This window comes from Paramisgurnus dabryanus, chromosome 5 (genome assembly GCF_030506205.2).
Source record: "Paramisgurnus dabryanus chromosome 5, PD_genome_1.1, whole genome shotgun sequence".
In the NCBI taxonomy this organism is placed as follows: Eukaryota; Metazoa; Chordata; class Actinopteri; order Cypriniformes; family Cobitidae; genus Paramisgurnus; species Paramisgurnus dabryanus.
The window spans coordinates 2,735,740-2,807,828 of NC_133341.1; the positions used below are offsets into that span (position 1 = coordinate 2,735,740).

The following is a 72,089-nucleotide window of genomic DNA, read 5'->3' on the forward strand; positions in this document are numbered from 1 at the left end:
ATGGCTTGACGCATTACCAATTGCATTAATGTCTATTCACTTTTCTGTTAACAGGATTTCTGGTTTTACAACCTTTGAATTGCTTACAGGTCGTCAGTTTCCGGGTCCGAGGAACGCCTTGGTGTAGGATCCAATCCTGCCACTAACTAATGATGTTTATTTCTACAAACTAACTATTATGATTAAAATTTTTCCTGCCAGGCTACCACAAAACGAAATTGTGAGAACAACCCAGCTGTTACAAATGATGATTGGGTTTCTAACAGACACAGGTGTGGACCTGAGGACTCAGGTCCAAGAGAGGGAAAGTGTTGAAAGTGAAAGTGAATCAGCTGGAATACAGAGAGGACAAACAGGAAGTGGTAACACATTAGTGGTAACACTCACACAACACCAACAACAAAGTCAACAAACACTCTGTAAAATTGTGCATAAAAAGGTGACATTTTTTCCAGCCCAGTAACAGAACCCCTAGCACACTGTGTGAGCACAGATTGTGCCTACGGAGCAGGTATAGCCGTACAATTCAAAGTGAAGTACGGTACACAAAAGGTTGTAAGACAGAACAAACACACAGGTGAATGTGCAGTTACCCATGAGGACGACGGCAGATTGATTTTTCATTTAATAATAAAACAAAATTGTACTGATTTACCAACATATGAGAATTTTACCTACAGCCTCAGACGTATGAGAGAGTGGTGTGAGAAAGAAAACATAACAAGTGTATCCACTCCCCGGCTGGGGCGTGGCTTAGATAAATTGGATTTCCACAAAGTGCTGGAAATCCTGACAGAAGTGTTTAGAGACCTGAATATCACAATTACCATATATTCATTATAACCTGGGTAACTACATATCATATTGACCTTTAAATTTTGATCTTTGAATTTCTTAAGTTCCCTTTCAGTCGGTCACTACGACGTCACGCCGTGACCGACGAATTGGGAACTCGCTTAGAGAGACCAATCTGCTTCGTATACTACTAAAACCCCAATGAACTTGGCATTGAGATATTTGCATAATGCTGGCGCCGCCCCGCCAGGTGCCTTTATAAGCAGCAGGTGCAAATAGGGAAATTAGCTTTTTCGCTTCGAAAGCCGGCTTTATCTGCTACTGAGAAGCTACTTACTCTGTTGGGATTTGATTGCTGAAGTTGGTTGAACTAGCAGTATCACAGCGGACGCTTCGCTTATTCCACGGCTCTACATCTGTTTATTGTTTTGAGTTTAGTGTGTGCGTTGCCTTCCTGTGCGCTCATCAACTAAGCATCTGAGTGAATTTCCCTAAAAGAGTGATACGAGAGAGCTTTGTGCCTTGTTAAAGGCAGCCACTCTCTCGTATATGCGGAGATCAGCGTCCTTTTCAGGATAGCTTTTCGCCCGTGCGATCTTGGATGCGAGAAGTATAAGGGTTCCAGTGACGGTCACGAGCGCTGTCTTCGTGCTCAGGCATCGAGCACTCCGGGGCTGCGTTCGTGGAGAGTTTCTGTTCTCTCTGTGAGAGCATAACCCTCTTGGATTGCGGAGACGACTGTCGTTTTTACGGGAACGCTGTCCGCGCCTTTGCAGTGCTGACGCCGCCATGGTGCGGCTGTCAAGCGCTCGCAGGGCGCCCTTCGCGTCACTACGCTGAGTAGGATGGAGGATGCGTCCTCCACCTACCGGCCTTCTCATCCTCAGCCGGTTGAGGCTCCGGTGGAGACTGCAGAGTCGTGTTCTACGATGTCTGCCGAATCCATTGGACCTCCTTCTGGTCCCGTCACTTCTGCAGCATCAGAGGGGTGTCCATTTTTCCTCCGAGGCAGAGTCGTTCCGGAGATGGCGGCCGTGCCCGCGAGCGGCGGAGACGGTAGAGTTGGAAAGGTTAACCCCTCTCCGCCCGAACCGTCCCGCCCACATGATTGGTACTTCGGAGCTGCTCGGGCCTCTCGGTCCTCTCCTCCTGTGCCTTTCTTTCCCGACGGCACGAAGAGCTGACGTGATTTGCGGCCGTCCGGCCGTTCAGCTTCACCCCTCACCTCCCTCACCAACGGAGCCGCTAAGGGCGGGGACCCCTTCAGTGGAGCGGGATGCGTTCCTGGAGGGACCACCCAACCCTTCCCTCCCGTGTTTGTTGACAGTCGTCCGGTTACGGACGCTGCCTATCAGGCATGCCGGAGAGGCGGCTTCGGCCCTGCACGCAATAACGTTGCTGCAGGCTCACAAGGATTTACGAGGGAGCCCGCGACCTTCAGTCGTGCGATGTCCACCACAGTGGTTCAAGATCGCCACCTTTGGCTGTGTCTGGCTGACGGACGCAGACGAGAACAACTTGAATGCTCCTGTCTCACAGACCGGCCTCTTCGGCGAGCCAGGGGAGTCGTACAGCTCCGCTGCGCAGACTGAGGCGATCTCCTAGGTCATGCCCCGGCGGAAGAGAGCTGCCCTTGGTCCACCACGCCGGCTCCTCAGTCTGCCTCTCGCCGTCGGCGTCCTGCGGCGACCACCTCCGTTCCCCTCCTCGGACCCCATCTCGGCAGCGCAGGGGAACCGGTCGTCAGCAGCTCGCCCCGCCCGCTTAGCCGCTTCCCGTGAAATTCGGGAGTTTAAGTGGCCAGTGAAGGGCGACCCGGATTGGCAGAGGATCACTCTTCAGGAGATGGAGCTCCTTCCCCCGATAGAGGGTCGGGTGGAAAATCCTTGGTTTGCATATGTTCCACCGGCTGTTCGGCCGGTACCCACTTAACCACACATAAGAGTGCATTCCTCTTCCCTCTCTAGGTCTCCGGAGGATCGAGAGAGCCGTGAGCGGGTACACACCAGCTCTCCTACCTCTCCTCTATCGCCAGCGGGTGACCTGAGGAGTCCGAGCTCTCCGCTGAGGAGACCGGACCACCAGCACCCTCATCGGAGTCTGCGCTCTCCGTAGAGGAGACCAGACGACCGTTACCCTCAGCGGGCTCAGGTCAGTGTCACACACACATACTGTAGATGTTTATGCTGTCACAGCAGACGCACCGGCAGTCCCACCTGTCTCGCTTCGCTGCCCCACCGCGGGTACTTCGGTAGTGTCGTTATTTCTCCTCGTACGGTGCCTGGGTGCTTGGCTTCAGTTCCCAGCCCGTTTCGTTGGGTTTTATGCACGATCCGCCTCGGTTACGAATCCGGCACACCCCAAAATTCGGGCTTTCGTTTCACTGTAGTGAAAGCGTCCGATGCACATGTACTGCGTGCAAAAATCGATATCCTGTTGGCGAAGGATGTTCGAGCCGGTCCCTCTTACCGAGATGATGATGATAGGGTTTTTCCAGCCTTTATCTCATAGTACCCAAAATACGCGGCGGGTTACGATCGATTTGATTTACGCACCGGCTCTACGAAGGTGTTCTTTTTGGATGATAACGCCGAGGCTCGTATTTCAATGTTCAGATCGGTTTGCAGCCTTAGACCTGTAAGACATGTACTTATGTGTCCATCTCCCCTCGCTTTAGACCGTTTTTTCGCTCTGCGTCGTGGGGTGGGCATATTAATACTAAGTACACCATTCGAGCTGTCTCTCTCTCTCTCTCCGTGTCTCCATGTGTAGTCACGGCATTGAAATGTCAGAGAGAGAGCGTTGTTCGCATTCTGCTTTTTTCTACGTCGACTTATAATAGCCCGTTCTTGGCAGACGTGCGCGAACACAGAGAGTTAATGCTTCGGCATCTCGCTCGTTTAAGTCTTCAGGTCGACTGGGAAAGAGCAACTTTGCCCCGTGCAGAGGATCCTTTTTCTCAGTATGGAAATAGACTCGATCGACTAATTGGCGTGTTTAACAAGAGCGCGCAACCAGTCAGTTCTGACTTGCCTCGGTTTAATTCGAGGGAAGTACGCGGTCCCTCTGAAACAATTTCAGAAGCTCCTGGACATATGACAGCATGCTGCGGCTGTGACGCCGCCCGAGCTGCTTCATATGAGACCGCTTCAGCGTTGGCTTACGATCGAGTCTCGAGGAGAGCGTGGCACCCGACATACACTGTGTAAACATTGCACCTGCGTGTCATTCAAATTTTTCCCTGTGGTAGACCCGGCATTTCCGATAGAAGATATGCCCCTGAGGGGTCTCCTGGCATTCTGTATATTGCAATGCCCTCAGCACGGGATGATCAGCCACGTATGACGGGCTTGCGGTCTCAGGGGTGTGCATAGCACCCCAACTGCCGCGAGCGGTGCGCTGTATATCTGGGACTTGTACGCTCCGCTATGGAGATGCGAGGGAAGGATGTATTAGCCGACACCAATAACATTGCGACTGTTGCGTTATTTACCATTAAGGCGGTTTTGCGCTCTCGTCACCTGTCGCATCTCGCTCGTCATCTCCTCCTTTGGAGTCAGAAGCATCTGAGGTCCCTTCGTGCCATTTACATCCCGGGTTCGCTCAATACAGCGGCAGAGGCGCTTCCCGAGCTGCGCCCCCGGCGAATGGCGACTCCACCTCCAGACGGTCCAGCTAATTTGGAAGAAGTTCGGTTGTGCATAGATAGATCTGTTTGCGTCGCCGGACGATACCCACTGTCGCCTATTTTATTCACTAACCGAGGGCAGCCTCGGCGTGGATGCGTTGGCACACAGCTGGCCGCGGGGGGTGCGTAAATACGCATTCCTTCCAGTGAGCTTTATTGCGCAGACACTGTGCAAAGTCAGGCAGGACGAGGAGAGCCTTTTATTAGTCGCCCCGTACTGGATTGGTTTTCAGAGTTAATGCTCCTCGCGACAGCCCCTCCCTGACGATTTCCCCTGAGGAAAGCTTTTCTTTCTCAAGGAAGGGGCACATTATTGCACCCGCGCCCCGACCTGTGGGATTTCCATGTATGGTCGTTGTGCGCGCGCAAGGTTTAGGTGATTTATCGCAAGCGGTATCTAACACAATCAACGCGGTTCGAGCACCGTCCACAAGACGGGCTTACGCGCTTAAAGAAACCTTTTTCGTCACCCGGTGCTCTTCGCAACGCGAGGACCCCAGAGAATGCCCATTAACATTGTGCTTTTATATCTTTAACATAGGTTAGATGGTAGGCTGTCCCTCCGCCATTAAAGTTGATATCGCCGCTATTTCTGCTCATCACTCTCTTATCAACGGCAGATCAGTTGGCCAGCATGATTTAATTATTACATTTTAAGAGGCGCTCGCAGGCTAAACCCCTCGCGCCCTCCCTCTTTCCTCCTGAGACCTGTCCATGGTGCTGAAGCCTTCAGGTCTCCCCTTTTGAGCCTTTGCAGTCTACGAGTCTGATGTTTTTTATCAATGAAAACTCTGACCCTGATAGCATTGGCCTCCATGAAGAGAGTAGGGGATTTACATGCATTCTCTGTTGACGATTCGTGCTTTTAGTTTGGTCCTGCTGTCTCACTGAGACCCAGACCAGGCTACGTGCCCAAAGTTCCCACCACTCCCTTCAGAGATAAGGTGGTGAGCTTGCAAGCACTGCCCCCGGAGGACGCAGACCCAACCATGGCTTTGTTGTGCCCCGTACGCGCACTGCGACTCTACGTGGTTCGCACACAAAGCCTCAGGACCTCAGACCAGCTCTTTGTTTGTTATGGTGGCCAGCAGAAAGGGAAAGCTGTCACTAAGCAGAGGATGTCTCATTGGATAGTTGATACTATCACCCTGGCTTATAATCTTCAGGGTATTCCTTGCCCCTTTAAATTGAGAGCGCACTCCACACGGAGTGTTGCCTCATCTTGGGCTTTAGCTCGTGGTTCCTCGCTAACAGACATCTGTAGAGCTGCTGGTTGGGCGACACCTAATACGTTCATTAGATTTTACAGTGTTCGTATCGAGCCTGTATCCTCTCGTGTTCTTTCCTCACCAGGGAGGGCACGGAGAACAGTCTCGCAGGTCGGCTTGCAGCCTCCAGCTGATGCTTCATAACTGTGTCAGTATGGAAGGCCTTCAGAACAAAAATGCGTAATGGTTTGAATTGTTCTTCCTCCGCTGCCTTGGCAGCCTTTGTTGCGGAGCATTGGCTGTCAGCCTTTCACTAGCTGTATCCTCGCGAACCTACGTGTCTGGCTCGGGCTCCACATTGTGTCCCACCGGGTTCCTTTGTGAGTATTTTTCCGTGGGGTTAATCCTACCAGCCCACGTTTCCCTTAGCAGAGCACTGCTTTGCTTACACAGCCACGGCTGTCTTTATTCCTCAACTACGGTTGACTTTCGCCCACCATTAGCCCTTAAGACGGGTGGTGGCTTTCGCAGCGTTCCTATCCCGCTCAGGTAGGGCGCTTCCCAGTCGCTGGCACTTCTGTGGGGTTAAAGGAACATCTAGTGCCCGGCCTTCTGCCTTAAAACCTAATTCTCCTCCTCCTTAAGTGGAACCGGAGGGCTTTACGCAGACACTGGAAGAGGTCAGCCCTCAGTGGCGTTTTGGTAGGGATTCCCAATTCGTCGATCACGACGTGACGTCGTAGTGACCGACTGAAAGGGAACGTCTCGGTTACGGATGTAACCCTCGTTCCCTGAAGGAGGGAACGGAGACGTCACGTCCCGTCGCCACAGGGCTGCTCCCTGCTGTTTATCGACCGGTCACTTTCTCCCGGCTTTCTCAGCGAAAAGAAGCTAATTTCCCTATTTGCACCTGCTGCTTATAAAGGCACCTGGCGGGGCGGCGCCAGCATTATGCAAATATCTCAATGCCAAGTTCATTGGCGTTTTAGTAGTATACGAAGCAGATTGGTCTCTCTAAGCGAGTTCCCAATTCGTCGGTCACGACGTGACGTCTCCGTTCCCTCCTTCAGGGAACGAGGGTTACATCCGTAACCGAGACGTTTCTTATACAATTCTACAGTATTAATTTCATATTTAATTTTTCTTTTCCTTTTTGAATTTACGATTGTTATTTGAGTATTAGCCAATAGGCATAAGTGTATTTTTTCCACAGAGATGAAGCTATATGCAAATTGGAAGGTTCTGTGGGCCGTAGGAGTTATAACTGCAATTATAGTCACCATAATATTTGGCATAAACAATGGAGATCCCTGTGTAACAGACTGAAAGTGTCTGCAATAGAGAAAAAAGAAAATCCACCCAAATACAGCATGCCGCTATTAGGCCTACAGAACCTGGATGAGGAGGAAGAAGAAAATGTGTGACCTCTTTCAGAGGTCAAGAGAGGGAATTGTGGGATTTTTATGTTGTTTTATTAATCAGTATGTCATGTTATAATCCATATGTGCCATTATGCGTTTTGTGCTGAGATATGTGAGAGATTGTTTGTGTGAGTGGAAAGGCTGTTTCAGTTGGGGGTAGGAACAAACCCCTGAAGAGAAAACACACAGAACAGATGGTTTTAATAAACAAGTTGTTTGCTTTATAACTATGTTATATTTAGAGAAAGTGAAAATTAGTATGTTTAACTAATGAATGCATTTAACCAATTCATGAACAATGGAGTACTGTTGTGTTGTTGAATAATTATGTTTTACATATTTACTGCCTACATTTCATGCTGATTGCTAAAAGTGTTAAAGTTACAAAGATGTCCAAATAAGGACTGTGGAAATTGATTTTGTTCCATTTTTATATTTCTTTAATTGATCATTTTATTCTATAAACATTGTGTGTTTCATATATGCACTGAGCTATTATGTAGAAATGAGGTGTTTATGTTTGAGAGTGGAGAGTTACCAGTTTTTGTGTGTGTGCTGTAAGGAGGATTAGCGAGGAATTTACGCCTGGTATAGATCAAGATAAGAGAGAGGCCTGAGGGGGAAAGCAAAGAGGCAAATATGTCATTAACTAATGCTTTAATGTTCACAGGATAAAATGTGCAATGTATTTCTTACTTAATCAGTATTAATCATTGAATAATTGATGTAATAAATATAAGATGTTGTCTTTGATAAATGTGTATTAACCAATGAAATGAAGGTTGCATACAGAATAACTTAATGGGGGCAGGGCAGCTCAACCTTGAAGAAACAGAATCTCCTGTATGTATGTATGTGTGTGTGTGTGTGTGTGTGTGTGTGTGTGTGTGTGTGTGTGTGTGTGTGTGTGTGTGTATGTGTGTGTGTGTGTGTGTGTTTTATTTCCTAACAGATGGTTTTTAATAATGATTAAAGTGTTTGCTTAGAAGTAGTATTGCAGTAAAAGATTTAATATCTGTTTATCTATCTAAAGAAGTTAATGTGTGCCTTATTCATATAACCAATTTTACAAATAATGAAATGATGTCATGATATTGAAATATGTTTTACATAATAATCACTTTCATCTTACAGCTTATGTTTTTTATAAATGAATGTTTTATTAATGATTTGTTTTTAAGAAAGCATTATAACATGCTATTCAAAGTGGAGGAGTACTGGAGAGGAACTGCAGGGCTCCCAGGGATGAGAGGAGAACAGTTTGTTTTTCTTTGTCTATGTGTGTCCATCTTTGCCTACAGGCTAAAATTGGGTGTGGTGATGGAGTCAGATGGACAAGGGGAACGGCCTTTGTGGGTGGAGATTTTCTGAAGAAAGATCGACGTCACATATTTTATAAATAAGCATGTTACTTCCTGAGCTGGTTGTTCGCTACTTGAGAGGACCCAGCGCTGTTAAACTTTTTCATATCTGATCAATAAATATTTGAACTTAGATATTTGTATCTTTTGCCTTTCCTCTAAATTATGAACACGCAATGGACGCCTTAAAGTCCAACATTGTCAATCTTGGACGTCCACAACCACCACCTCTTTCCACATCCACTGTTACACACACCTCTTCACTATCCATCTGGCGATTTATCGCAATATTTAGACGTGTAAGGGCTAAAATAACATTCTCAGAAATGTTTATTATATTAGTCAAGGCACTGATTAGTACAAGCTCCTGTCTGCAGACAAACTGCAAATAATCTGTGTCCAGAGGCTGTCTCTTCAATACATGTAGCACACGGTTTTGAAGTCGCTGGAGAACGTAATCCTTCAGCAACTCCTAAGGAGTTAAGAAAATATTTTTAACATCTGATGAATGTGCAAATGAGCAAATAAATATGCTAATACACTCAAAATGACAAGCAGATAAAACGGATCCTATTGTTTTTGTAGCAGTAAACACTCAACGCTGAAGTTATGCCCAAATAGTAAAATTAGTGATGCACCAATTATAAGCATAATAGCTTAACAGTAGTCAAGTTATAGACCATTTCAAAAGATGTAAACAACACTAGTCCAGAAACACTTCCTGTTTCAGTTTGTGACTGTTTTTTCACATATATCATTATCTTAAAGATGTTTCTTTAACTTTTTGATTCAGTTCTATGTGTTCTGTTGGTTGTATTTTATCCCAACGTTTATCTAGTGGTAAAAAACTGAAACAGGAAGTGCTTCTGGACCAGTGTTGTTTACATCTTGTGAAATGGTCTAGAGTCAAACTCAGCAGCTCTTGCTAATACAATACGTTTTTATATCGTGCACAATGTATGACAGTCCACGTGAGCTTCATAATTTAGTGACATATAGTTCGCTGATCATTCACATCTAACGTCATATGTGAAGAGTTTGCGTTTAGCGATGCGCGTGATTTTTGACAATAAACACAGAGCTTGCTGCTTGCGTGTAATTTTCTGAAGATACAAGATATCTATAACAACTCGGTAACACTGCAAACTACACACTTCATTGACTAAAAAAATAACGAACCACTGATTTAAACAACTTTACTTAGTCGTTGCATCTGGTTTTCATCCTCCATGATGAAATCTCTCTCCGCTGTGTTCGAAATCTCTCGTGGTAGCTGTGGTAGCTGTTTTAATGCCTGAACAAAAGTATTTGAAAACGCACCACTTCATATGCCTACAACTACGCTTACAACTAATAATATTGATAAAAACAGACTTTGTTAAATAAAGTTCAGGACATTTAACAGTAACATTACAACAACATGAAATATATAATGATGTGAAAACAGTATAGGCTATGTGCAACTTTGGTTAATATGACTGTAGCTGTATTTTGTACTAACGATATAAATCATCATAAATGTTCTTTAATAAAATAAAGTAGGCCTAAACGGTGCATCATGAGACATCGCGCAGTACAAGCGCAGAATTGTGCTTCTTGAGTCTGTTCAGTAAGGAGCGTTTTGATTGGTGGATCAAGAGCTCAACGCGACTGGCTAAAGAGAACGTCCTAAAAAAAAGATATTTATGAATCTTGACGTGCCTGGACAGTCTCAAAAATATCGCACACAAATTCAAAGCAATCCACGCGTGTGTGACGACTTGTAAATGCAGATTCAACGATACATAAATATATGTGACATCATTCATAAATGTGTAATAGAAATAAATTCAAGAACTTCATATATACACATTTGTGAAAACAGTTTACATTTATTTAGGTTTTATTTATTTTGTGAGCATTTGGGCACATGTTTATGAATTGTACTTGTGAATTTATGAACTGTGTTTTGAATTTACGAAACTGATTTTGAAAATGCAAATTGGGCTTTGAATTTATGATTTTTTTTGTAAATGTATTAATTTTGAAACAGATCTGGCTTCATAAACCTTGACCAGGGAGATCTTAATAACTTTAGACCAATCTCAAATCTACCATTTCTTTCAAAAATATTAGAAAAAGTAGTGGCAAACCAGATACGTAGAGTTGGGTCTGAGTCCACCTTTTTCGATTACGAGTCAAGACCAAGTCCTTAAACATCAAGTCCGAGTTGGACCCAAGTCTGAGTTCTTAAAGGCTGAGTCCAAGTCGAGTCCGCCCGAGTCCAGAAAGTAATTAAATTGAAAAAAGATACAAAATTTGTATTGTAAATTGTTACTTTCTATTAATACTTTAACCTTTCAACCCATTAAACCAATGGCAATATAAACATGTAATAAAAATACCTCTATTGCATCTTGTCATTGCCATTGAACATTTTTATTTTATGTCAACTAGTTTCCTATCAAAAATGATTTCAAAGAAAAGAAAGGGGAGGTTTCTTCTTTTACTAGATGTCTTGCAAATAAATTCTGTATGATTTTCGTAAGCAAAACAAATTATTGCTGACTTTGAGGACATCGTGCTAGCCACGCATTGATGTGTGTGTTTGTCTGCATGTATGATTTGACTGGCTGCATGCCTGCCATTGTGTTGCAGTAAAATAACAGTAGGGGAGACACTGGTCCCGTACACACTGCATAGTAATTCGGTTGTCACTTCACCTTTTAATGCTTAATCCTGTAATCTGTACACACACACTTCAGTAATTTACGGGACTCACAACCGCATACTACAACCGAATTAACTCCCGCAAAATGCAGGTATAGTGACAACCGCATTTACAGAAACTCTGCTTGTGTACATAACCGAACTGAACAACTAGTAGTTAATCAAGTGTTTAAACGTGCATCATAAACATGACAGATCTCTCTTCTGAAAAAATAAATTCCTAGAAGGGGAAAAAAGTCTTCTGTATGTGTAGTTCAGAAAATGACAGAGGCACAAGGTTTTTTGACTAGTGTTGCCTAATCTTGCACTTAAAAAAAACAGCGAACAAGAAAAATCCAATAATAAACCGAAATAAATCTAAATGCTTTACTTCAAAGATCAAAATATTGGGACCGGCACATTCACACTTTATTAAGACCAAAAACTTGATCGCTTCATGAGCCAAAACCCATAAACGGTTAAGCGCCAAAACGGTATTTACGTACAAAAAAGTCGAGGACCTGGCAACACTGCAAGACCGCGCGCTGTGAAGCAGCCTCACAAAAGAACCGTACAATACACAACGCCAGGACGGGAGGTTTATTGCAAAACACAATGCTGTTAGATTATTTTGGTCAAAGCTGTGAGTGATAAGCACGCGAGATGGCAGAATGTTGCTATGGTTATTTCTGTGTCAATCATCACATTTTCAGGAGTGAGCCCACCAGTTTTCTAAGCTAACAGACTGCATTAATGATATTAGGGACTGGATGGCACATAACTTTCTTATGCTAAACTCCAATAAGACAGAGATACTTATTATAGAACCAAATCGCTCCAAACATAATATGTCAGATTACAAGTTGCCCATAGATGGCTGCACTGTGGTGCCATCTTCCATGGTTAAGAACTTAGGCGTGATGTTCGACAGCAATCTATCTTTCGATAGTCATATCTCCAACGTATGCCACACAGAATTCTTCCATCTTAAAAATATCTAAAAAATACGCCATATGCTGTCTGCATCAGATGCAGAAAAGCTTATCCATGTTTTTATGACCTCTAGAATAGACTATTGTAACTCGTTACTTGGGGGATGTCACGCAAATCAGGTAAACAAGTTACAGCTGGTTCAAAACGCCGCCGCAAGAGTGCTTACTCGCCCTAAAAAGTATGACCACATAAGTCCAATTCTGGCATCTTTACACTGGCAACCAGTTAAATATCGCATACAATTTAAAATATTACTAATCACCTACAAAGCCTTAAATGGCCTAGCACCCTCATATATTAAATAACTACTATTAGAATACAATCCATCACGTACACTGTGATCACAAAACTCTGGCCACTTAATTATCCCTAGACTATCAAAAGTGTCTAAAGGTGGTAGATCCTTCTCCTACTTAGCCCCTAAGCTCTGGAATGATTTACCAAATAATGTTCGAGTATCAGACACAGTCGATCAATTTAAATCTAAACTTAAGACATTCTTCTTTAACAAAGCATTCACATAAAATGTCCAGTAAAGTTGTCTAGAAGAAACCACTCACATTAATCATCTGGTTAATATATTTATGCCGCAATAGTTAGCCTGTCAGGAACCGAGCTGACTTTATTTATTTATCCTTTATTTTTCCAGGAAAAATCCCATTGAGATAAAAAATCTCTTCTGCCAGGGAGTCCTGGCCAAAATGGCAGCACACAAAGTTTTACATAAAAGTATTTCAGACAGACAATACAAACAAAAAAAGAAAGAAAGGTCCAGCACTCAGAGCTTCAATTCTTAAAAATAAAATATATAAAAGTTAAGTAAAACACGAACATGATTCTTTCAGGTAAGATTTCAAAAGGTTTTTAAAATATTTAAAGATGGGAGCACATCCAGCATCAAAATACTCTGCATTTCATTCCATAATCTAGGTGCATAAGAAGAAAAGGCAGTTTTGCCGAACTCTGAGTAAGATCTAGGTACAGTTAAGAGTAATTTAAAAGATGATCTAGTGTTATAATTACCAGAACAATAAGATAAGAGACTACAAATATAAAAAGGCAAGTGACCTTTTAAAGCTTTTACAATAAACTGCAACATATGCATTTTTCTCCTCTGATACAAGGAGAACCAACCAACCAAATCAAACAAAGTACAATGATGGGTACGTGTAGGAGCATTTGTCACAAATCGTATTGCAGCATGGTATATACTATCTAATTTTTTTAGTGAAGATAAATTAGCATGCATATAAATCACATCACCATAGTCAGGGCCGTGCACAGACCTTTTGAGGGGCATGTGCTGAAACTGAAAAAGGGCACCCCCCCCAAATAAATAGCACATAATAATCGTCTTAAAAACGTTATATTTATTTACTATTAATGATTGAAAAATTCCCTATTAATGAATGAAAAATGACATTTTATGGCATTATAAGGATATCTGGCCTTCTAAGTTGGCTTTAACAATTTGCCTCCTGGGTGTTTGTCTGTATTAGGCCTATTTGTAGTCATGTGTTTGTGAACTGCTCTTGTGTACTCCCTCTTATTTAATTGTGTAATATATTAATTTTCATTTTTTTCCTCTGCTTTGCATACATAAAGTTAAATAAAAATATGTTTGAAAAAAGCTATTATTTTTGGTTTTATGATCTAATTTTTATTATTTGGTTAACATGTTTATGTATGTCATTGATAAGAGGGGAAATATGAGATTTAAGATCAAAAAAATATAGTAAAATACTATTCTATTAGCCATACCATTAGCATATCCAACATGTATCTGCCTACCTGGCAAAAACTGTGCTGAGGACCAGGAACGTTGGTCTCTTGAAGGTGCACTTAGGTTGGTTGTTCTTTCTCGTGAACTACACTTTCCTTAAAATAAGCCAGCAATGAAAATGTATAAAAAATTTAGTCTAGTCATTCAGGGCTAACTTTTTGGTGATTTGGAGCACTGTAGCCCCTGACAGAAAATGTTTAAAGCGCAAGCAGAAAATTTTGAGCACACCTTAAATCAGCCTGCAATTATTCACATTTTCCCAAAAGAACTGCATTACTGAAAAATACTAAACAGACTAAACTTTGTGCAGTTGATTTCAGAATAAAAAGTTATGAACTAAAGAATCATACAGCCCACTTGGCTAATTCTAGGCATAAGATACATAAATATCCAGATAGCATTTTGTAATGAGATGAGTGGCAGGGCAATACACATACTTGTATCCTTTACAAGTTTCTCATCTTCTATGATATCCACAGTTTTCCTTAACTGTGTGTTTCTATCTGTAATGTTTTTGGTGTTAATGTAGGCTAGAAGTTTTCTCTATCTCTCATCTCTGCAATGTTTAATTTTAAACCCGCGCGGGCGCATCTTCTCGCGGTTCACCCGGGCTGCGTAGACCCATCGGTAAACGATTGAGACGCGTCATTCAAATAAGCGGTAAAACCCGATCCTGCATTCCGTATTGTTATCACGGGTGCCCTGCACATGCGTGAACAGCAGTGAAAACTGCTCGCGCTGTGTCAAAAACTCATTTTGGTCACAGTTTGGAGCCCTTGGTGCCTCCCTGATTGCCCTCTCGCCCAATCTCGTCTAAACCGGCCCTGCTCAAATTTATAAAACATGCGCCGTTATAGACATACTAGTGTTTCTTTCGTAATGAGACGGCATTGTACTCAAACAACAACATATTTATTTACCGTTGCAAGACGTTCAGCTGCTCTGCTGTGGAACTTCAGCTCGTCGCAATCAGGGGGCGGAGTTAAGAGGTTTGACTGACAGTTTGAGCGGATACAAAAATATTTTGTTTTTTAATAACTTTTATTTGATAAATATATTTGTAAAACAGACAGACATACGTAAAGGGTTACCAATAGCATTGATTTATTAAAGAAAATAAAAAAATCTAATCAAATTCTTTAGAAAAAAAGGGCACTTCGGAGTGTAAGGACAAAAAGGGCATGTGTTCTGCACAGGTTGAGCCCTATCTGTGCACGTGCCTGACCATAGTCCAACACAGAAAGAAAACAACTTTGAATAATTCTCTTTTTTGCCTCAAATGGAAGACATTTCTTTAAACGAAAGAGAAACCCCAATTTGGGTCTGAGCTTTTTTGAAAGATTTTTGATATGAATATTAAAACCTAACCTTTCATCAAGCCATATGCCCAGATATTTATAGGTATGTACTCTTTCTATACAATACCCTTCCAAAGTTGAAATTGGTGGAATCAAAAATTTGTTACGAGAGCGAGTAAAGAGCATGTATTTAGTTTTCTTAATATTTAAAACCAGTTTTAAATTTAACAATGAAGATTGCAATATCTGAAAGGAATCTTGTAATAGCTCTACGGCTTTTTCCATGGACTTTGCTGCCGCATAAATAATTGTGTCATCAGCATATAAATGCAGTTTAGCTGTAGTTATCTCATTACCTAAATCATTTATATAAATTGAAAATAAAATTGGTGCTAAAATTGATCCCTGAGGGACACCTTTCTTAATTTCAAGTTTTTTTTGAGGTAAAGTTTTCAACTGAGACACACTGCGTTCTTTCAGATAAATAATTGTAAAACCAATTTATACTCATTTTACTAAAACCTAAGCAGCTGAGTCTGTTCAACAAAATATTGTAATCTACAGAATCGAAAGCTTTAGAGAGATCAACAAATAAAGCAGCACATTGATTTTTATTGTCCAATGATGTAATAATATCATTTGTGACGAGTGTTGCCGCTGTTACAGTACTATGGGCTGACCTAAAACCTGATTGAAACTCATTTAAAATATTATTTTCTGTTAGAAAATGCTTAATCTGATCGTTTACAAGGGACTCAAAAACTTTTGCCATAACTGATAACCTCGAAATAGGACGATAGTTATCTAAATCATAGGGGTCCCCCCCTTTTAACAAAGGAAGAACCATGGCTGATTTCCATGCATACGGTATTACATTTGAATTTAAGCTTAAGTTAAAAATAGAAGTGATAGGTTCTGCTATAAGATCTGCCGCAATTTTTAAAAAATAAGGCTCTATATTATCAGGCCCTGATGCCTTTTTACAATCTAAATTTTGTAAGGCTTTATGAACTTGTGGGACTAAAATAGGATTAAATGTAAAAGGCTGAATAGAATGGCATGTTTCAGCTTCAACATTCTCTTTTCTTATACCGTTCGTTACATGAGGATCCGGGGCTGAGCCCGCAGCAATGAAATAATTATTAAAAACCTCAACAATATTTTCTTTCCCTTTTATAATTTTTTAAACTCATAGAAGGTTTTAAACCAGAAGCTGATTTAAACAGCTTCCAAAATTTAGAGGGATCATTCAAATTTTCATTTATCGCATTTAAGTAATAATCACATTTAGCTTTTTTTACCAAATTTGTGCAATTATTTCTTAGTGTCCTGTAATGTACCCAATCCAGATGGTTATTTGTTTTCTTTGCTTTAACCCATGCAGCATCACGATCCTTGATGCGCGAAGAAATTAATTCCGTAAACCAGGGGTTATCTCTCCCTCTCACTCTAAATTTTTTAAAAGGAGCATGCTTATCACATACACTTAAAAAAGTACATTTAAAATACTCCCATGCTAAATCAACATCAGGTATCAAGGAAACCACATGCAATTCACTATCATAAATATCTTGTAAAAAAGCTTGTTCGTTAAAACGTTTAAAATGACGTCTTGAAATAATACGTGGTTTACTTTTTGGAATCCTGCAGTTTCTCACACATACTATAACACAGTGGTCACTTACATCATTACAAAAAACTCCAGAAGCAGAAAATCTATGAGGAGCATTTGTTAAAATAACATAAATTAATGATGATTTGTTTGGGTCTTTTTGATTTAACCGTGTTGGAAAGTTTATCAATTGCTCCAAACAAAGAGAGTCACAAATATCCTTGAATGGATCGGACAATTTTGAAGACCAGTCCCAGTTTAAGTCCCCCAGTATAATCAATTCGGATTTAGTCCAGTTATGAAGGAGATCAGTAAGTGAAGTGATAGCTTTACTTGATGCTGATGGTGGACGATAACATCCAATGACGGTGATGTCTGGACCATTTAAAAAATGTAGTTTGATTGCCACCAATTCAAAGAAATTGGGCTTACTTACAGAGTACAAACAGGTGCAATTCCACTTTGACTTAACATAAATTGCAATTCCACCACCTTTTTTTGTACGATCTGATCTGAAGACATTATATCCCTCGATGTGTATCATGGAATTTGTAATGGATTTATTTAACCATGTCTCAGAGAGAACCATAATGTCAGAGTTTGTTGATTCAGCCCATATTCTTATGAAGTCCATTTTGTTTACCAGACTACGAACGTTAAGATGGAAGAAACGCAGACCATCACTAGATTTAAACTCATCAGGAGTTAGAAGCTGCACCCGTTCTGGGCCTGGATTTGGATGGATGTTACCCGAAATTAAAGGCAGAAGAACAACAAACCAGTTTTTTTTCACAGTGCCGATGGTCGAACTATCACTACAGATGGACTTCGCATAAGGAGATAGCTTCCCATTTCCATAGGCCCATAGACATCGCAGTCCTTTTGACCTACCTCTCAAAATGAGAAGCCCCCGGTGAATAGGGGGAAACTTGAGAAACCAGGTTCTCATGTCAAAATGTCCATCAACCAACTCCGAGGAAGTCACAGTGTTCGGAATAGTCCAAAAACATGGCTCATATCCAGCTCTCCCTTCGGTGCTTGAAATCATGCAGTCCATTAAAATCCACAATAGCAAACAGTTGAGCAAGGAAACGAGTAAGGAGTACGTCTTCATTTTTAACAATAGTCTTATGCAATCATAAAACAGACTTAAGGTTGTAGAATTAAAAATAAAATGCTGGACAAAACAAAACAACAAGAGAAAAAATGAGAGACTACTACACACACTACATGCAAGCCGCCATTTTGGATACGTCTTGACTTAAACCATAATGTATGACACTTGCATTACACGTGAACGACCCCTACGCTAATAGGATTCTGTTTCTCTCTCCATGTTTCGTCCTCGACCCTGAGGACAATGAGACAAACAGACCCAGTTCCTGCAGCTGTGGAGGTCGTCACACCACTGATCTACTGATCATCCTTCATCGAGATGCCAAGCCAATGCCTGACCAGTGACCACCGGCGGAACCAGTTTAATTCGCTTACCCGTTCACATACCCCGATAGTATTTATATATATAAATATAAATATATATTTATCTCTCTCAAGCGTTTTTCCCTCCTAGGAGTTTTCCCCCTGGACTAGACAGGAGGGTTTTTCTCCTAGGGTTTTTTTTCATCCCTGAAGAGTCCACCTTTGGCTTAACTTACTACTTTACTTTATACGTTACATTATTACTATGTTCGCTTTTCTATGCTTTTCCTACATCTATTAATGTAAAGCTGCTTTGAAACAATTAACAATTGTGAAAAGTGCTATATAAATAAAATTGAATTGAATATTATTTAGTTCATTTTTTAGGTAATTTAATCTTAAATTCTTATTTAGAGGTATTTCTTTGTTTCCTTTGATTGGGCCCTCCTCCCGAGGTATGAATATTGTTAAATCATTTTCTTTTCTTTGGAACATCTTTCAATAATAAAAATAAACTGCAAACCTGCCATTTTAAAAATCTGTTGTTTTTGTATGTTTGTGACTCCATGGCTGTGGAGCTAGAGAACCTCAATCTCTCCACAATTTATTTTTATTATTCGTTGTTCCCTGTGTAATCCTAGTTTAATAGGGAACACATAATAATAAAAAGTATGAAGGTAATTTAGCGCCTAAAAGATTTGCATGCGCAGGATAAAATTTGTAAGAATGTAATTAACATTGCAAGCGTAAAATAAATTTGCATGTGCAAAAACAGTTTTGTAAATGTGTAAATCAAGTTGCAAGCGTAAGAAAACAAGTTTTGCAACATACTACTGTTAATCGTAAGTGTAATTCATGTCTTGTAAAACTGAAACTTCATATTTACGCAAATAAGTATGAACTGTATGCATCTGACCTCAGTTTTTCCCCGCTTACACTTTTGGCACGGTTTTTGCGCTGAAATACTGCCAAAAGCATTGCAAGTCTGCAAACAGTGGTGTGCAATGAAAAACACACGTTCATGAACGGCAAATATGAATTAATCGCGCAGAATCTGTCTCTGTGTGTAAAATAAGCCAGTTGTAAATGACTTGTTGCATACGAGGGGAAAACTATTTCCTGAAATAACCCGAAATCTACTGGTCCCTCTGCGCTTGCAGTTTTGTCACGATTCTCTCACTGATTTGAAATTGTAAGCGCAGGTGGGAAGGCAGGGCTATGAAATGAGGCTCCTGATGACTCATTGTTTTCTCTATTCTGATCGGTTCAATCCCAGGGGTTCTTTTAGTATTGTCCAAGAGGCTGCAGGAATACTACTATAATGACTTAATACATAAACCTTTGAGCTGGCTGACATGTGTTGATTCTGAATTTAAAGATGGCGTTTTGTAATATTTAATATATAATAATGTAATATATATAAATAAGAATATATATATAATATATAAAAAGTCAATTTTAGTTAAGTAGCGTTTTTAACAATTTTTCATCATACCAAAACAGCTTCAATTAAAATAGAAACAAAGAAAACAGAGAAAGAACATCAAAGCATGGCAGTTTTTAATTAAGACTAGGATGGAGTATTTGGTGCTACACTGAGTGATTTTATAATGAAGAAATTTTATAAATAGTAGGTTACTCCATTCCTTGCCATATTATTATGGTCTATGATGGAGTACATGTATTCATAATTGTTTGTAGAACAGTGTAGCATTATTCCGCCACGCCCCTTTCCAATTCTTCGCTGTTCCACATTTTGTCAACCGTCTGTTGCATTCGGTAGCTAGTTTGGTGGTTAGAAGATTGTTTGTAGTTCACTATAACTTTAGCGAAATGACAAATATCACACCTGCTGTGAATGTTTTAAATTAGGAGCACGGAGAAAACTTCATACAACGTTCGGATAGTCTTATAATGTCCCATCAATCGTCTCGTGGTTAAACGATATGAAGCAGCCGCGGCAAGTAACCAATTGGACATATTTAATTACCTCGTCCTGTCAGAAGGAGCAGCATTGAAAATTATTAAAGTACTTATGCCTACCAATATTTACACAGTGATTTCGTCTTTCTTAAAGCAAATGTGCACCTTAGTTAGTCCAATAACTATTTCGTTTTTATGTGGTATTATGTACCATGATAGAATTCATTTGCAAACTTGCCAACACTTATTCCTTCAAATCAGGAAACTTAAATCCTTTTGGAATCTACAAAGCTCACATATGGTTTAAGAAATTCCTTACAGATAATATCTGATCACACTGTAAAGGTTTATATAACTGCATGACAGGTAACATCTGATCACATTGTAAAGATTTAATATAACTGCACAACATCTGATCACATTGTAAAGGTTTAATATAACTGCATGGCAGGTAATATCTGATGACATTGTAAAGGTTTAATATAAATGCACAAAATGTTTAATATCACTGCATGACATCTGATCACATATGAAGGTTTAATGTAACTTACAACAGGTAACATCAGGTCATTGTAAAGGTTTATAAAAATAATTATGGACTAAGAAACGGCTAACTTTTCAGCAAGACCACCATGCAATAAATTAAGACACAGCTTTATTAGAGTCATCAGGAGCTGATCGTGTTTATCTGGAAGCTGTTGGTGTATGTACTGGTAAAGTGCTTGGCGACTGTGTAATGCATGCAATATTAACCCTGTGTAAAGCGGACAAAGATGGTTGTTTCTCAGCAGAGATATGTACATTTGTGCCAGCTCAACACATTGAAGCAGTTTCTCGGACAGGGTTTACAGGACTAAGCCTTATTTATATTAGGACATTTTTTTTTACAAACAAACCCTACAAAAACAAATCTGATGCAGGTAACAAAACAATGGCACTCATATATGTTGAGTAATACCATACTGCAGGACAGGCTTTGCACAGTCTGCCTTTTCAGTCAAGGGCTGTATACTATGGAATGCATTACCATCTGATATTAAGGCAATTTCTGACTTGAATAAATTTATTTTAAGGGTTAAGTTGTGGCTAAAGGCAAACCAAATTTGTATCTCTTTTTAATTTATTTTGGGGTTTTTTTGTGTGTGTTTGTGTATGTGTGTTGAAGAAATGTTATCTGTTTTAAAATGTTCTTAGAAATGCCCAACCAGGGACAGGAGTTCAGAATTAGCAATAGCTATAAACTCTATATGCAGCGCATCAGTTACAGGCTTTGAACTATAACTATGTTTGCTTGTATGGTCCCTGTCAAATAAAAAAGTAAATAAAAAAATAAAAATGTCAGTACAAGGTGTTTTTAAATTCTCGTAGCTCAAATAAGCATTTTAGCCTGGGACCAGCATAAGCCCTGTCCGGGAAACCGCAAGGTTGTTTTCCCATATCAGATGTAGGTTGCTTCAGGTTGAGTTGTGATTTTAAAGTGTAGTTGCGTTCAGAGACTGATTGATCCTCCCATTGTGTTTCTGCATCACAGTTCAGGAACATGTTGATTGTATATCATCCTCACAGTTGTCCATTGCATCACTAAACATCAATGCATCTGTGAAAATAATATAACCATAAACATTTTTATGTTAGTATTAGTATTTAAAAGAAACTTGCATCATGAGAATTAATATATAAATGACATCCATACTTAAACAGAACAGTGTGTGAGAGAGAGAGATGCATTAAAAAGAGACAGTAACATTATACACACAACCTCTAACTTCAGTGTTAAATAATATGTCGTTTAATAGGTCATTATCAATATCTGAATGAGAAATGAACTGACCGTCTAGCATCTGAAATCTCTGTAACTTGTATGAATCACGTGAGCTACTGTAAGAATGTAATGTACTATAATATATTGTTGCCTTATCTTCAATATAAAAATATAGGTGGGCAATGAAACTCATTCAAAATAATTGCATTTTATTAACTAACGTTACTGATCTTAAGTAGAACGGACATCACAAATCTAACGTTATGCGAAAGAGCACATTTAGCTAAGATAGCTTACCTGAAACGGACCACCTTTTCAACACCCAGCATGGCTTCAAGTTACCGGAACATCGTAGTCGAACCACTACTTGGGATTTGGGTGTTCCTCAGTCGGCATCCCGTCCGTTAAAATTGGTAAGAAACAACCATAAAGGCGCTTGAGTGAGCTTTTTAAGTTTAACGCGTCGCCTTCAGCCACTGCCTCAGCTGCTCATCATATGCAGCCGGAAGTACGTTGACAAAATGAGCGCAATGGCGCCGCCCTTGTTGTCGTGGAAAATAAGGTGAATAGACCTTTTGCGAGTCGACGTCACAGTTACAGTTACGTCACGCGCGCATGTGGTGGCAGAAAAACAGTGGAAATGAATGAGACACGAGTGAAACGAATAACTCACTAGAAAATGTTTTGTTGTGCTGTTGAGTGTCAGAATAGGAATGCCAAAATAGATGACCTTCATTTTTATAGTATACCATCGTCGAAGACACCATTTGAAGATAAACATAGGTGTTTGTGGTTGCAATAAAAGCCCTCAACCGGACAGACTGGAGTGATAAAATCATCTGAAAATCTTTTAATAATTTGAATAGAAAATAATTAGAGAAGATATCCGGTGTTCTGTCGAAGTCTGTTCCCCCTATGTGTTTCTTATAGCGTTTTTATGTTTATAATTTATTTAGAAAGATTAAAGATTTGAATTAGTTCATAATATCAATAATATTACCATTTATTAAAGTTATCGTATTTTTTTTTTTTTTTTCGTTTTCTATTACTTCTTTTTACCTTATATCTTAGCCTATGTCTTCTTCCTGTTTGTTCTATGATGTTTACTAAAAATATATAAACATAGCACACACACACACACACACACACACGATGTAAAGTGTTAATAATATTTAAACAGGCCTATACAAATTAATTTGTATGTAAACATAATAGTTTTAGATCAAACACGTAGGCTAAAAATATAAGGAAGAAATTGAAAACAGGAAATGATAAAATATTTAATAAATGATATTATACAGAATACATAATAGTATTGCTCTTATAAGTACTTCAGCGATTCATACTGTAAAAATAATTGATTTACCAATAAAGAACAATACATATACATTACATACATGCACACAATTAGTAGCCAAGCCATTTAAACTTTTCATTTATTAAAAAAATAAACGTAACTTGGTGAAAACGTTATAAGAAACATTACACTTAAGAGAAATATAGGGGAAACAGACTTCTACAGAACACAGGATCCTTAAAAATCACAGTTTAATGCTAAAACACTTCACACAGCTATTGAGAAGCATTCACTTTCTACCACCAGTTGGGCTCCGCCCACAAAAAACGTAATCTCTGTTTGCAAACACGCAAAAGGTCTATTTAACGTATTTACTAAACAAGTTACTGTAAGATAGGCCTACTATCACAGAAGTAACAAAATTATGTTTATGAATGAAGCCATATTAATGAGAGCAGTTTTACTGTACCGTATAAACAAAAGTTTTAAGTAAAAACTAGCAGCAGTCTTCTAGTAAGCAAGACTACAGGCAGGCTACGGTCAAGTGGTTGAGAAAAGTCCTGCCGTTATATTGAACCAATCAGAAAAGAGAAAACAATGAGTCATCAGGAGCCTCATTTCATAGCCCCGCCTTCCCACCTGCGCTTACAAACTCAAATCAGTGAGAGAATCGTGACAAAACTGCAAGCGCAGAGGGACCAGTAGATGTCGGGTTATTTCAGGAAATAGTTTTCCCCTCGTATGCAACAAGTCATTTACAACTGGCTTATTTTACACACAGAGACAGATTCTGCGCGATTCATTCATATTTGCCGTTCATGAACGTGTGTTTTTCATTGCACACCACTGTTTGCAGACTTGCAATGCTTTTGGCAGTATTTCAGCGCAAAAACCGTGCCAAAAGTGTAAGCGCGTAAAAACTGAGGTCAGATGCATACAGTTCATACTTATTTGCGTAAATATGAAGTTTCAGTTTTACAAGACATGAATTACACTTACGATTAACAGTAGTATGTTGCAAAACTTGTTTTCTTACGCTTGCAACTTGATCTACACCTTTACAAAACTGTTTTTGCACATGCAAATTTATTTTACGCTTGCAATGTTAATTACATTCTTACAAATTTTATCCTGCACATGCAAATCTTTTAGGCGCTAAATTACCTTCATAAAAAAGACATTTCTAAATTGTAAAATTTTCTTAATTTTGTAGAGGTTTGAACTGCACAATCCTCTCCAGCACAAACAGCATGGCTTGCAAGGGCAGAAGAGAACAATGGCACATCCATAGTTTGAACAATTTCCGGCTCCCTCTACACAAATGCCTTAAGCATGTTAACATGAGAGTAAAATTAGTTCCTTAGTCTATATTACCCGTGGCAGTTCAAATGTAGTAAAAAATGTCACCAGGTCTTTAATCACTGTCTGTGCTTTTAGCGAACGCAAAGGTATGGCCTCAGGGAAACTAGTTGCTGCACATAACTGTTGTATAATTAATTACAGTTAATTGTACTTATTATGTCCCGACTTAGATTTGGGCAGTGGGCCAACACATTCAACAACAAGTCAAATGATTGAAAGGAACCCATGTCCCCTTAAAATAGTTATAGATATAAACTGAGAACCAGAGATTGCTACCTGTCCATTTAAAATAAACGGTTCATAACCAGAGACATCAGTTCTCGCAAACCTGGCAACATCTGCGTTAATAACGCCTTTTGCCTTTGTTGCCACATTTTTATAATTTCACTTCTTACAATCCGAAATTAAATGTTCAGGATCCAGGCAGTAAAAACACACCCTCCTGGATTCGTAGCGATCAGAATTTCGATTATTCACTTTAGGAGTAGCTCTATTCCACAAACACGCTGAATTTTGAAAAGAAGACTGGTCCTTCACATTTTTTAGTGGACGACGAAAAATTAGGAGTTGTTATCTCTTGCGAAAAAACTCTACGATGAGTGAGCACAAACTCATCAGCTAGTACGGCCGCCTCCGCAAATACAATTACTTTCTTCTCACTCAAGTGTTGCACAACTTTTTCTGGTACACTTCTCTTAAAGTCTTCAAGCAAGACTAATTCGCAAAGTTGTTCAAAAGTATCAGTCTTACTGGACAAACACAATTTTTCAAACAAAGTTCTCTTCTCTCTCCCAAACTCAACATATGTTTGTTTGAATGTCTTTGCATGCCAACAAAATTTCTGGCAATATGCCTCTGTGACCAATTCATATGCACAAAGCAATGTTGACTTCAGCACATCATAATCAAGTGAATCTTCAAGGCTTAACGCTGAACTAACCCCTATTGTGCTTTACCCACCAGACTACATTGAAGTAATAAAGCCCACATTTCCTTCGGCCAATTAAGCTTACCAGCTATACGCTCGAAAGCTACAAAATAAGCATCTACTTCGGCTTCATGGAAAGGAGGCACAAGTTTAACATACTTACCAATGTCAAATGCAGAAACATTAGATGGCGGTTGAGGGTTAATGGGCCAATCTGAAGGCACCGGCTTATTCAACAAATGCATGGGCTTCAAGATCTAACCTACGCAGTTCACAATCACGGCCTCTCTCCGCTTCTATTACACGCAGCCTAATCATCTGAGCCTTTCATTCTTGTTTTTTTTTATTTCTAAATCTATCTCTAACATAGGATAAGACTGTACATGTACAGAGCCTAAAGCAGACGCAGGGGTAGTTAACTCATCCTCTGCACCCTAAGGTTTTCAATCATCCTTATCATTAACATCTGAATGAGCTACTAAGATACCAGCATTAACTAACCATTCATACAACTCTTCCTTTATGACTTGTTTAGTCACCTAAATATACAAAAATTCTGCAAATTAACACCAAACCCTTTTTCCTATAACAATCAAAAACCTCCATAGTAAAAAAAGCGTAAACGCGGTCAAATCAAATTCCATCCCTTTCAACAGAGAAGTACGGGACGAGTACCTCCACCTTAACTACGAAGACATACCAAACAAAAGAGAAAGAGAAAAAGAGTTGACTTATCATTGCATTTCTTCACATAAGGAATACAATTTTCAACTACGCCATACTAAACAGCATCAAATTGTTACGCATGGACGTAACAATTAATTTAAATTGAATTCTGTTCAATGTATTTGGGTGTGGTTGAAGACTTTTATTTTGGTAGCCCCTCCACTCTACACTACAGATATAATGGCGCACAGAGAATGAGAACAATAAAAATATATTAATCATCAGTGAAAGAGTCAACCACTTTATTAGCCAGGATGCTACAGTCTGGCTGTTCTAAATGAAATAGTGTATTATTTCCCATGCTTCATAATTTTTTAAGAACTTGAAAAGGCTAACACCAAATTCAGCATTAGAGCACCCCCGCCAGGCTGAATTACGGAAGCACATTAGACCTCTGCTCAGTGGTCTAATGTGTTCAGCCATTTAAATATAAAACCTATACCAATAGCAGTAAAGGTTAGTCATATAGCCTGCCATATGACCCATAATCTGCCCCACCTAAATATATAGCCAGGAGTCACTACTTTTTTCTTTTTCAATTTTTTTTACCATTGTCTCATAGGATTGGGGTTAGAACAACTTTCTGTTACATTTCAGACATCCAACATCAAAACCCGAATCTAACCTCAACCCCAAGCAACAATGGTTTAGCAATGGTTTGGAAATTTCACAAGACTTTTTAAAGATGGAAAATAAATCTTTGGTGTCCGCAGAGTAAGTGACTATGTGAAGTGCTAGCTCAAAATACCATATAGATCAGTGTTTCTCAACCCTGGTCCTCAAGGACCCCCTTCCAGAATGTTTTAGATGTCTCCTTAATTAACACACCTGATTTAGATTATTAGCGTGTTAGGGAGACATTCTGGAAGGAGGCTGATGAGTTAGTTCAGGTGTTTTAATAACTGTCACTGTTCCTGTAGAGGAACACCTAGGTTTACTTCAATATTTTGGAAGTAAATGTTTATTAAATCATGACAAATTATATATTTTTGGAAAGGTCTAAGCCTCTAGAATACATATTTCAGCAGTGTTTTATAAAATAAATTATGTAGGGAGAGTAATTGATTAATTTATGAAGAGATTGTGCTTCAAAACATTTATGTCCTGCTAAATGTCACTGTCCCACCGGTGGGATGCCTACAATTACTTCAGTGTTTTGCATATGAATTCTTATCCAATCATGACAAACTGTATATCAATGTAAAGCTCTAAGAGTGTAGTTTTCATTTGTCATCATCATTTTGGAAAAATATTGACATAGTGTGAGTCATTTTCTAAAAGGTCAAGGGCCCTCAAGCGGGCCCACATTGTTTTTACATATTTATAACACTAATACCCTATCCTAAACCTAAAAATCTTGACAAACTATATATCTTTGGAAAGCTCTAAGAGTGTAGTTTTCATATTTCATCACAATTTTTGGAAAATTATGACGTTGTCAGAGTCAGTTTCTAAAACGTCACGGGCCAACATGTATGCCCAATTTGTTTTTACATATATATAGCACTAATAATACCCTGTTCTAAACCTAAAAAATCTTGTCAAACGATATATCTTTGGAAAGCTCTTAGAGTGTAGTTTTCATATTTCATCAGAATTTTGGGAAAGAAATGACGTAGTGAGAGTCAATTTCTAAAAGGTCACATGCCAACATGTAGGCCCAATTTGTTTTTACATATTTCTAACACTAAACCCCTACTCTAAACCTAAAAAATCTTGATAAACTATATATCACTGGAAAGCTCTCAGAATGTAGTTTTCATATTTCAAGGTCATCTGATGATAGAAATAATGTAGTGACAGTTTTTAGTTACATGACCCCACCCCCCATAGGAATGCATATTATTTTTTATATATTCATAACACTATATCCTGGTATAAATCTACAGAAATGTTGACAAACTATATATCATTGGAAAGCTCTAAGAATGTAGTTCTCATATTTCAAAAGTTTTAACAGTTATAATAATGCAGTGACAGTATTTTATTAATTTGTGACAAGTGTATGTTGCAAACCGTTGACACCTAGTGGCCGTTGTTGGTAAAACCACTAAAAGTGTTACACAAACCTCATTTTTTGTGATTTTAACTTAAAATTTGGATCACAACTGCTTGAGACATATGGCCTCATGTTTACATTATTACTTTTGTGAAACTTTTTCATTTTTTACATTTTATTTATCAAATTAATATGTTATTGCATTATTTTTAATTATTAAAAGTAATTTAAAACCTTACATTGTCTTCTTCAAAACAAGACCAAGATTAGGCTTTTAGACCAAAAAATGCCAAAGTTATATTAATTTGAAGCTGCACATCAACTTTTCACCCCCCACTCAAAAGGGTAGAGTGACGGGTAAGTGGATAAATTAGGAGACATCTAAAACATCCTGGAAGGGGGTCCTTGAGGACCAGGGTTGAGAAACACTGATATAGATAATTTCTTATAACGTTAAAATTGCCACTAGTTTGAGCAAAAATGTGTCATTTTTGGCTGTGTCCTTTTAAATGCAAATGAGCTGATCTCTGCACTAAATGGCAGTGCCATGGTTGGATAGGTGGCTAATTTGTATTAATTCATACCCTGCAAAAAATGACTTTCTTACTTAGTATTTTTGTCTTGTTTTCAGTAGAAATAACTAAAAATTCTTAAATTAAGATGCTTTTTCTTGATGAGCAAAATGACACAAGTAAATAAGTCTAGTTTTAAGACAAATAATATACAATTTAAGTGAAATTGTCCTTAAAACAAGCAAAATTATCTGCCAATGGGGTGAGAAAAAAATTGTGAAATAATATTTCTTTTTTCTTAAACACTTAATTCAAGTTACATTTTCTCACCCCATTGGCAGATTTTTTTTGCTTGTCTAAAAATTAGTATAATTTTCTTAGGCAATTTTGCTCATCAAGAAAATACATCTTGATTAAGAATTTTTAGATATTTCTATTGAAAACAAGTGAATACTAAGTAAGAAAGTCATTTTTTGCAGTGTACAACCTCATTTGAACACTTTTGTACTATTTGCTTTTGCCCATGTGACGTTGGCTTTCTATATTGTTTTTATGATATCAAAGTTACTTTGTACGACTGGGATTTGTACGAATTCATACAAAATACCCAACTCGTAAAACAGTCGTTATAAAACTTCAGAGAATGTCCAAAGTGCCTGGAGGCCTAATTATTGTCTTATTATGTGAAATTGTCTGTTGTCTATTGTGAACTGGTTTTAACTGCTAACAGATTAATGACCTTGGTCTCTGAAAGCATGGTAATTAGCAAATAAACTGTAAAGAGATCATAACACTAACTAAAAGCAATATTGCGTCTCCATTGTTGACAGTTACAGCCCCAGCTATTTCATAATAATTTGGAAAGGCATTTTGTTTTGTGAGCCACTCGATTAAACTACATGTACACCTTCCCCATCCCATAATTTATTTAAACTTGAGCTTAAATATTAAATCTAAATGTTTAAGTCATTCTGTTTCAGTTCAAAGTACTACGAAATATTTCAAATATTTCCAAGTCTCCTGCTAGTAGTTTCCTGGTAGCTTCTTTTGGAATCTTGATGAGAAAATGGTTGTTTTAATTATTGCGACATCTTTCAAATTGCCCCACTAATAATAAATACCGCAGTTTAAAATAATTCCACATCTATCATTTTCACTGAGAGCGATTAGATGATGACCATTAAGGTTGCTGATACAGAGAAATAGTAGTGGATAAAAGCTGATTTCAAGTGAGCGTTTCGTCCCTTCACACCTGTCTGAGCCCTTAAACAGTTAGGGATCAAATTGAACAAAAGCCTCCTCCTCTTCCCTTTCAACTCATTACTACGAAAAAAACAACATTGTATTAGAGTGACGCATAACGTGGTTAAAAATGTTTATATATGTTTGTATGGTTAAAATGAAAATACAATTCACCCATTTCTATACATAAGAATTTAGTTAATGTAATTAATAAATTCAGCTCCAATGTAAGTTATCACAAAACTACTCGTAGAACAAGCGCTTGAATTATCGGATTAGTAAAACGTCAAAACTCTATTTAGTGGCATTATTGCGGTTGTTTTTACATCGGACATTAACACATTTTTAAAGGCAACATTTGAAACAAGTTTTATGAGATGTGAAAACGTGTATGGGAGAAAAAATTGAAGAAGGAACATTTTTTATCACTGCTGTTATAGCCTTTTTACCATCTACCCTGAGCGTATTTACGTTTGTGCTCACTTGGTAGAAGGTCCACAATTCCTGCTATTTTATAACTTGAGTAGTTCTTATGGACCATGCATTAGACCAAATTGTACATGGATGTTTTTAACTGCTATATTACATGAGATTATACGTTCATTAACAATCATAGCACCATATTTCAAATTGCACGATTAATTGTAAATAATAACTATTATTTTTTCTTAATATTGGGATTATCACACCCAAAAATATCTAGCATAAAGACTAATATCTATTAAATAGATATAGCAAATGGCTGAGCTTTTCGTTTACTTATAATAATGGTAACTGTTACTTATTGTCATGATGAAACATTGTATATCACTTTTGGAAGATTTTTGGACTTTATTAGACTTTGTACTTCTTTAAGGTTTGCTTTTGGTAAGTTGTTTATTACAATATTCACAATAAATTTGCTAAATATCCTTAACTGTAAAAGACCAAAGAAGTTTTATTTTTGAGTCCTTTAAATTAAACATTTACATGGTAAATAAATACTTTTTATATACATTAATTTCCATCGTCAAAAATGTAAAATGTTTCTATTACGATATTATAAAAACCGAAAAACGCATGTAAATGCGTTCTTAAAGTCAAACAATCAGTCATGTTCAGCTTCATTGCAGTTTTTCATTATTTCCTAAGGCTTTTCAGATTAAAGGTTAAAAGTTTACGTTCAGATCAAGATTTTTTATGAATTGCAACTACTGTCGCTACTGTATTAAGCGATAATACTTGCCTTTCAAATATTGACCAAATAGAAAAAACGCCGGTCCCGAGTGATAACCACCAGTAGCGGTGCGCTCTTTAAATGCCCAAATGTACAATTTACCGTTTCTTCAGTGCTGTTTCATGCGTGTGTTGTTTTCTCAATCGCTGACCCTCTCCCTATCTTCTCTTTGGCTCTCTTCCGTGTCCTTCTGTGATGTAAACTGATGGTACGTTTACCAAAGTCTCCTTTTGTTCTGTTTAATCTTATTCGTTTCACCTTTTCAAAAAACAGAAGAGAGCAGCGTGCGTGTCCTCGGATTGGTGTGAGACAAGATGGAGAGAAGCTCCGTGATGGCTTGTAACAAGGGGGTTTCGTGGACGTTTGGAAGCCGATGTTTTGCGTCTCCTAACATCTCATACACTTTTGGACATTTAATGCGGAGTTTCCGTTTAGGAAAGTTCTGATGATCTTTATTTGTTATACTTTTAGCATTATTTTATGCCTATTGTACTTTTTTATTTAACCATTTTGGTTGAATCTACTAAACTGTACTAAAATACGATGTAGTACCGTACAGCAGTAGCCTTTTATATAAACTACAGTAATAGTTTAACACTACTTAATTTTAAACATACCTACTGTTGAATAAGTTATACCATATCATGATCAAAGTGAGATTTTGAAGTCATATATATTGTCCAATTATAAATAAATATTTTATAACCACTTCGAAATAGCAACAAAATAAATAGTTAATAAGCTTTATTTGGTAACATGCTTGATAATAATACATTTTTATGTCGCTGTAATTGTCTTCTGTACGCTAGATGGCAGCCCGATCCATTATTAGCCTGTTAAGCGCAGCATTCGGCATTCATGCACAAACTAAAAGGTTTGCTTTGCATATTTTACCTAAAACTTCCTTCTGTAACAAATCTGTTGTAAAATAAACTACATGAAATATACTTTAATTTAATAGTATGATCTGTCTTCCATGCCCTTGCTGGATGCTTGATTCGTGTTCAGTATTACAGATATGGCATTCCGATATAATGTTTCAACAGGCAAACTAGTGGTTCTCAGACCCCTCAGTCGTAGGTAGCGAGAAGCGAGGACTCTAACCAATGGAGTGAAGGGGGCTTGGCTAACCTTAGCCTCCCATTTTATTTCTCCCCCCTCGAAGTAGGGTTCTGACCAGTCAGTCTCCTTTGATTATCAGTTGCCAGCAGCCCCTCTCTTGGCTCATTGACATGAACACCATATAAGGCGCAGCGATCTCCATAGAAACGTGTCAGTTTTAATAGCAGTGTCAAAGTTCACTATAAACCGACATTTGAGCAGATCTCCGTTTCGGAAACATAGATTCATTGGTACTCCAGTTAAAGCGCATTCTTTTTGGGTCTCTGCTTCTTATTATATTTCATAAGATGTTTTTCTGTTGTGTTCTCACTGGAGAGGTGAAACTACATATTCACTCGGGCGACGCTGTATTTATTTTTTTATTTTGCAGGACCAGATGAGCTTTATTCGTGGACATTGATAGAGAAATTCGTTCTTCGGTGTTTACCCTTTTCCAGTTGCGAAGACGGAGAGAGTAGCAAGGAAGATAAAGGAGGGAGGGGGGTTTATTTTGCACAACACTTAGGATCTTCGGTCCACCAAAAAGCTATGATTTTTGCTTCAGCACCAATTTGGTTTTATTGCGGCATTTTTAAGAAAAGTGTTTTACGTGTGGGCTCGCTTCCCGAATGGCTGGCTGCAATTTACCTTGGAACTGGCCTCCAGACAATTGCATATCCTGATTCGGTGCCATTCTGTCGACTCTTGTATTTTAAACGTATTGATTGTTTTCTGCAACTTTTTCTTCTATGAGATTTAGTGGTTCGATTTGAATTCGCGCTGCCGTTCGCCCAAGACTTCCATTTTCCCTTCTCCGATATCCGAGCGACCAGTTCGCTTGAAAGCACTTTTCGGGCCCGAGATATGGCAATGGTAGTTAGCGTTTGGCGAGATTCGCAGGAAGACGTGGCCGGAGGACCTCCGAGCGGCCCCAGTCCAGCAGCTCAGCCGGCGAGGGAGCAACAGCAGGCGGCTTCAGCAGCACCACACACACCGCAGACCCCTAGTCAACCAGGACCCCCGTCCACACCGGGAACGGCTGGTGAGAAGGGTAGTCAGAATTCTGGACAGAGTCAGCAGCATATAGAATGTGTTGTTTGCGGGGATAAATCGAGTGGCAAGCACTATGGACAATTCACCTGCGAAGGATGCAAAAGTTTTTTCAAAAGGAGTGTCCGAAGGAATTTAACATATACATGTCGTGCCAACAGAAACTGTCCTATTGACCAGCACCATCGTAATCAATGCCAGTATTGTCGGCTTAAAAAGTGTTTAAAAGTGGGCATGCGACGGGAAGGTGAATATATTTTTCTAAACTCAACACTGTTGCTCTTTATAGGTTATTTTGGTCCAGGTTACATATACGTCGTACTTTACATATGGAAATGCGAACCAAATGTCCCAACAAAGATAGGAATACCAATAAATGTTGACCTCGTGGGGACATTTGTGAGGTCCCCATGAGGAAAAAAGCTTATAAATCAAACAAAATTATGTTTCTTGAAAATCTAAGGTAGCAGAAAGTTTTCTGTGATGGTTGGGGTTTGGCTTAGGGAATAGAATATACAGTTTGTAAAGTATAAAAACCATTACGCCTATGTCCCCACAAAACATGGAAACCAGTGTGTGTGTGTGTGTGTGTGTGCGTGTGTGTGTGTGCGTGTGCGTGTGCGTATGTGACTAGTACTAATATGGTACTTGTGTGACTACACTAGACAACTTCGTGCAGTATCTGAACTGAAATGAGGGTCATTAAAGGTTATTATAAAATTAGGTGTTATGTGAAAAAAATTTAAATTGACCAACATAAATGTTTTACTTGAAAGGAAAACAGTGCCCCATTGTCCATCTATCATTTCTCTCTCTCTCTCTCTCTCTCTCTCTCTCTCTCTCTCTCTCTCTCTCTCTCTCTCTCTCTCTCTCTCTCTCTCGCTCTCTCTCTCGCTCTCTCTCTCGCTCTCTCTCTCGCTCTCTCTCTCGCTCTCTCTCTCGCTCTCTCTCTCGCTCTCTCATGTATGTATGCATATATGTGGGTGTGTGCGTGGGAAAATAAAATGACAAACAATGTATATTATGTCGCAAACAGTTTCTAAGTTTATAACAATAAACATAATATAATGTATCTAAATCTCACTGTATACGTGTGTATGGGTGTAAAGACGGAAACACGAGAAAGAGTACTGTTCTTTAAGTGCAGACAAAAGGTAAAAATTGCCGTATTATAACCGATGTAGTAATTCGAAAATACCCTATGATAAGACAAGACACGATTAAATGTGCCTTTATTAACATTTCGAACGTGCGTGTATTTTCGTAGTTTATAAAGAGTGGACTAGATTTCTCATTAATCCGAAACTAGGCTTCTGCATCAATTATGTTCTCAGTTCTGGATGTACATTTCCTCTCCTTTTCTTTCTTTTTGTCAGCGGTTCAGCGAGGAAGAATGCCTCCAACTCAACCGAACCCGGGCCAGTATGCGCTAACGAATGGGGATCCTCTGAACGGTCATTGCTATCTCTCCGGATACATCTCGTTACTACTTCGGGCCGAGCCTTATCCTACGTCTCGCTATGGCAGCCAGTGCATGCAGCCGAATAATATTATGGGGATCGAAAACATATGTGAGCTTGCAGCTCGCCTCCTCTTCAGTGCTGTAGAATGGGCGAGGAACATCCCTTTCTTTCCCGACTTGCAGATAACCGACCAGGTTTCCCTGCTAAGACTGACATGGAGCGAGCTATTTGTGTTAAACGCGGCACAATGTTCAATGCCCCTACATGTGGCCCCATTGCTCGCCGCTGCCGGCCTGCATGCTTCGCATATGTCGGCAGACCGCGTCGTGGCCTTCATGGATCACATTCGTATCTTCCAAGAACAGGTCGAGAAGCTAAAAGCTCTGCACGTCGATTCTGCAGAATACAGCTGCATTAAGGCAATAGTCCTCTTCACATCAGGTGAGTGTGGCCTATTTAAAGGATAAGGGGTTAGTGCAGCACAGGGAGGTTAAGCAACGGCATTAAAACTATAGCTGACTAGTATTGTGTTTCTTGCACACATAGCAATGTATAACCATGGTATCAAAGCACCGATGACTTGAAGTTACCCATACAATATACAACACTAGCATTGTCAGTGATGCTTATCAATGAGTTAACATTTCTGTTACTAAACAACACAATTATAAACACAGCATTGTTACTATTGTTACTAGCGTATTTTAATGTTGCGAAACTAGATGTTTGTTTTGTTTTTGTTTTTGTTTTGGTGAAAGACCTTTTGCGCTATTATTTCAGTGAATTGTATTGCATATTATAAACGTTCAATGAATTGTTTTAAAAACTTCAATTAATACCACGTTAAAAACAACAATATAAAAGCCAGCGCAACTAGTTTATTTTAGAACAAACAGGCCTATAGCTTGGATCTTTGTCGCCGTCTATTTATGACATTTGTATTGCGTTTTGGCCAATTAGTTCAGTAGGCCGCTGTGTGTTCTGTCTTAATTTTCAGAATAAGATATTTTTAATGAAGGTGCATAGTCTATTAATATGGCAAACCTTTAAATCTAAATATACGTTTAGATTTGCCACAGTGTAACGTTTCATTTATTTTTTTAGTCTCGATTACAACATTATTTGTCATTACGAAAAATGAATTGCTTAGAAAGAAGTCCAAAATTGTATAACCGGATAACGATTATCATAACGATAATTAGATTAACTTACAAAAGGTAATCAGTAAAAATAATGTTTTAAAGATAACTATATGTTTTATAGATAACGTACTACTAAGTTGTTGACAAGCAGAAACCGCTAGGCTACTGTCTAAAGTTGAAAATACAATGTCTGTACTTTTCACGTGATGGATATTAATTAACAACACATTACTACATATAGTAAACATTACATTGTTTATTACACTTTTTATTTGACAGTGCTATTTATACTTAGCAGAAATTTTAGCAGATGTGATGCTTCAGAAGTTTTTAAGGTCACTGCGCTCCAGTCCAGTAAAACTAAGAGCAGTATCAGAGACACGTAACAACACAACCCATCACTTTAATACCTAAAAGTAAATTATCTTTTTTTTTCTGACAAAAATCATTTCTGCCACCTGATGGTTTGCGTGGGAGGATCTTTGGTTTAGCAGTTTAAATGTGCCCATCCTCACCCCATGGCGTCAATATTTGACGCCACTTGACCATGCGTCAATATGTTACGCGGAGGGTATACCCTTCGCGTCATTTTTTGACGAACTGGGGACTTCAATACTATTGAGTCCGTTGCATTCTCTTTCCTATTTTCGTACCATTTTCTTACCATTTTCGCGTCGGTTTAGGGTTAGATTTACATAATGACATCCCTACCCAAACCTATCCCTAACCCCAATGTCAGGCGACAACTGTTTAATTTCGCGTACCTAATAGTATTGAAGTCCCCAGTTCGTCAAAAAATGACGCGAAGGGTATACCCTCCGCGTAACATATTGACGCATGGTCAAGTGGCGTCAAATATTGACGCCATGGGATGAGGATGTGTTGTTTAAATAGAGCTATATGGTTTGACATGCTGTTTGTAAACACGTTTTGATTAAATTGATTGGGCATTCAATGCCAAACTATAGAGCTTTTGTTTTGTAGAGTACGTGTTTTGTACAATACCTGCCATTTTGTAAAATCTGGGTTATAAATAAACCCACGGTCATACTGACTTAAAGTAAAGGCAAATGCTTGGACGGGGAAGCGGATGGAGGAATATTTAGACACATTTGTGAAGAAATTATGTAATCTCTTTATTAGCATTACCAGTTCTTTTTTAAATATGTTGTTTTCTATACTTCATTATATTTCACAAGACATGACTGTCTTCATCATCCTCCCCAGTCGATCTTACTATGCATTCTCTTCTCATCGTACTCTTTGTTTTGTCTGATTTGTGATCGTGTATGTGTTATGTCCCCTATACGATGCAGGGAGTACATTATGTTGCTCTTGAGGGATTGCACAGTTGTATTGTTTATTTATATTACAGCCAGTCTGCGTGATGCATGATGTTGGGCTGGTGTTTGTTCATCTCACTTTGTCAACAACACGTAATGCTGAATGATAATCTGGGCATCTTTTCTGTACTGTGTTTTGTTTACTCAGATGCTTGTGGGCTGTCAGATGCTGCACACATTGAGAGCCTACAGGAGAAGTCTCAGTGCGCCCTGGAGGAGTACGTTAGGAGCCAGTACCCGAACCAGCCCAGTCGCTTTGGCAAGCTTTTACTGCGGCTGCCTGCTCTTCGCACTGTATCTTCTTCTGTAATTGAACAGCTGTTCTTCGTTCGCTTGGTAGGTAAAACTCCCATTGAAACCCTCATCAGGGATATGTTATTATCCGGGAGCAGCTTCAACTGGCCCTACATGTCCATTCAATGAACCGAATAAGCAAATGAAACAAAAAGACTAAAGGACCAAAATTCTGCAACCTCCTTCAAGAAGACTATATATAGGACCTTATTTCTGACCACTCAGGAAGACACTTTTTTGTCTTCTGGGACCGAAATGGAATATGTAATGTACAGAGATAAAAGAACTGGACTTACTCCTGTGTAAACACTCTCCACTTTATTATAAATACAAAAGAAACATATGCGCATTATATGAAGAAGACGTAGCGGGAAAGAAATTTTCAAGCAATTATAAGAAATGTCAAGTTGTCTGTGTATCTCTGCTTTGTATTTTTCTGGTTCTAAACCATTTTTTATTTTACACTAGTGATTTTTGTATATAACCGTTTGCTTATTTTAATGAGTGCGATATTTTTGAAGCTAGAATAAAAAAAGAAACCCAGACAAGTCGTCACAGTCTAATAGCAATGGCAATATCATTGATGGTTGAGCCTTCGCCCACTTGATATTATGGACATGAAACATATGGACAGTTTAAAGAAATGCCAAATGGTGAAACATTTTCTTACTCGTGTGTATGCACGAGCTTATGTGTTAAGTAATTCTGAAAAACATGTAAAATTAAAAGCACTTTTAATATATCACTTCAAATACATTTGGTTTGTTTCGCATTCTTCATTTTATTGGATGTTTACTTTAATTGTTGCTAAATCCATAATATGCCTCCTCAAACGGGTCGCGTTAAGTTGTTGACAGTGACTCTGCTATTAAAAAGGAAATATGCAACTGTTCTGCTCTCAGGAAATGTAATGTTGTTTATGCTGTAAGATTTCGTGTCTTTGGGATGTGGTGTACATGGATTTAGTGGTGCAAATGCAAAGATTTTGTTTATATTTGGTAAAGAGTGCCAACAAAATACATAGGTTTGTAGAATTAAAACGTTATTCTGTGTTGACCCCAGCAGCCTTGTTTAAATGAAATTATAACTTAAGGGGAAATTTTTGAAATACTGTAAAACGCCTTTATTAATACAATACCATCTGAGCGGCATGAGAATTAAAACTATGTGCTGCATTCTACTTAGACAGGAATAATTATGGTGCAGCCAAAAATTATTTGCCAGGACTAAGGGAAATTCTTGCTGCTTATACTTGCGCGATTGCCCTTCATATGCAAGAAAATAAATTTCAGCCGTTATATGTTAAATAAAACGCTTTGCTCGTGTCCTAATTATCCGCGATTCATATATAAAAATGAATATATATACATATAGCATATGTATGATATTTATTTACGTTCGTGAAGGGAAATAATGCGTATTGTAGCATTAATTACATTACACATTTTTTGTTGAATTAATTTAGGGGTTTTAAGCTTTTTGGTGATTAACGTTTATATGCATATGTTGTTGTTTTTGTTTGCTTTGCCTTACTGTCATTTTTCCGAGTGTGACAAGAATTTCAATCAGGAAAAGTTTAGCAAGCAAATATCCTAAACTTCTGTGCTGGTTAAAGAAGGGTGAAATTAGATTTTTTTTTAAAGAAAATGTCATTTATATAAAGCAATAGTTGCTAAGGACCAAATAAATTGGTGGTATGTGTAACTAATTAACAAAAGAAATTTAGGCTATCAATAAAAAAAATGAACAATATGCAGCAAGAAAAAAGCTCTTGTGGTCCAGGTCTGAAGTACGTAATCATGTGATCTTATATACTGTAGGCTTATTCATGCACGACTGAATGTAGCCTAAATTTAATTGTTTTCTAATAAATACATTTTAAATATACTTCTCATAATCTCATGAATTTAATTCGAAGTGGGTAAGGGCATTATTAGAACATCAAGCTTTCCTACAGAAAGTAAATCGTGACTGTGGACTTGAAATTTAACTTCTGTTAGCTTAGTCACGCTTGATTAAGGTATAAGTGTTTTTCTGACACATTTAGGTTGTTAGAACATTATTTATGGTTTCTAATGCTGTCTGCTTGAAGGAAATCAACAGAGACTTGAAACTACTGGTTAAGGCGTCTGTTACTTGGTTCAATGCTTTGGCTTATCACGGTATATCCAAACTAAAGTTGTAACAGACTTAACATGGTCTCATTTAAATTATTCATCTGTCTGTCGGTTTGTCTAGACACAGTCTAAGATTCTAGATGTTGCCTGTACTCTGCCAAATTCAAGGGAAGCGATAATATGATATGGAAAAAATGCATTTTCGCTGTTGTTATTATGAAGATTTTGTAATTATGGAATTTATATATATTTTTATGCATTTTGTTGTTTAATTGCATAAAATGTGTTGCCACATTGGCCATGCGGGCGACCCGGATGATGTAACATTTTTGTTAACATTCTAAATAATATCACTACGTAGCCTGATTCCCAGTAAACAGAGCTCCCAAACAAGCTTAACTCGTGGATCAAATCCAACACAACAGCATATAAAATATCCCGAGTTTTGAACATAACATAATGCTACGCATGTGTTTACTTTTGTGTGCGTGGCGCGTGCGCGTGGCATCGTTGAACCATAGCTTTGTGTGTTCCATGTCGAGCGTGTGTGTGTGTGTGTGTGTGTGTGTGTGTGTGTGTGTGTGTGTGTGTGTGTGGTCGGGCCTGGTGTGACGTATAGGAAGGCATAGATCGCTGTGTAAGCGGTCCCTTTGTGTTGATTTAGGTAGACGTAACGTTCAAGGCGGATAATAAAATTGTCTGGGCAGATAAATAAAGCTTTGGCCAAACCGTCGGGTCAGCTATCGATCCCTGCTTGCAGAGAAAAGGGAATGAGACTGACCACAGAAGGGGTTGTCTCTAATTAGCATTTTATACCCATGATCTACCAAAAGAGTAAAAAAACTAGCTTAACACCACGAATCTCCTGCTCTGCATACTTTTCATTGTTATGACAATAATAAAGTTAATTAGTCTACAGCAACTCAAAAATAGAAATTAACGAAACAAAAAATAAACAATAGACAGTATTGTTAATATTAAAGATAATATTAAATCCACACATATTTTGAGTTAAATTTTAAGTATGAATGCAACGAGTTGTTGACTTGCTAAATGTGTCTTACAATATTTCAAATTAAACGAACTTTGTTTAAAATAAATGCTAAGTCTGCACACATTTTAAACAAATTGTTTTCATGTTCAGGGATGGCCTATTACTTAAAAAAAATGTTTCACTAGGGATTTGTTGCAAATAAGCACAATGAAAACCCCTTCAATATCTAGCAAAGACAGTTTATCAGTTTTAGTTGGAGTTCTTCCCGAACGTTTTATTACTCCCGCCCATCGTGCCCTCTTTATCTTTCTTTGTTGTTATAAAATATGCACGTCTCTCTGGAATGCCAGTCATGGGTACAAACTTTGCGTCCAACCTCTCACATTAAATAATCCCCCTAAAAGAGGGCTCAATATGTATCAATCTGCACTTCAGTTCATAGAATTTGGGTACAAGGGACAGATTCCAGAAAAACATAAATTTAAGGACAAGTCAACGAAACTTGCCTTTCTCAACACGTTTTGACAAGGAGGCAGCGACAACAGAACTCGTGAGTACTGCGCGGATGTCCACCTCAAACGCGTGTATAGTAGGGTGCATGTGAGTCGTAGAAACGCCCCAGGTCAAAAAGACGTAGTATTTAATGTATTAAAAATATACTTAAAATACAAATAGTATGTTTATAATACATTTGTATTTCCAACATACTTATTTGAAGTGTATTAAAAATACGTTAAATTGCATTTAAACATATTTTTTAAAAGTATACTAGAAGTACACTGGTAATAAATATATACTTAATTACATTTTTAAGAAATATGCTAAACTTAAGAATATTTTTAATGTATTTATATTAAGTGTACTAGAAGTACATTGGTAATAAATATATATTACATTTTAAAGAAATATGCTAAACTTAAGAATATTTTTAATGTATTTGTATTAAGTGTACTAGAATAAATATATGCTTTATTACATTTTTAAGAAATATTCTAAACTTAAGAATATTTTTAATGTATTTATATTAAGTGTACTAGAAGTACATTGGTAATAAATATATACTTAATTACATTTTAAAGAAATATGCTAAACTTAAGAATATTTTTAATGTATTTATATTAAGTGTACTAGAAGTATGCTGGTAATAAATATATGCATAATTACACTTTTAAGAAATATGCTAAACACAAATGTACTTCTAGTGAAGTTTTAGTATATTTGGATAAAACATACTTTTTTCAAAACATGATTCATTAATTGTAATAAGCTAACATTGAACTTTCCTCAAACATTTCAACATTATATCATTCCGATTGCATAATAAACTATTTTTTCAAAGATTTGCTTAAAATCTTACGTGTGCTAGTGTTTATGTTCAAACAACACACGTGACACACGTGACTAAACCTGATTGGTTGTTGTCATAGTAACACGTCACGGTGCTATTTGAAAGCTGTAGTTGTTCAGTGAGTTCATTTGAGGTGCATGCGGTTGCTTGTTAAACGTATAAACTGTTAAATTAGATGGCGACTCTGCATTAAACGTATTTATTTAATTAATCGGCGATCGTCTTTCACCAGAGGACTAAGATAAAACAACTCGATTTAAAATGTGAGCAGTTTTAGTGGATCTGACGTCGAGGGAAAAAGTATTTGGTTTTTTGTTTGGAGATGAACGAGGCAACACGAGGGTAAGTGATGACAGATTTTCACATTTCTTTATTAAGTTAACTATTAAATAAGTAAACATTACATTACATTTAACCCAGCTTTTTTATGTAACGTTATGTCTGTGTTGCGTGTGGTAATTTGAACATCTTTATTTTCTAACTAACGTTAGGCATTTCTCTTAAGCATTTCAGAAATCATTAAAACCTTTCCTTTTTTTTAGCACAGCGACATAAATATGACCAACCAGATCCCAAGTAGACAGGAACAAATGAAGATATAGCGCATAGAAAGACTTATTCTTGGTGGTAAGTTTGTTGTTGCTATTTGATTTCACGTTAAAGGTTTTCTGATGTTTCTCTTCCAACGCTAACGTTAGTTTAAAATAAATGTTTGAGCTGTCTTACCTGAAAATACCATGATATGACCATATGGTTATTATAACTCCAGTAATGTTCAATGGCTAATGTTTATATCAGTTCAATCTTGACAACCTTATTGTCTTTTTGTTTATTTTTAAATGTATTTCTAATTACATATGGACACAAAAATGACATTGTAAGAAGGGATACTTTTATTAGAGATTGTAAAACTGCCGAGGCTGGGTTTGATTATATTATATTGTCTTAAATATATTGTACTCGGGGTAAATAATTCTTAAAACGAAAACAAATCATTAATCATCATTTACCTGCCTGTTGTTTTTCAGATCAACTGCTATTGACATTTTTGAATCGGGCCAATTGTGGAGTGATTCGGAAGAAAAACGTTTGCAACACATCCATTCCAGGTGGCTAATTTCTGTCCTTTTGAATTATTCTTGTAAAAACCGTTTGTTTTTATTGTAAAGCTGTAAGGGACTTGGCCTAGTCATCCTTGCATATACCATTTGGCAGGGCACCAGACTAACTTTTTTTACTAGGAGCACAGTGCCCCCAACTGAAAATTTTAGGGGCGCAACCAGAAAATTAAGGGGCACACACGGTAAAACAACATGCTAACCAAATATTCACATGTCTACTAATTTATACTGTATTACTAATAAATACTTTAATTATAGATTCAGAAAGTACAATGTACTTTTTCAAATTCAGTGTCAAATCACAAAAAAAAGGTCAAATTTGCTGGTCACACATGTGCGACTGGATGTAAAATTCAGTGGCACACTCTCAAATTTTGGTGGCCACCATTTGATAGCAGTCTGGAGCCCTGTTTGGCATCATTTCTGATTTCCTTAAATCTCCTTAAACAGAGGTGAACCTTAAGTTTGCAAGACCACAATAGACAAACAATGGAAAATGATTTAGGTTCAAATAAAACACAATTATCAATGTAAAACATATCCTGTAATACACACAGGTTGTTTTATATAATGAGCCTGTTCTAATCCTATCTATCTCTGACAGATAAAACTGACACACTTGATGAGGACACAGTCAAAGCTTTAAAAGGTAAACTGAGAAGTTAACAAAACTTCCATACATGCATATCTATGCCAATTTATTTTAAACATGGATATCCAAATGTTCATTCATTATTGGTTAATTGGTATATTTTGTTTCCTTTTCACAGACCGTGTGATAAAGCAGTCTTCAATTACTACGGTGTCTGAATTGCAAGAAGTGACCCTCCACTTAAACATGTGATATCTAAACTGTTTTGTGTTTTAGTTCAGCTTTTTATAGGTTTATCTTAAGTTGGTTAAAGGTGGAGTGCACTATTCTTGAAAGCCAATGTTAACATTTGAAATTACCTAAACAAACATGTCTCTACCCCAATAGAATCTGGACCTTCTTTTGATAGACCCACCACACACATACGCAACCCCGGCAAGGATGTCAGTTAGTAGACACACCCCTTACTGCTGGTTGGCTACAAGTGTGTTTTGGTAGTCGGCCCAATTTCCTTTTCCAAAGCGTTTTTCAAACATTGTGCACTCCGTCTTTAAATTGCACTTAAACATTTTTTTTCATTAACTTTTTATGCAGAGAATTACATTATGATTATTATATAATCATTGCTTATGAATATTTAGTGATTGCATATTCATAGTGTACTTTTCATTAATACATTTAATGTTAATGTTGTACAATTTGATAGAAGTAGCTCTGTAATTGCATTTCTCTGATATTTGTTTTATATTGTTTCTCTTTGGTCAAGAGATTATGTATGTCTCTGTGCTTGATTAATTTACTTTAGGTATTTTTGTAATGTACACAACACAATATGAAGTATATTAAATTGTTCTGTATTCAAAATCTGTGTATGTGTCTTAAAATTTAATGATTTTAATATAACATTTTACATATTAAAAACAGCTTTATAATAAAATAGAAGTGTAATGCTAATACATTTCTATTAATGTAATGCTAGTATATTTCTAATATGCTGAAGTACTATTAAAGTGTTCTTAAAGCACAGTTAAATTAAGCTTTAAATGTATTCTAACTGTATTTTTAAGTGTATGAGAAGTGCATTTCAAATGAATTTTAAAGAAGTACACTTAAATTGCACTAAATATATTTGAAGTTGTTCCAATTTAACACAATTTCAATATATTAAATATAATGCAAATAGATTAAAATTGACTTTAAATATATCTTGAAATGCATTTAATATATTTGAAGTGGGTTCAATATAATACATTTAATATGCATTTAGTATAGTAGCTTTTAAATATATTAAGTATGTCCCAAAAAATACTATTTAAATATATTTCTTTTTCACCTGGGGCTGCACGGAGATAGAGATTGGTGGAGGGAGGGAGCTCTGTGAAAAAGCAATAAACTAGATGATATCACACATCTCGATTTGTCGACGTGGGTATATGTATGACTGCGACTGTCATTAACGACAAATCAATCAACACGCGGATTTCAACGAGAGTGACCGTTTTCTGCGCTTGTCTGCGTTGAAGAACAGAAAAGAACTGCGAGGAACGGAAATTTAGCTTTGAAAGGAAATCGCTAAAACAATGGATAAAGGAGTGGAAGCGATGCAAACTTAGTCTTAATCGAACATTCCGAATTATGAAACAGAAAAAAGCCTACAAAATAAAGTTTATACATTTGAAGGAATATTACCCATACATTTTCGATAGAATTTGTGAAAGTAATATTACTGTAACAGTTAAAAATATGCTTTTCAAATATATGACAATGGTTTCTATTCACTTGTCTCTTTAAAAACAGAAAACATGAAGATTATCGTGAGATCTTCAACACAAAATGCATGCAATAAGTGCATTTATTCAGTGTTACGAATAGGTTTCCATGCACATTGCAATTACATTTTCTGATCCATACCAAATGAACAATATAGAAATGCAATTGTTAGATACCTGACAACATCATGTATTGCCCGTTTATAAAATACACAACAGATGGTTTGCGCCTATGGTACTGCAGCCGGCAACATTCACAATTTAACAAAGATTTTGTTGCAGGCTTTACATACATGCTGACAACATGCATACAATAAATCTATCTATCTATCTATCTATCTATCTATCTATCTATCTATCTATCTATCTATCTATCTATCTATCTATCTATCTATCTATCCCTGATTTCCCTTTAAATAGGCCTAACATAAAACCGATAAACAAGCATTTTACCGAATGATTCGTTGCAGGCGGTCTGACAGGCCTGGTAAATTACGTTGTGGTTAACATCGCTCTAATTTCGTTTTTATTTGCCTAATTTCTCAGCATGACTTCTATTTTCGTTCATCACAAATGACTGATGATTTTGTCAAGGGATATTTTTCATCCCCATTATATAGACCCGGTTTTGACATAGGCTTTATCTCTTGCTCTTTTGCTACAGTGTTGGTCTCTACCATGGCGCTCTGATTCCTCCTTTATTCTGCCTGTTGTGCCTATCCACACTATTCCTACGCCCCATGACGCTTTGCGCGAATTGTGGGTGCGACTTCCGGCGCGTACTGTCACTGGACCAGAGACTGTGATTTCCATGATGATTACGGTCATAATTTCATGTATGAACCAGTGTGAGGATGAAATTAAGAAGTGTCCTGATACATCAAGATATATTCAATCGTTTCATGTTGTTCCTCGGGGGCGACGGATCTTCAATGTGCAAATAAAAGCACAGAGACATGCCGTATCTCTACAGTGGGACAGTCAGTCGAGTGTTTAATACATGGAATATACAGAGACTTCTTGTTTTTAAACGTTTCAGGTGATGGTTTAAAATGTCACAACTGTCCCTGGTGTGAGGTTTTTTTAAACGGCAATTTTTAATCGACTTATCGAGTTTTTATGGCTACACATCAAGCTTCACGCGATCCGACAGCAGCAGTAACTTATGCTTCTCATTCAATACAATGTAAGTTATTTAAACAAACCATAATAAACATATCAAACTCCTATTACATGTTTTCAGTTTTCGTTTTATGAAAATATTATACAGTAAATAAGACATGAGCTTATGAAATTATTTGCTTAAATAATTCATTTAAAACACAACAAAACTAACGGTATGCGTAACACATCACGAACTATTATAAACATTAACTAATAAGCAGTTAATGTCGTAGGCTATATATTATGTACTGTAATCTCATTTTTGTAATAATATATAGGCCCTAGTAGCAGAATAAATAAATCAGCATATTTTTATCTGCATAATATGTTGTTTTTGAATAATTATTGTATTTATTGTTCACTGTCAGTTTCTATGAAAGGTTTTACTGGATGGATGTGTGGATACAGTTAATAGATGCACGTGCGCCACATAAACATTCAGTTCTTGAGCGTGTATTACAGTTAAAACAACCGTTTTGTAAAGGTTTACTGCGTTTGTATCATCTATTATGTTAACCCCTAACTGCACAAATTATGCCGATCTTCCTGGATTTCATAATAAGCATTAAAATGCCAGTCAAAACGGCAGACTCGTATCCCTCGCAATAGGACTACTATTAGCTGTAGTAGCTCACCGGAAGTTTTACCCATCTGAGCTCAAGATGGCGTCGCCCGCATTTACCTCAGGAATAGTGTGGATAGTAGTCGCAATTTGTGCGTTTGATAAATACATACCCTCTGTCATGTAAAAGCGTTCCTCGTATTTCCACACAGTTATACGATAAAATGTAAAACGTTTAAAGAGACAGGGCATACAATATTAAACTAAATAAGTAAATCGTGCACACACATATCACAATTTAGTATTTATTTTAGTAGGCCTATAGACGCTTTCATTTGAAACATGCGCCTTGTCGCCATCTGTCCAAAAGTTAACTTCAGGTCTGTGTTTGTTTAATGGTCTGGCTAGTGGCTAAACTGACCTATGGAACAAGTATCTTGTAAAAAAACAAAATTTTCAGTTTCCCAAAGATGAGGGGAGACGGAGACCGTTTGGTGGATGTTCCTTTATCCCTGACATAAACATTAAAGGGGTCATAGCGTGAAAATCAGACTTTTTTCATGTTTAAGTGCTATAATTGGGTCCCCAGTGCTACTATCAACCTAGAAAATGTGATAAAGATCAACCCAGTAACTTAATTTCAGTAAGCCATTTTCTGCAAGCATGTGAAAAATTAGGTCGTTCAGATTTCGCCTGTTTTGTGAGGTAGGTAGTAAGGCGAATTACAATAATACCGCCCCCTTTATCTGCACTATCCAACCACAGCACTGCCATTTAGTGCAGAGAGAAAGAGGGAGAAAAGAAGGACTTGACAGCACAATTGAGTTTCAATTGCAGCAAACCACCATCATTGTGATCAGTGTTTGCACTTCATCCGCTCATTTGCATTTTAAACGACACACCCAAAACAGCACACTTTTGCTTAGGCATATAAATTTGCAATTTTAACATGCTGTAATTAATTATCTGTGGGGTATGTTGAGCTAAAACTTCACATATACACTCTGGGGACACCAAAGATATATTTTACATATTAAAAATATCTCATAACATGACCCCCTTTAAATGCAACGTTATTTGATAGTAAAAATACTTGACCTATTTAAAAAACCACATCCGTAATAATAAGAAGCCACCGGTTTACTCATGCACAATGTAGGAAAAAACAACATTAACAAAAAAAAAAAATCGATGGCTGATGGGAGCAAAACGATAACGTAATTATATTTCCTAATACCTTATTTCTCTCCGTTTTCCGTGGCATCTGAACTATTATGCATCCTCAAATGTATCATCCGTTATTGAGCTATCTTCGTTCGTATTTATCATTGAAATTCAAGCGCCCCCTGCCCCCACACCAAAATTCATTTGCATTTGTTGATGATATCAATAAAGAATAGCAGGGACTCTGGTTGTGGTAGGTCCGGGGGGAAGGTGGCTTATTTGTTCAAAACTGGACATAGTGGACGAAGACCCTAAGGTCAGATGACCATTCAGTACAAAGTGGCGGAAGGCGGAGGGATTTGGAAAGGCTTGGGAGCGGGCGTGTTTTTAGCCAGGCAATGAAAAGGAGTCAACAAAGCTCGTCATATTTCAAATACACCCCGTCACGTCTTCCCTACCACTCAAATCAAAAGAGGGAAAGCTTGTCTCTACAACACGCAGTTTATGTAAGTTTGCACCACGCATAAAAATTAATATCGGCTTATTGAATAATATGAGGATTTTATGTGTGTAAATGATACAGAAAAAATTATTCAAAACATCAAAAATGTTTATGCTGTATAATTTAAATACATCGGCGCAACAAAAATGTGTCTGGAGCTTTATTTTTTTTTTAAGAATTTTTTTAATTGAAAGAAATGTTTTAACCCTCTAATAAAAAACAAATAACAAAAATCGCATGAGAGCTGTGTGTGGCTAAGCGTGGAACTGTTATATGAGGCCTGTCGTCAAACGGCTCATTGGACAAGCTACGACCAGTCGGCATATGGACATTTCATCATTTTAAGCTGTAGGACAAGGACAAAGTTTTAACTCATCAAGAAAATCAATAATTAATCCGCTTCCATTACAGAACAACATAAAGCATACGTAATTGTCCAAGTTTAATTTGTAGTTTTATTTATGAATGTTTATCAACTGGGACAGTTATGGTTTTTAACTTTTAATTTATTAAAATATTAGAAAAGTATTAACAATAAAATTCCGCACAGGTTCTTAATGTGATGACAGCTTTACAATGCGTGCTATATGAACACCTTGCATCTTAACATGAATTAATCTTTGTCGGTATTCACTGTAATACCATACAAACGCTGTTTTTAATTTCTTTGACGACTTCAAATGGCTGATTAATAACAACAATAATAATATTTTTTATTGTTTATGTTGTTTGTTAGTTTCAATTAGTTGCATGTTGCTCTGGCATATGTAGCGCTGCAGTAATTGATCTGGGTGAAAAGTGAACTGTTCAGATTTTGTAGTCCACATCTTTGACCCTAATTGACTTTGTCAATTGACTTTGTTTTTTCCCATCTTAAAGCTCATAGACTGCTTCTTTTTATATTTGTCCCGAAACATCAGATTTTAGATGCATACATGTGTGGCTGTTGTTCGTTTGTGTTCAGATTATTGCTAGTGACCATGTAAGTATTATCTTTAGTTCCAAATCATTACCATATTCTATACTATTCTTAGGTATACTAAGAATATACCTTTCTTAAATAGGGTTGAATGTAATACATATTTCTCTCTATTTGAAATTATTGTTGGAATGATTAACTTTATTATTGCCAGGAGATGACATCACATCAGTATGGAACCAGAGTTCATCCTTTGATTTCACCCCAGTGTGGAATTATATAAGGCTGACGTTTTGTTTGCTAGATGGCGCTGTTTTGAGACCATGAGAATCAAACGGTTCACAGTCCTCTAGTTTATTTTATTCATGTTTGCCATTGCCCAATCTCACTTAACTGTATTGTCTTTTTCGGCTTGTTCTTTCATTTTGATTCACGAACACATATATTCCAAATATGCATGAAAAACTGTTTCAAAACTATAAAGTTAATTTTAGATTTATTTAGATTATTTAGTGTTGTTGGCTATTTTCGAGTGCTGAACGTTCCATCTAAACAACAAAACATTATGATGATTTTAAAAATGTAAAGGTTATACGACTTTGTGATTTTATTTGCTCTAGTCTGTTAACGTATTTGTGGTAATAAATGTAGAACAAGGAAGTATAATGGAAGCCTCTGCTGGACACTTGACTACACAACGATAAATGTCCACGATAAATCAAGTCCAATGTGTTCATGATATGTTTTATAAACATTAATAGAAGAGATCTGCTATTTGTCTTTTAAAAACTTTAACTAAACTAACTAAAATGTTATTTTGAATAACACATAAGGGGATTTGTTCACCTGCAAATACGCATTGTCTTCTCAGAGTAGTGAGATATACTGCAGCACTTGGACTTTTTCTAAATCGTTGACGAATTTGCACACAATATGAATAACATGTCAATACGTCTCTTAAATGTTATGCTAGACATTCTTAGCGGACAATGAAGAGGATCAGTCCAATTGAAGGATTTATAAAATAATTACAATTAAAAATATACAACTAAAAAGCACTTTTCAAACATGATTTGTTTTACTTGACAGTTAAGTAGGAAAATGTGCATAACTGTTTAGTTTCTATTGTGTGTTACATAATTTATGCTGCTGTTACGAAAATGTTTTTTTGATAATATTTTTTCATGTATTTTGCATGATATTCACAGAAGTAATTAGTTCATTGCATATATGATAAATCACGCCGCTTGTTATATTCGCGGAATTTTATTTCAGTTTACGTTTTTAAAAAATGTCAATTTGTTGTATTCATGATGGAACGATTTCACTTATGTACGTTCGTTCACGTCACCCCGTTTAAACCACTATATCTTCAAAATTGTCCCTCCACCTGAGCCACTCAAACCTCATCACTGCAGAGCCAGACCAGCTTTAAAACCGCACACCAGCCATTTTATTAAATAAGACATTATCATTTGTTGCAATAAGATTAAAAAGTTTTTCTTTTCTTGAAAGTTAGTGGGGAAAATAGAACTTGAGTAAATTAATATAATACTACATTGTTCAAATTATATTTTGAACAATTATAGAATATTTTTAAGAATAACTTTGTACATTAATACTAATATATGTAGATATAATCGATATGTATCAATATAGTTTAAAATGTGTATACCTGTTTCTAAACTTCTGCTTTAGTTAAAAAAAAAACGAGACAGATTTTAAAATCCAATTAGATTTTTCCTTTTGCTTTGTTCCATATTAATTTAAAAGATGTGCAGTGGCCATATGTCGTGATTTTATGTAAGCACACCAGTATAAAAGTGAAATGGGTTAAAAGTATTTCTTTCTGTTGTGTCAGTGTTTGCTTTGCTGTCAGGATAGTTAGCAATGTTCTAATGTGGACGGTGGCTCTAGAGGCTCATCTCTTGGGGGTTTTAATTAATAAGCTGTCTCAAAGCTGTAGAGATCCGTCAAACACCCTCTCCCACCTCTCTACCTCTTTGACGTTAAGAGTTCTCGGTAAATTCCCATTAATTGTTGTTGCTTGCTTTTTGTACTCCCGTATGTTTGACAAGTTTGTGTTTGCATGGACTGCAAGTGAGAAAGAGTGTGTTTATGCATTTCTGAAGCAGATAGAAAGGAGAACATGATCTTTATGCGACGCTAAAGAAACAGTTATGCAACGCAGCTGCAGTTTTTTAACTCGCGTTTTCTCACAGAACGACCCTTTGACAATGGCAAGTTCAGGGTCAAAATAGAACGTTGTCCATTGTCCTATGTAGAGAGTAAATGCTCGTATCAAATTAGACAGGACACGTTTTTAATTTAATGAAGGAAGAAGACGAGATGAGATGAGATAACACACACGATCAAAGTGGGCTCCAGCGCCCCTTTTCTTCCTCGAGAGAAAGTGTCATTTTGTAATTTCTGTTTGAGTATAGCTTCCCCGTGAACTAAAAGTGTTGAATAAAAAAATTCTAAATATCACTGATGCCCCTCCCTCGGCGTATCTGCGCCTCGGTGCAGTAGTGAGTGGTGAGCAGCAAGCAGGACACATGGCCAGGAAACAGTCTATCCCAACTTCTAGTACAGTTGTGTTTTTCTTTGACTTGTTTGAGGTGAATGGTGATAAACTAAAGACTAACAAGATACCAGAGCCGCGACTTTACAGCTTATTTGTCAAAAGATAAATATAGGTCATTTGTGTTATAGCTAACTTAGACCAGTATATCTCGTAAGCGCTGGCTCATGTAATAAGTTAAAGTTTAGCTAAGGCAGAATCATGACCATATAGGGGCTAATGCACTGTATTTAATGGTCTATTTATAATGGAGACACTACATGTGAATAAGGAAAAAATGGTGTATTATTACGCCATCCTATTCGCGACATTGATATGCAAATTATGCGTTAACATTAAAAATGCGCTAATGTGAACCAATTTGACAATGCACTGCAAGTGAAAAGGATTAACAAAATAAGACAATTCATCAGTACACAATATGTAGATTAGCATGTTTTGGTTACTTTAGAATAAATCTACAGATGCAAAAAGATGGAGGATAGTGAGCTTAAAACAGTCTAACGGTATATTTTGGACGTTTTCTTTTTATTAAAGTTAAAAAGACATGAAAGCAAAATAGACCAAAATCTCAAAACTGACCACAACATGAAACAGTGTCCTGCCTTGAACAGCAACTTCATAATTATGCAAAATGGCAGAGAAGACCATGGTCTATGTGTTAATGTATTTTTTGTAAGAATTTGTTGAATATTAAACAATTCCAAGAGTGTGAGGTAATTAAAATACATTGTTAAGGAAGTCAGAATTCAGTGTTAATATATTATTAATTAATACTAATATTAATATATAAAACGCTTTAAAAAAAGTTTTTAAATAACTAATTATGAGAAGTGCCATCTTTCCACTTGACCCCCCCCCCCCAAAAAAAAAGGCTGTGCACGTCCCTGTTTGTAATGATGTCATGACCAAACAAGTACGTTTTCCCAAAACATTGGTAGGAATGTTCAACTTTAGTGAAAGGATTCCTATTAGCCCAATATTAAGTTTAATATACTTTTAAGAAACTGTTCTTGTAGCACGACCAAACAATATTTTATTTTTAAACAATGGACATTGTAGAAGCGCTATACAGCTGCGGATGAACAAATATTATGAATTCATAAAAATACTGTTGTTTCCGGCCTACAGTCTTAACCTCGTCCTTCTTTTTTATTTTGGAAAAAGAGAAAAAGGTGAGTTTTTGCATTTTGTATCGTTTAAATAAATTGATCAATAGCTGAATCCCATTTTATTCGCCGTATGTATTTTAAAATCTTTCTATAACCCCAAAGAATAGTGAAAGATAAAATGTAAATTAAAAAAGCAAAATCAGTGACTGATTTTTAAAGATTTTAACTTAAAGTCCAATTTAATATTTAATGCAGTAAGTTGCTTTAAATGTGTAATCTCATAGCAGAAAACCTAAATCCATTTACTGATTTAATGTGAAGTTTGTATTTTCAATTGTCTTAGAAGATACAGCTGTGTTGCTATGAACAGTAATCAACAAAGCTTTTAATTCCAACATTTTGTCATCATATGTTGCCTACTTAATGCCGCTTCATGCTAAAACAAAGTATCGTATGTTTTCTCGTATCCTTAGTTTTAAAGTTCGATTTACCTCACCGTTTATTCTGACTTTCAGTCAAGTGTCACTATGGACGAATTGTTTACTTCCGCGATATTGCTTTTTTAACGTTCCTTACAGTTTCCTTACACATTTATAATAATTCTGGAAGTACTGTTTCACAATATTTTTATCCAGGGGACCTCGCCAGCTTTTTTACTCTAATTTCTTGCTTTACATGTATAATATACAATAAACTTCTTGTTATTTGTCAGACTATGGGGGCTTTGTTAGACTTTGCCCAGCTATGACAGACCTCGTCACTTACTTTCTTCTTTTTTCTCTGCTGGTTTAAATAGAGGCATATAAAACAGGTTGTCAAATGGAAGCACATGGTGGTTTGAAGCAGTGGCGGTTGTCAGGGAGTTGAGAAAGAAAGTGACTGTCTATTCTGTATGAACAGCTCTTTACACACCATACTCTAATGGGTGAGAGACGGAGCATCCTTGAAGAGATGGAGACTGCTAAATCGTTCAAGTGCAGCAACGAAAAGAGTCGAATATGGCTATGGTGAACATTTAATGGATACACCTATCTACTTGTTTTAATTAACCCGTATGTGTGTGTGATATATCACAGTCACGCTTGGTTTTCCTCTGCCAACCTTGTTGCCTGTCAGTGGGTTTTTAACAGCATCCCGTCAGACGGGCACCTCTGTGGCACCGCTAATTTGAGTTCATTGGATGGCAATAACTTAATTCAGAGCCTCATCTTTTGAGGCGTTTTAATTAGGATACGCAGCAGAGGCGATGATGTCTGTGCGTTGCAATAACTCGCCGGTTAGTCAGGCGGAAAAGAGCTCCGCGCACAAATGTGTTTCGCATCCAAGGAGCCCGTTAGGCTTGATGATACTCATCTATTGAATGCGTGATTGAATATCAGCTTGACCTTAAATATTATATAAGCTTCTGACAGGACATATTCGTGTGCAACTCCTAAATGAAGAGGTTTAGCCGTTCCTACACTGCCACGTCACAAATCAAGTGCAAAGTGCGTTGTGCATCAGAGATTTAAGGGACTGTTGTCTTGTTGTTTTGTTGATTGGAAAAGGCTACTCACTGTTAAGAGAGGATCAGGTTATATCATGTCCTAAACCTAGGTCACTACCCAGCCAACATTGATATGTGGGCCCCACGTGGGTCCCATCTGGGCAGCATGGGTTATATGTATATGTAGGTCCCATGTGGGTTTCCCTATGTGGACCCCACAAAGGTTTGCCCATGTGGAATAATAATATGGGGCCCTTATGGCACATATGTGGGCAAAATAATTTTATGCTTGAAATACATCTTTATACGTTTAAAATCTTGAAATAATAACTTTTGGTTGATTGACAGTTTTAAACAAAGAGCAAATAATAACACATATTATTTGATCAGTATAAAACATTTTAAATAAAAATACATTATTTTTGATATTTAATTATGATATTTATAATGTTTACCTGCCTATGAGTTTATCAATTATTAATTTTAATTTAATTTGCACAGCTGAGAATGAGTGAAAATAAGAAATGTCAGAAAGTTCATCAGTTTGTTAGTGTTAATTAAAGAAATGTTTCAATCATTCTGGAAGGAGCCTGCTTAGTGGAGTCAGGTGTTTCATATAAGGAGACCTCATTATGATCTGCTCACTGCTAAGACACATTACGCTTGACAAAGTAGTCCTGCTTTAAAATGTTTTTAATTGTGATTTTTTTTTCACATAATATAATATCATATTTAATCTTTGCTAGAATAGGCAGACTCTTAAAATTACAAATATAAAGATGATAAACATTTAAACTATAAGAATTCCCGCTCAGGCGCAAGGATACAGTTTCTACTGGAGCAGCGGGAGTATAATAAATGTTATACTTGTAATTTATTTTCTGAGTTGTGTATTTAGAAAATATAATACTATACTATTATAAGTTCATGGACTGCACAGTGATGCATCAAAGCAAACGTGCAAGGACATTTAATGAGTTAAGCGGTGGATGCTTTGGAAGTTCTTCATAAAACTGTTGAACAAAGATTAACTGATGATCAGAATAAGGACCATCTCCAGAACAGTGAGCAATATTTGTGTTGTTTTTGAGTTCCAAGTATTTTAAGAGTTTGACTTTTTTCAATGCTTTTTTACCTGCATTAGCAATTTTTAAATGTTTTTGATTATTTTGGCATTGAAAGTGTTATAAATTGACAATAAATTATTTTGATATATTTAACCTTTACAGTTTTTTGTTTATTTCTCAAATTGCACCTCCATCATGTTTTGTGATGTTATAGATGAATGAAATGTTGAATATTAATGCTGAAAACTGACATTTACCAAACTGAAAAAATTTTGCTTTTATCGGTTTTCAATTTTAACAATTATATTATTTAAGTAATACAATTAAGCGTTAAATGTATAAGTATTACATAATAAGGGACCAGTCCAGTACACATTAAAAACCCATACTGGGCCCTGCTAAATAAAGTGGGCTTCATTAGGTGGGGGCAATATGGGCCCCACATAAGCCCCACTCAGTTTCTATATTTAATTCATGTGGGCTAACCCAGGTGGGGCCATAGTGGAACCCATGGACGAACCCATATAGGGCCCACATAGGAAGCCCATATCACCTTGCAATGTTGGCTGGGTATATCTTGGTGACCTGCTTGGCACCCCATGTGAGAATTCCATCCCTAGCCAGCCCATCCTCACCCATTGACCATGCGTCAATATGTTACGCGGAGGGTATACCCTTCGCGTCATTTTTTGACGAACTGGGGACTTCAATACTATTGAGTCCGTTGCATTCTCTTTCCTATTTTCGTACCATTTTCTTACCATTTTCGCGTCGGTTTAGGGTTAGATTTACATAATGACATCCCTACCCAAACCTATCCCTAACCCCAATGTCAGGCGACAACTGTTTAATTTCGCGTACCTAATAGTATTGAAGTCCCCAGTTCGTCAAAAAATGACGCGAAGGGTATACCCTCCGCGTAACATATTGACGCATGGTCAAGTGGCGTCAAATATTGACGCAATGGGATGAGGATGTGTTGCCCTAGCCATAAAATGACAGATGGTTACGATATAACACTCCGGTTACTCTGCGACCCTAACCAAGTGATTTAAGTCCAAGTCTTCTGACCCTTGCTCTTCAAACCTCCTAATTAGTTTATCATATTAAGGCTTTTAATCACTCAACTGTGGTTGTCAATTAACCTAATTTTTCAATAACTGTTACACTGGCGGGGATTTGCATTTGCATGTTATGATACTAATACAAATTATAATCTGATTATTATTCATAGACCCATTGTTATTTAAATTTGATGTTTCAAACACGATTGGGCAGTCGTGGAGAGTCCTGCTTGCGACTGCGGGGACCTTGAGCAAGGAATCTGTCCACCATTGCTCCCCGGGCGCTAAAGGGATAGCTGCCATTCATGACTTGCTGTACGTGTCTTTACTATAAAATATTTTAAATTATGTAAATGAAAATATTTGATGCTTTAAGATTTAATACGTTTAATCAAATCTTGTTCAAAATGTAGCATTATGGAACAGGCATTACCCCAAAGAAGAAAAAGTTTTTGTGAGACGGGCTTTGCTGATTCATTCGTTGTCCTGTATAACAGCATATAGGTGTGGTTTCCCGGACAGAAATTAGCTTAAACCAGGACTAGGCCTCAGTTTAATTAGGAAATATAAAAACATGCCTACTAAAACATTAACTGTGTGCATTTTGAGGCAAAACAAAGGGCACTGATGTATTTTAAGATATGTCAGTGCAAGTTGTTTTCAGTTTAGACAGCTCTTACATTTATTTTAGTCTAGGACTAGTCTAATGCCTGTCTGGAAACCACCCCATAATGTCTTTGACAGGGATTTATATTTAGATTAAAGTGGATTCAGACAAAATAGGACGATGCTTTTTCCCCATTCCCTTTCATCACAAACTTAATTCAGGGCATTATTTGTTTTACGTTAACTGAAATCAGTTTATATGGGCGCCTACTTATATTGTTAAATTTCAAAATACGTTTATCATTGTCCAAGCAAGTTCAGGGCAATATTTATCTGAAAGATATTCCCTTTTATATTGTATTCATTATTATTTTTATTACGGATCTGGCAGCAAGTAAAATGAAGCACCTGGGATCACAGGACATGAGACCACCACACTTATACACCATTACTCCGGTATGAGTGTTTTAAAAACACTATGGGGTGGTTTCCCAGACAGGGATTAGCTTAAGACAGCACTATGCCTTGGTTTAATTTCGGAAATATAACTAGTTTTAACAAACATACCTTTTGTACTGTTCTCTTTATATGTTTTGCTATCCAAGCGTTGATAAAAATAAACAGCCAGCCAAACTCTGTTCAAGAGCCAGGAAATGAGCGCCTTGCTCCTTTAATAGTCCACTATGCAGTTGCAGGGCAAACTCACAGGTCAATGAACCGAGTAAAACTGTAAATAAAATGAAAGAAATAACAAAACCTATTAATATTCAAAATAACATTATACTCCTCAAAAGTATAGCAATCAGAATCTCTACACATGGATTATTATCTTAAATTAGACAAGTGGCTAATTTAGCACGCTAGCTCAGATCAGCAACATAAACATCTCCAATTATAAACTGATTAAACTAAAAATACATAAAATGTTATGTGCCAGAGAGATAAATGATTCAAAATAGACTTACAACCGGTGCTTCTGTAGCATTTTGAAGAAGGATTAACTTGGATGCAACTCAAACATACACTCAATGTGCACTACACAATCCTTACTGCTTCCTGATTACCCAACATGCTGCGCTCACATAGACTTGTCAAAATAAAAGTCCTCATATACAAAATTACACATAAGCAGCAAATAAAGGTAAATGAAATATGAAAAGCATATTAAACATTAAACAAAGATTAGGTAAGTATAAATGCAATGTCCATCATAAATTATACACAGCCTCTGACAGAGGCAGAACACTCCCCGCCTGGCATTATTAATGCCAATGTAACAGTCCTTGTTTCTGCTTAGTCATCTTTGGCTAGCAGTAAGACCACTTCAGAAATAGGTTTTAAGAACGTTTTCACATTACCATTTTCAGATATCTTGACTTCTACCTTGCGGACCTTTCCATCACTGCTCGGGAAGACAGACATGATTAAGCTAAAGGCCAGTTATTCCTTGGCAACTGAGTTTGCTTCAACAGCACAACATCTCCAGCTCGCATGTTCCGGTGAGCCTCATGCCACTTGCGTCGAGGTTGGAGTGTACTAATGTATTCTTTTCGCCATCGGCTCCAGAACTCATTAGCCAGTGCTTGTACTCGTTTCCATTGGCATTTCAGGAGGTTTTTTTCGGTGTAGTTCTCATTTGGGGCAGATACTCCTGGTTTCTGTGTTAAAAGCATTGCTGGAGTGAGAACACATGGAGCATTGGGATCTGATGAAACAGGAACCAGAGGTCTAGCATTTATGATTGCTGATACTTCTGCTAACAAAGTGCAAAGTACCTCATGAGTCAAGTGAGTATGTTTGTCCTGCAATAGCATGCCATCTAGAATCCTGCGGGTTACGCCGATCATGCGTTCCCATGCTCCTCCCATATGGGAGGCATGTGGTGGATTGAATTCCCATGTACAGCCATTCTCATGAAGATATTTCAGAAGACTGGTCTCATCCTCCTTTGTTGGCTGCATGCCTAGTTCTTGGCTAGCTCCAATGAAGTTGGTTCCTCGGTCTGATCTGAGCTGTTTAGCTGGCCCTCTGACTGCGAAAAACCTCCGCAAAGCATTGATGCAACTGGCAGAGGTCATAGATTCTATAACCTCAATGTGGACTGCCCGTATGCTCATACACGTAAAGAGTATGGCCCACCTTTTGTTCTCTGCCACACCACCCCTGGTGCGTCGAGTGACCACTTGCCATGGACCAAAAACATCCAACCCCACGTACGTAAATGGAGGAGACATACTGAGACGTTCAGGTGGGAGGTCCGCCATCTTTTGGACTGCTAACTTTCCTCTGAGTCTGCGGCATGTCACACAAAAGTGAAGGATGGAGTTTATCAATCTTTTTGCTCCGACAATCCACAAGCCAGCCGATCTAATCGCTCCTTCTGTTAATTGTCATCCTTGATGGTGCACTTTGGAGTGGTTGTAACTCACTAGCAGTTTGGCGATGTGGCTTTGTTTTGAGAGGATGACTGGATTCTTTACTTCAGCCTCAAGAGAAGCATGCCTCAGACGTCCTCCAACCCTCAAAAGACCATCATCAATGTAGGGGTCGAGATTCCGCAGTACACTTAAATGTGGAACTGGTTCGTTCCTCTGCAGAGCAGCGTACTCTTCTGGATACACATCTTTCTGGACATGTAGGAGTATTAGTCTCTTTGCTGCTGACTGCTCTTCAAGTGTGCGTATTTTATTGCACTGATGCCATCCTTTGCATGTATGAGCTGTGCTGATGGAACTGGACATGTAAGAGCGCACTTGGTGAATAAGGAAGGAAACAGCTTTTAAGAAAGACTCCCAGGTAGAAAAGTGCTGAAATCGCTCTGAGAAGAGGCTTTTGTCAATCCGAGTAGCAAAGCTGGTTACATGAGGTCTAACTTCAGTGTCCGTTTCAGGATCCACCAGTTCAAAGAACTCACGCTCTTGAGCTTGAGGAAGTTTGTAGAGGAAGCTGGGTCCTGTGAACCATATAGTGCTGCTGAGCTTTGACACAACTACAGATCTTGTTGCTAGATCGGCTGGATTCTGGTCTGTGGGTACATAATTCCACTGATCTGGTGTGGTTGACTGACGTATCCGCTGAACACGATTGTGCACGTAAACAAAGAAGCGTCTGGACTCGTTACATATATAGCCCAAAACTACCTTGCTATCACAATAGAATCTCACAGCATTTGGTTTGTGGTCCAGCTCGTCGAGAATGTGTTCAGCCATCTCTACAGCCAGCACTGCTCCACACAACTCCAGGCGAGAGATAGTTGGCTCAGAATGTGGTGACAGCTTGGCCTTGCTCATCACAAAACCCACTTTGACCTCACCTTCATCAGTCAGAGCTCGAAGGTAAGCCACTGCCCCTATGGCCCAGTTCGAGGCATCTGAAAAGATACACAACTCAGTGTATGGAATGTTAGAAAGTGAATGGTGTAGGTATGTACGTGTAATGTGAAGGTCACTCAGCTTTTGAAGTGAGGTTTTCCATTCTTCCCACTTTTTTCTTTTTTCTGCAGGAAGGACGGTGTCCCAGTCCTGCACGTCTTTAGCCAGTTCACGTACCAGTGCTCTTCCCTGGATCGTCACTGGTGCCACCAACCCCAACGGATCAAAAAGGCTGTTCACTGTGGAGGGCACCCCTCGATGAGTGTAGGGCTGATCATTAGTTGCGGCTTTGAAGGTGAATGTATCCGTTTTTATGTCCCAATACAGACCCAGACTTCTTTGGGTGGGCCAGCATTCACTTTCAAAACTCAGATCTTGGAGACCAGAAGCCAGATCTTCAGGCGGGAATGCTTGCATGACCTCAACCTTGTTTGAGGATATCTTATGGAGCTTGAGATTCGATTTAGAAAGTGATTCTTGAGTACACTTGAGCAGGTCGATTGCTTCAATTTCCGTGGGAAAGGACATGAGTCCGTCGTCCACGTAAAAATGTCGGTTGACAAAGTGTGAAGTGTCAGGTCCATACTCTTGTTCACCTTGCTGTGCAGCTAACCTCAGACCATATATGGCCACTGCCGGTGAAGGGCTGTTCCCGAAAACGTGCACTCTCATTCGGTATTCTACCACTTCCTTGCTCAAGTCATTGTCTTTGTACCAGAAGAATCTTAAATAATTCCTGTGCTCTTCCTTCACCAGGAAACCATAGAACATTTGCTGGATATCTGCCATGATCGCAACAAGATCTTTCCTGAACCGCAGAAGCACACCCAGTAGAGAATTGTTCAGGTCAGGGCCAGAGAGGAGCACACTGTTCAGAGAAATACCTTGGTGGTGAGCGCTGGAATCAAATACGACCCGTATCTGTCCCGGTTTTTGTGGATGGTATACTCCAAAGATGGGTAAGTACCAACATTCTTCTTCTTTATGGACAGGTGGTGCCCTTTCTGCATGATGGTTCTGAAAGAGTTTTTCCATGAAGGCAGAAAACTGCTCCCTCATCTCAGGATTTCTATCCAATGTGCGTCGCAAAGAACTTAGGCGAGACAATGCTTGGTCACGGTTATTTGGGAGTAATGGACGGGGTGACCTGAATGGCAAAGGAGCAATCCAGTTTTTCTCTTTGTCTTGGTGAAACTCTGTTTGCATAATCTCCAAGAAGTTTTCATCCTCAAAGGACATGGCATGTTTGTTATCATTTTTGGTTTTCTCAAACACATTGAGTCCAAGTTTGTCCTCAGCTTGCTGAGGTACATGACTGAATGAATGGGGAAAAACAACAGACTTGCGCTCCCCGCCATGGCACAATTTCTCTTTTACTTTGACATGGCTTTGGCATGGAGTGAGAAGAGAGGGGCGTCCATTTTCCAAGATGTTAGTTTTAAAAACATTCACCATTGACATATGGGCTTTGTCGATGCAAACGTCACCTATAATCACCCAGCCCAAGTCCAGGCGTTGTGCAAAGGGTGCCTTTTGCGGTCCATTGATTTGTTGTCTCACTTTGTGTACACGGATCATATCTCTTCCTAGCAATATCAGGATCTGAGCATTGGGGTCTAGCTTTGGGATAAACTGTGCCACAGGTTTTAAGTGAGGATGAGCAAGGGCGACCTCTGGTGTGGGAATTTCAGCTCTGCTGCTCATTATCTCGTTACACTCAATCAGTGGTGGGAGATCAAGACATGTCTTACCATCCAGTGTCTCTATTTGGAAGCCAACTGCTTTTCTTCCAGACATTTCTGTGGAGCCAGCACATGTTCTTAGCAAATAAGGAAAGGGGTCACCCTGGATCCCGAAAAGCTGAAAGAACTCTCCTTTAACCAACGAGCGGTTGCTCTGGTCATCAATAATGACGTACATCAGGATTGCTCGTTCCCGTTGCTCTCGAGGAAATACACGCACCAGACAAATTTTCGCGCAGGATCGCATTTGAGCATTTTCTCCACAAACTTCAGTACACCTTGAAGTAACCTCCGTTGTAACATTGTCCTGTCGTGTTGTATGCAGTTCTTGCTTTGCAGGTGTGGAGAAAGGCAGAGCTGGGTCAGGATGCATGGCAGTACAATGCTTATCAGAATCACATTCTATACATTTTAGGCTCACAAGGCAGTCTCTTGCCATATGACTTGTAGAGCAACACCTGAAGCATCTTCTGTGTTCTTTCAGAAGATTCTTGCGTTCAGTTAACATCCTTTTCCTAAAAGCTCTACATTTTGACAGAGGATGCGGTTTGTTATGGAGAGGGCAGCTCTTTATCAGGTCTCTCTTACTTGTCTCCTTCACATTTGTAGAGTCTTCTTCAGGTTCGTCGGATACATCCGTTTTGTGCACTGAAACAGGGACCCTGCTATCTCCATGTCTATACAGAGGTCTTTCATTTTTAATGACTGTATGGGCACTACTTGAGAGCTTGAAACTAGGGTCGTTTCTTGCTTTAGCTTCACTACAAATGAAACGAGGGGTATCAAGATAAGCCAGTCCAGGTAAATATGCATCTCCTTTAGCGACAAGTATTTCTGTGAGCAAATCTGCAAGCTCCCTGAGTTTCACACTGTCTTTTGGAGATAAGCGTGGAAAGTTGTCCAAGCGCTTAAACAAGGCACTTTCTATGACTTCTGGAGTAGCATAAGATTCTTGAAGTCTTATCCAAGTCATCTGAAGAGCAGCTTGTGGATTTGTAACATAAACAGCTCGTATTCTTTTAACATTCTCCGATGATTCTTTTCCTAGCCATTTGATTAACAAATCTAACTCTTCATTGGCCGAGAGCTGTAAATCTTGTGTAACATTAACAAATGAAGACTCCCAAGCTCTAAAGTTTTCTGGATTGTCATCAAACTTGGTAAGCCCTGTTGTGACTAGTTCCCTACGTGCTAAGAATCTTGCTATGTCCAACAGAGGTGTTGCTTGGCTTTGAGAGGATTGCTGCACATCTGAATTGACTGCAAACCCTTGAGAATCACGATTTTGGCCTGGAGATAGTTTAGATGCAGTGTTTGAAATGGATTGCGGTAGGGCGTATTGATAATCTGGAGGTCTCGTGCTCTGGAGATGTTCACTGTCACTTATTTGACTCCTTTCCCAAACTGCTTTAGGGTCACAATCACTTTCAGCGTTCACACCCTGAGAAATTTTGATCAAATTTGGAGTTGATTCTTTTAAACGGGATGACAAATTCAGAGGTAAAGTGGAAAAGTCGTAGCTCACCGATGTCTGGTGTTCCACATATTCCTTTGTTCTTTTTGAAATCACATGTGAAGAGAGTGTGCTCTTTCCACTACGACTATCATCACTTTCCATTGCTGCCGCAGCAGATTCTAATGCATCAGCTTCTGCTATGGCAGCAGCAGCTTCCTTTTCCATTTCCAATGCTTCAAGACTCGCTTCCACCATAGCTCTTTCCTGTTCCAGCCTGGCTTTTTCCTTTCTCATTTCTAATTGTTTTTGTGCAAATGCCATCCTAGCACGTGCAGCTTCTGCTGAGGCTCTCGCTTTAGCGGCAGCACGACTGACTGAAGATTGAGAGCTAGATGATGTGCATTTTGATCTGACCTCTGAAGGTGCTTTTTTCTTTCCTCTGTTTGCTTCAGCTTCCATGCCTGCATCTGTATGTCCTTCTTGTGTTTGCTGATCCATGACTTTTTTAATCAACTGCTTCTTACCACGGTTTTTTACTGTACTGTTCTCTTTATATGTTTTGCTATCCAAGCGTTGATAGAAATAAACAGCCAGCCAAACTCTGTTCAAGAGCCAGGAAATGAGCGCCTTGCTCCTTTAATAGTCCACTATGCAGTTACAGGGCAAACTCACAGGTCAATGAACCGAGTAAAACTGTAAATAAAATGAAAGAAATAACAAAACCTATTAATATTCAAAATAACATTATACTCCTCAAAAGTATAGCAATCAGAATCTCTACACATGGATTATTATCTTAAATTAGACAAGTGGCTAATTTAGCACGCTAGCTCAGATCAGCAACATAAACATCTCCAATTATAAACTGATTAAACTAAAAATACATAAAATGTTATGTGCCAGAGAGATAAATGATTCAAAATAGACTTACAACCGGTGCTTCTGTAGCATTTTGAAGAAGGATTAACTTGGATGCAACTCAAACATACACTCAATGTGCACTACACAATGCTTACTGCTTCCTGATTACCCAACATGCTGCGCTCACATAGACTTGTCAAAATAAAAGTCCTCATATACAAAATTACACATAAGCAGCAAATAAAGGTAAATGAAATATGAAAAGCATATTAAACATTAAACAAAGATTAGGTAAGTATAAATGCAATGTCCATCATAAATTATACACAGCCTCTGACAGAGGCAGAACACCTTTCTAAAGACATTACTTGTGTGCATTTTGAGGCAAAACAAAGGACACTGATGTATTTTAAGCTATGTCAGTGCAAGTAGTTTTAAGTTTGGACAGCTCTTACATTTATATTAGTCTAGGACTAGTCTAATCCCTGTCTGGTAAACCGCCCCCACATTGTCAATAATAATAATAGTAATAATAATAATAATAATAATAATAATGGAGAATATGAATGAGTTTTTTTTTCTTTTCCAGGACACAGAAAACATTGTTTGTTTAAGTTTGCTAACCCATAAATTTGGTTACTAAATTCTTCTTCAGAACCAAGCATATAATTATGCAAATACAGATCAGGGCCCGGATTCAAGAAAACATTCTTAAGACAATAAATAAAAATGTTCTTAAGATAAATTATAAGAAGTTCGTAAGAATGTTCAAAGTGCAATTCTCGAAAATGTTTTAAGATGTTCTCATATAGGTTACCCGTCCATTAATCTTTTTACCACCTTGCGATCATTAACGCGATATATACTACAAACAAGTGATGTGTTAAGAGTAGAAGATGTTATTACTATCTGTTGTAACAGAGGCCATTTATTTTTTATTTAACCTTTATTTTACCAGGGAAATCCTTTGAGAACAGGTCTCTCTTGCGAAGGAGCCCTGGCCAAGAAAGCCGCAATAAAAAGTCCACATAAAATATAGTAATAATAATAAATAGTAAATACAACAACATTCAGAACAACAATAACAATACAATACATCAAACATAAAAAATGTTTTATCCTAATTTGGGATACATGGACACACTGAAAAAAATGGACTTGGTGGGTCTTTGAATTTAAATAAAATAAACATGTATATGCAACACAAAATATTTATATTCCTTGTGTAAACATAATTTAATTGATTAGGATGAAAATGTTTTGTTTGAATGTAAAATGAACACATTATTCTCACATTGATTAAAATTGATTGAATTGAATACTTAAAGCAATAAAATTGAGTTTGCACACAAAATGGCACCTCCTGAGCAGAAGGTGGCAGTAACGCTCAATAGAAAGGACGTCAATCGCCATAAAAGAAGAATAAACATCGTTTGTTTTGGGCGCCAAAATGAAGACTCAGCAGCAGTCAGTCAGAAGAACTCTCTCAGACGGACACCACGTTATTAAAGTAAGTTCTATTATTTATTTATGTTCACTTGATACCTGATACATCTTCACTAGATAGACAGTTTTTTTTACAATATGTAGCCATTGCAATGACTTGTAGTAAAAATGAGTTTGGAGGATGTTGGTGGAGTAAGTTAACGTTACAGTCAGTCAGTCAGTCAGTCAGTCAGTCAGTAAGTGTAAGGCTCATAAAGAAAAACAGCGTTTTAAAAATGTCCGCTGTATAACGTTATTTCACGTTTGGTAGTTTTATCCGAGTTGAAAACTGACAGATTTGAGTTGACTTTTGAGGCACTTTTTACTCAGTTGTTCTATGGAAACGGTTCAGGACAAATAAAACGCTAACCAAACGTTATTCTGTCCAGAGTAACGTTATCCATGTAAGTAATTTACCAGATGATATCAATTGACTACATTAATAATGACATTGCGTATGAAACAAACTTAATCAGATGAACAGACCCGCGTCAGTTATTCGTGTCTTCACTACGCCACGAGCAACACTTGATTCAATTAGAAAAAGCTTTTTTTAAATGCCTCGCGTGACGTCTGGTATATTAACTGAAAAAATTGCTTTGAAGTGCCACACCTTAAAGCTGACGTTTTCAGAAGAGCACCTTGTTTTAAGATCTCATTTTGTCCAAAATTGCGTCCTATATAATACTTATTTCATTATTGCTCTGTGTATGTGTGACCTTAATCATTTGAGGTTGTGTGTTGATTTCACCTCTGAATATTTCCTCTTATAGCTCCATCATCCTTGCATGCGCTACACACTCAAAAGCATTGGTAAGTAATTCCTATCACTGTTTTACTGCTGTTAGGAGCGAAATCTTATTTTTGTAACTAATATACATGTATTATTCTTTGACTCGCAGTACTCAAATATACAATGGTTGGTTAATTTGTTTTCAGATAAATGCTGAATTTAAAAGAATCACTACTGTCTTATGTTCCTGCGTGTCACCTGGACCTCCAATCCAAAAACCTGACGAAACTCTTCTATCAGAAAGGAGGACAGCTAGCAAAAAGACTTCAAACAATGAATGATCAAATGACAGAAGTAAGTAATATAGATTCATAGACATAAAAATGTGTAAACATTGTTGGAAGTACAGAAAATGTAGTATGTTTTAGTTACATCTTTTGGCACACGGGTCATTAAAACACCTGGGAAGATTTAAAGCGGTAGTTCACCCAAAAATAAAAATTCTCATCACTTACTCCCTATCATGTTGTTACAAACCTTTATAAATGTCTTTGTTCTGATGAACACTAAGGAAGATATTTTGAGGAATGTTTGTTCCCAAACCAATCATAAGCCCCATTCACTTCCATAGTGGGGAAATATAATACTATGGAAGTGAATGGGGCTCATGAACAGTTTGGTTGCAAACATTCCTCAAAATAAATGTCTTCCTTCGTGTTCATCAGAACAAAGACATTTATACAGGTTTATAACAACATGACAGTGTGAAAATGAGAATTCACTTTTGCTGTGATTGTCAGGTATGGTAGCACACACTCGAAATGTGGCCTCTTTATTTAACTCATTCCAGTCTAGTAAACGCGCACACACACCTGGAGCAGTGGACAGTGCAGCTGCCTTGCTTTGTAACCCATATATTTGTAACCAATTGTAATATGCTGTGGCAATGCACATGGGTCTGTATACTTACATTTATATTTGTTTGCATTGTACTAATTTCCAATGACACTTTTATTGTAACAGTAACTTTTTTTCTGTTTCTTTAACTACATTTGTCTGTTTTGTACAGGGCATGGATGCAGGGCCGGCCCTGGGCATAGGCGGAATAGGCAAATGCTAAGGGCGCCGCCGACCCCTTGGGGCGTCCGTGCGCCCAAATTATTATTTTTTTTAATATATGTATATAAACATTTAACTATAAATATTTATATATTTTATTATATAAATATTTTGCACAAGAAAACAGCAGTTATTAATGAATTATTAGTAGCATAGTATCTCGGAAGATCGTGCTTGTTAAATAGCTCTGTGGCTATACTGCACTGAAGCGGCAGTTTAAAATATAAACCCAGAATTCAGCGAACGTCAAGAACAAGAAAACGGAAACAACAATCAGACAGAGACGCGGAATTTACATAATGTTACACAGACCATGTTTAAATTTCAATGTTTCTGCACAGAAATACCAAATTGTTCACTTTGTTTGGTATTAATAGGCTGCGCATTGGAGTGCTGGCCGCGGTGCTGAAGACGCGCTCGGACGGAGTACTGGTGGCAGCACAGATATTTACGTGCAACCTATTGGAAACTATTATTCGTTATTATATAATTAATATTCGTTATTTTACTTTATTACTTCCTCTTAAGAAGAGTTCTGCAATTTTATTTCAATATTTCTCTTTATATAAATACTATTTTGTACTTAAATCTATAATTTCATTATTTTACTAACCCAACTAACTCATCTGGGCTTTCCGATAGGTTGCACGTAAGGGAAAAAAAATAGCTTTCTTCCCCTTGAGAAGAGTTCTGCACTTTTAAACTTAAAAAAATATATCTCTTTACAAAAAAACTTATTTTCTTCTATTTAAAAGCTGTAATTTCGTTATTTTACTAACCCAACTAATGACTCCTCCACTTTCCAATAGATTGCACGTAGATATCTGTGTATATGTGCCATCACGCGTCTTCAGCACCGCGGGGAGCAGCCAGCACTCCAATGTGCAGCTTATTAATACCAGACAAAGTTGGTATTTCTGTCCAGAAACATTGAAATGTATACATGGTCCGTGTAACGTAATTTAAATCCCGCGTCTTGGCCTTATTGTTTTTTTCTTGTTCTTGACGTTCGCTGAATTCTGGGTTTATATTTTAAACTGCCGCTCCAGTGCTATAGCCACAAAGCTATTTAACAATGAGCACAATCTCCCGAAACACTACAACATGCTACTAATAATTCATTAATAAGAGCTGTTTTCTTGAACACAATTAAATATTTTAAGTTAAATGTACAGTGTTAAAACATGTAAAAAAGACAAGATTTTAACAATGTCAAGATCAAATGCCTGAGTAACAGGGTATTGTGTGTATGTGTTCGTGTGTGTTTCCAAAATATTTTCAAAATAAAGAAAAACAAGACAAAGCTGTGCAGTTTGTTTCTGTGTAAGTTATGAACAAAATGATTGGAACACAATTGTGATTCTGTGATTCTAAAGGGCACCAGGTGAAATCTTGCCTAGGGCAGCAAATTGGCCAGGGCCGGCCCTGCATGGATGAAGTCAGCAACAGTGTGGTCATTTGAAGACCCCACTGTTGGGATTTGTGCTCTCAAACAACATGATTCTTGTGATGAAGAAGAGGATCTTTGTATAGTCCTGGAAGGCATGAAGGTGTTGCAACATCGTGCCATGTTGTTTGAGCTGATGTATGCCTTAAACCTGAGCTATCCTGATCTCTGCTTTATTTTTGAAGAAATCCAAAAGATTTTAATGGAACTGCATTGAGCGTAACTTTAACGAACAGTTTCTTTCAGTGAAAGGATCAGAAAGACTGTGCTGCTCATTTATGTTCTTTTTATTTATCTGTTTTAAGTGTTTTTTCTTATTAAAACATTAACCGTTTGCTGCTCAGAGTTGATTTTGGAAATGGTTGTTGTATTTTGTTTTTGTTGAATCTTTGATTATCAGTTTATACAAATGCTGTAGCTCTGACTTTCTGAAGGATTGATATTTTCCAGTTTGTAAATCCATTTAAAAAATAATAGTACTTACTGTTTTGCATGTCTCTTTGGAATGCAGTGTTTGTGCTTTAGCACTTCTAAATCTACTGTGATAGTAACTATTTAAAACATTTGGGTCAGTTTTACAGATGAGGCTTTTTCTAGTCCCAGACTTTTGCAATGCCTTAATTTGAAAACATATTGCACTGACATATCTTGACATATATCAGTGCCATTGTTTTGTCTCAAGATGTACTCCAGTGTTGTTTTTGTAAGGTAGGTTTGTTTGTAAACTTTTTTTGTAAAAAATATCCTTATATAACTAGGGCCTAGTCATGGATTAATCTACAACCTGTTTGGGAAATTGCCCCTTTGTATGTACTGCATGTGCTGATTGTTGTAATAGTTATTGACTGTTGTTGAATTAATGTGTAGTGATTTAAATGAATTGATGATCTGAAAGCAGTGGTTTGCCTCAATATCACTAAACTTTTGTTTAAAACTCTTTGCTTTTTATGCCAATGCAAATGTATTTTGTATTTAAAAAAGAAATAAATAACATTTGGATAATTATGGATGATTATTCTGGTTCCAGAAACATAATGAAATTGCTTTAGAGTTACATAATCCCATAATATAAGCATTAAAAAAGCATGTTGGAATTACAGATGAAAATCTAGTCCCCTTACATAATAAAATTACTTAAACATTACAAAATAAATGTGTTATAGTAAAGAGAAATAGCACTTTGAGTCAACATATTTATATTAGACTACTTGAAACAATTAAAATGTTTTGGTCTGACACATAAAAATTAAATGAGGAAAATTATGTTGGTTTAACACAATCGGATTATGTGGGACCGATGTACACATTAAAATTATGTAAATTGAAAGGATTTTTTTTTTTCAGTGCAGATACCCATTGTGCCTTCTTCCAGATACTTTACTAGCCTCTTAAATTGGCCATAACAAATCAAGTTATCAAGTTTTAAGTCATTCTGTAAAAGATTCCACGCTGATGGGTCAGAAATTCTAAAAGCCTGCTTCCCTAGCTCTGTTCGAGCCCTAGGCACAACCAGATGGAGATTATCATTAAAGCGCAGAGAACGAATACTGGTCTTAAAGGAGATAAGCCTTCATAAATAAGGAGGCAATGTCCCAATGATGGATTTATATTCAAACAATCACCACTGGGAGTAGCCTACGCTGAGCAAGAGAAGGCCACTGAGCTAAATTATACGAGGTGCAGCAGTGTGTTAGGGGTTTACTTCCTGTAATAAATCTCAGTGCTCCATGATACACTGAATCTAATTGATTTAAGTATTTATTAGGGGCATGCATATATAAAAAATCTCCATAGTCTATAAGAGACAAGAACGTAGCCTCGACCAATTTCTTCCTTATTGTAAAAGAAAAACAGGCCTTATTCCTGAAATAGATCCCTAACTTTAGTTTTGGATATGATCCTTAAAGGTCAAATGATCATCAAGTAGAATCCCTAAATTCTTAAATTCAGTCACACGCTCTATTACATTTCCCTGCAAGGTAACAGTATTTGGCGATATCATTCACAACCTTCAGTGAAGCAGAGATGGTACTATGTTCCTTTTGGAACCCTGACTGAAACTCAGAGAGAATATTATT

General features: G+C 37.7%; 1 protein-coding gene and 3 long non-coding RNA genes across 4 annotated transcripts; 3 read left to right on the forward strand and 1 right to left on the reverse strand.

Annotated features, from left to right (window-relative positions):
• Positions 1-8,674: 8,674 nt before the first annotated feature.
• LOC135731755 (uncharacterized) lies at positions 8,675-59,144 on the reverse strand. Its single transcript, XR_010526458.2, has 3 exons — positions 58,763-59,144; positions 58,365-58,524; positions 8,675-8,945 (listed from the first exon to the last, which is right to left on the reverse strand). It is a non-coding gene; the product is annotated as an uncharacterized lncRNA (long non-coding RNA).
• On the forward strand, positions 32,209-39,513 carry nr2f1a (nuclear receptor subfamily 2, group F, member 1a). Its single transcript, XM_065249693.2, has 3 exons — positions 32,209-33,631; positions 34,761-35,288; positions 37,481-39,513. The coding sequence occupies exons 1-3, from the start codon at positions 33,199-33,201 to the stop codon at positions 37,753-37,755; spliced, it is 1,236 nt and encodes a 411-aa protein (XP_065105765.1). The 5' UTR covers positions 32,209-33,198; the 3' UTR covers positions 37,756-39,513.
• On the forward strand, positions 42,214-43,336 carry LOC135774079 (uncharacterized). The gene is made up of 3 exons (XR_010543632.2): positions 42,214-42,427; positions 42,628-42,712; positions 43,114-43,336. It is a non-coding gene; the product is annotated as an uncharacterized lncRNA (long non-coding RNA).
• Positions 59,145-66,369: 7,225 nt separating the features above from the next.
• LOC135774080 (uncharacterized) lies at positions 66,370-67,905 on the forward strand. Its single transcript, XR_010543633.2, has 3 exons — positions 66,370-66,737; positions 67,486-67,525; positions 67,652-67,905. It is a non-coding gene; the product is annotated as an uncharacterized lncRNA (long non-coding RNA).
• The last annotated feature ends 4,184 nt before the right edge of the window (positions 67,906-72,089 follow it).

Coding starts and splice junctions, on each gene's coding strand:
- nr2f1a (XM_065249693.2), top strand. CDS start 33,199: ATGGCAATGGTAGTTAGCGTTTGGCGAGATTCGCAGGAAGACGTGGCC. Junction 33,632..34,760: donor AGTGGGCATGCGACGGGAAG/GTGAATATATTT, acceptor TCTTTTTGTCAG/CGGTTCAGCGAGGAAGAATG. Junction 35,289..37,480: donor AATAGTCCTCTTCACATCAG/GTGAGTGTGGCC, acceptor TTGTTTACTCAG/ATGCTTGTGGGCTGTCAGAT.